The following is a 72089-nucleotide window of genomic DNA, read 5'->3' as shown; positions in this document are numbered from 1 at the left end:
AAACTCCTAACATTTAGTCCCTCTCCTCGTTGGTCTAGGTTACTTCTTACGAGTACCATCTTCACCACAGGTCAGAACAACAATTATTTCCTCATCTATGGGAAAACAAGAAATACTTTTACACCTAAATTTCACAACAAATTATTCATAATTTATACATCCCCATTATATATTTCATACATTCAAACATCACCATTATATATTTCATACATTCAAACATCACTCAAGACATATACATCACAATTAATCATATCAATTCATCTTAATCCATCGAGGGAAAATAACCATAATTCTTTAAATCAAACAGTCATAACATCTTTACAAATAACTATATTTATCAATTATAATAAAAAAATCTTTTCAAATAACTATATTTATCAATTATAATTATTCAAATAAATAGTCATAACGTTTCAGTTTTATCACATCAAGCTCATCACTTTTTCACCAGTTTTATATACTTTGAATCATCACACGTCACTTAACATAGACATACACATATAAATAAATCAATTCATCAACTATATTGTTCTTTTATTAGTCGCTTTAGGTAAAACAATACGAGCAACGTGTAAAATATGAAGAGGCATCATGTAGGACATGATGTTCCAACATGAGGTGCAACATATGGTCTTAATCTGTTAGCTAGATTTCGTGAGAAAATCTGAGTATGATTGTGTTTATTTCCAAGGAAATTTATCATTTATGAGTTGTATCTTTAAGCAATATGTTTTTAAAGAAGATTGGATAAAAAGATTGTCCAAGACCAAATTAAATTAAATGAGAAAAAAATCTCTTGGTAGACATTAATATATAGCAAATCAAATCTACATCAAAATTGAATCTGCATTAAAATCAAATATGTTTGGTTTAACTCATATGCATAAGCCCCACAAATATTTTTCTATATAAGAAGACTCACTCCTAACAAGAAATGGTGCACAAGTATTGAAGATCTAGTGTGTTAGAGTTTATTCTTTGAGTCTATATTCTTGATGTTAATTGTGCCTCTATAGCGCCTAAGTTTTGTATCAAAGGCATATAGGTTGTTTTGTTAGTTGAGTTGTAATTTAACATTATTTAAACTTGTTATATGCATTAATCACGGGGGTTAGTATAGATATAAAGTGAAAGGTTTCTCATATTTAGGAGGATTCCTAAATAGAAATACACAGGTAGTTTTAAGAAGAGAGATATTGAATAAGGTTTGTTCATCTAAGACTATTTATACTAATATTATTGAGAGTGGATTTCCTTTCTTGGGTTGGAAGCCCCCTAGACGTAGATGACGTTGCACCATACTGGGTTAACAATCCTTTGCGTTTTTATTTCTTTATGATTTATTTTACATTATCTATTAATTTGTTATAAGCACGTAGTACACATTGTATCCAACAATTGTCCTGCGAAGAACATAATTTAAATTGGCATCAGAGCAGAAACCATATTCTGTTTAGGTGAGCTCCAAGGAAAGTATATTCTGTTAAAATGGGAAATACTAAGGAAGGAGGATCATTTAATATACCACTTGTCTTGGATGACACCAACTATGATTATTGGAAAGCTAAAATGATTGCTTTCCTTAAATCCATAGACAATAAAACATGAAAGTTATAATAAAAGGTTGGACACACCCTATGACTTCCTCTCAAGATGGAACATCAATCTTAAAGCCATAATCAGATTGGAATAATGTTGAAGATGAAGAAACTTTTGGAAACTCCAAAGCCTTGAATTCTATATTTAATGGTGTGGACAAGAATATGTTTAGATTGATAAGCACGTGTTCAAAGCAAACGAGGCTTGGGAGATCCTCAAAACTCCACATGAAGGCACATCCAAATTTCATATGTCAAGGTTATAGCGCCTCACAACCAAATTTGAGAATCTAAGAATGAAGGTGTAGCACCTCAAATTTGCACCCATCATTGTACATACATTTTCATACTAGGTCATAGCATATCATGGTCCATTGCATAGCATTGCATTGCCTCTTTTGCCTCAAGTGCAAGCCAATCAAGGAATTAGGTCAAACTGATCAGGAGATCAGTCAGCCAAGCAAGCAAGTGTGTTTTTCAAGGAGCCAAGGCCCTAGGGTTTGTCCAACATGTTCACATGTCTTGGAGGTCCATTTGAAGTGTTTAAGTCAAGGGTTGGATGTTCAGAAGTCATCAGTCAATGCACAATCAGTCAGAAACCCTAAAAGTCAACTGTTGGTCAACTGTCCATTTAATCAGTGATTTGATGAATGGATTTGGTTTGAGAGAGCTTATTCATGTCCAAATAGGCCTAAATATATCATTTCAAACACCATCATGGAAGAATTTGAAGCCAGATCAAAAATTTCCAAAAGTGGAAACTGGACCTGTAACTGAAACTTACCAAAAATGGAAAGTCTTGATCCTCAAACTTACATCATGATACAAGCTTCAAATGAATTTTTGCCCAACATGAAAGTTGAAGATCTTGTTCTCCCATTTCCAAAAAGTCCAAGAACTCTCAATTCCCATGTATGGTTGGCAAGTTATGATCGAATCGATTTCAGAAAATCTTGAACTTCAAAAGGCCATATCTCCCAAACCGTTTGGCCAATTTTGGTGGGGTTTTTTCCTACAAGTCACATTTGATCCCCTCTTTCCAAAAATATAAATTTCATGAGCCAAAACTTCACCAATCAAAATGGCATTTTTTGACTTATCTCATTTAAATGCAAGTTTGACCAAGGGTTGACTTTTTGATATGATCATTTTTTTTCCACTTGGCCAATTGAAATAGCTCAGAAATATCATTTAAAATGTGTTTGCCAAGTCAAATTATGCAGTACACATGTATCCATGCTAGCTTGCTTGGAATGTGGCCAAGAGTACACTTTCACCATGTCCATGGACCATACCTTGCTTTGTACTCTTAAGACAGAAAATTAAGAGATCAATTGCTGTCATTAAAACCTCATTTGCAGCCCATAACCAACAGAAGGAAGGCCATGCTCTAGCTGTTTGGAATTGGGAAGAAAGTACATGTTTCAATAGCTACATCCACATTTTTCATGGCTTTTGATGCAGGACCACAAGACAGCAGACTTTCATCATCATTTTCTGTCAAGGACAAAGGCTAAGAGCAGACACAAGCCACATTGGACAGCAAGAACAAACCACCTTAACTCATTCTCAAGAAATCCATTTTGCTTGCATTTTCAAAAACCTGTCAAAACCTCCAAAGGACCAAACCATGCCTTGCTTGATACAACATCAAAACAGAAGTTTAACCTCATTTTTCTGTCATTGCAAACACTAGAAGCATCCATCAAACACAAACCAGCAAAAAACCAGTGTGCTCTCATTCTCAAAAAAATCACATCTTGGCATTTATCAAAAAGCTGTCAAAACTCTAAAGTTAGAAGGGATTGCCTTACCACAAAAGCAACTTCTCAACAGCAGATTTGATGGATATTTTCTATCAAATGTGAACCTTAAGTTGCAGCCTTTAACCACACAAAAAATCCTCACTCTCTCTCATTGGATTTCTTCACCCAAATGGCAAATTCTGTTCACAAACAGAAACAACATCAAAACAGAAAATGATAACTTCATTTTCTGTCAAAAAATGAAACCAGCAGCAGCATCAAACACATCATACAGCAAGAGACCTTGGTTAACTCACTCATGCTAAAAACCTTGCTTTGGCCATTTTTCCAAAGTCTGTCCAAAGCTTCCCAAAGAACAAAACCTTGCATTGCTGTTTCACTATTTTTTTCACCACTTTGAACCTTTTTTTCCACCACCATCCTACAGCAGACCAACCACAGAACTCATGCTCTAAAAAACTGCATCCTTTGGCATTTTCCAAAACCAGTCCAAAAACCTACAAAGGGCCAAACCCTGCCTTGCCTAAAACACAGTCCAAGCATCATTTTGAACTGATTACAATTGCATTTTCATACCTGCAAGCAGCTTTGGAGCAACTGGTTTTCCTCAAAGCAATTTCCATAACAGCACTCGTGTCCCTCCATTTCAAGCATCAATGAGCAAAGTACTTCAAACACTCATCACTTGAAGACCTAAGGAGCATCTGTTTCAGGCTAAAAGGACCAAACAACAACTGTTTCTCATTCTGCTTCAAAAATAGGTAAGATTTCGACCCTCTCTATTTCAAAAATCATGAGATGTTTCTGATAGGTCTCTCCATGCTGAGTCTCGTGGTATGTTTGTTTTTGAAAATGATGGACTATTGCTCGAGTTATGCTAAAAACAAGTTTGATGTTGGTTTATGTTTGTGCTCGATTCATGATACATACAAGGTTTTAATGAAAATGGTTGATGGATTCTTGTTTGCCATGATTAGATGAACATTTGTGTGCATCCAATTTGAATTTCTGGAAATTTTATGAAAAAACACGGTTTTGAGAAGATGATGTTCTTGCTGCTACAGTAAACCCTAATCCATTTTTTCAGAAAAAACTGCATTCTCACGTACATGGCCACTATAGCTTCATACTGGCCAATAAGAATATTTCCTCTGCCGTGCCAAAACGCGGCGTTTTGTTTAGTGGATGGCTTATTTACAAAAATGCCACAGCGTGCCCCCATGACCTATTAAACTCATGTTGTTTTTTTCATTTTATTCCATTTTGATCACCAACTTGCAAAAATCATAACTTGTTCATTTTAAGTCCAAATTAAATGGGATTTTTTGCATTAGCTTCATCATGGTCTCTACTTTTTTATCATTATTTTTCCAGAATTTTGTGATCAATGGATTTTAATTGGTGCAAGGGTTTGTGACATGTGACCAATTTTTGTACACTTTGCCAAATCAATTGTGAAATGATGAGAATGTATCCAATGGCTCCCAAAATTTTTGTGCTTAAACTAGACACACTCATGGTGATTTTGGTATAGAGTTTGTGAATTTATCATTTGTGGTTTGTGAGTTATGTTTTTTTGAATTAGGGTGTGACAATTTGTGTCACACCATTGATGACCAACTTCATGATTTTCATAGCCATGCTTCTTGACCTCAAAATGGATTGAAATTTTGCATGAACCTACTCTTGTATGTCTAGTTTACATGTGAATTTTCTTGGAATTATTTGTGGCATTTCCTAATTGTTTGAGATTTTCTCCCCTGTTGACCAAAATGTTGACCTTGTGTGACACATGTTCCCATTTCATTTGTGAAATTCTCATACTTTATTAGATGGACATGAAATTTTACATGAGATAACTAGACATCCTTATCTTTGCCATGGTCTTAGTCCCATTCATTTATCATACACCATTCTTGACTTATGATTTTTCTAAGTTGATGCATGTTTGGTTGACTTCTTTGAGCATGTTCAAAATGGCTTTGACTTTCTGATTTTCATTGACTGCCTTCCACTTGTCCAAATGAGATGAAATTTGACATGCTTACCATGCTATGTGTTAGGATTGATCATGATTTATTTGATGATTTTTGGAAATGTTTAAGATTGCTTTTGAGTTAAGACTTGCTGTTGACTTCTATGAGCTTCTAAATGCCATGTTTTGACCTAATTTGATCATGAAATGATGATAGTGATTGATATGAATGTGGACCCAATTGGTTTTGTTTCTTGATTGTGTGAACATGATTTTGGATACTTAACCCATGCTGTTTTGACTTTTCTTATTCTCTTTTGACCCTAGGCTTGCCCTAGTGGTCCTGTTACTCACCTTTGAGCTTGTGTTTTCAGGTTGACCATCAAATGGCCATTGAGACCAATTCTTTTTGATTGAGCTTGCTTAAATATCATTGTCTAACCTCTTTGTCTTGTAGGTAGCTTGGCTCACATGCTTTAAGCTTTGTGCCTTGCACATTCACTAGCTTGTGTTGACTGGTTGATGTCTGTTTCATTTTGATTTAACTCTGACTTGTATACTAACTGTGCTTGACTGATTTCAGGTACTTTAGTTGCTTTTAGTTCCTTGTGAACTTTTGCTTTGCTTTGCTTGTATAAGCAATTTGCATTGAGGTATGTCTCTTTGTCTTCATGTAGTCTGGAAGACCTGGCCTGTTACTTGGCCAGGCAACTGTCTGAAGTCCTCCTTAAGAGGCAATGTTTGTGACTGTTTACTTTTGTCCTTGCATAGAGTCAAAGACCTCCTAAGAGAAGAGGCAATTGGTGGAAGGTAGGGATATGCAATCTATCCCCCACTATTCAGTGTGTCATCTGCTTTGCTCACACCACGGTGTTGATGCATTGCAGATACAAACCCAAGATCTTGTACAATTGTACAGTTGAGTCAGTTTTAAATGTGTAGAAGGGTTCCCACTTTCTGAACTCACACATTCTTGTCAAATGCTCTCCCAGGCCAGGGATAGAAGCAATGAGGCACACCCCTCATCTCCTTTCATCTGCTTCACCTTAGCCCCGCAATGGCATGGTTAAGAGCAACATTCACCCAGTTCCAGAGGTTTGTTTGTTGAGGTTGATATGACCCCTCGACTAAAACCTAGCCTTGTTTGAGCCACTTGCTTGTATATAGTGTGTGCTATCTGTGCTTGTAGGATTGTTTGACTTGCTTCCTGTGCAAGTTAGGATTGTTTGACTTGCTTCCTGTGCAAGTTAGGATTAGTTTAGACTTGCTTCCTGTGCAAGTTAAGTGTGTGTGGCTTGCTTCCTGTGTGAGCCATGCTTAGGATAGGTTGGCCCTTGTGCCATTTAGCTAGAAACCTTAACTTAGGGATGATTTGCATGATAACATCTAGGCTCGAGTCGTAGTCTCCCTAGTTGTGTCTCCCTCTGTTATCTGGTTAGGCTAGTCCTTTATCCCTCTGTAGGGGAACTACATCGCCCTGATCTTCATACCAGATGAAGTATGTAGGCAGGAGATTGAGCTGATCTCTCCGGGCGCTCTTTTTCTTTTTTGTGTGTGTTGTTTGACAGTTGCTAGGCTCGAGTGCCTGACTCCTTAGCAATTTGTTGCCTGTTTGTTTGAGTGTGTGCTTGACAGTTATAGGCTCGAGTCCCCGACTCCCTATTAACTTGTTGTGTCGTTGTGTGCTTGGAAGCTGATGTAAGTCCATCGAATGGCAGATAGGTTCCAGTGTGCGTGTGTTTAGGTTCGGATGTCAATGTAAGTCCAGTGATTGGCATTTGGGTTCCATGTTTGCCTTCTTGAGTGCGTTTTGGTTCGGATGCTGATGTAAGTCCAACGATTGGCATTCAGGCTCCACGTTTGCCTTTGCCTGTGTTTTGTTTGTGTGCGTGTCAGCCGAGCTACGAACGCTCTGATTCTTCTCTCGTCCGAGAAGATACGTATGCATAGGATGCGATATCCTAGCGAGCATGTGTCGTTTCCCCAGTCCGAACTACTTCGAATCTGATGTCTATGCCTGATAGACTAAGTAGGCCCAGGATGCGACATCCTGCCGAGTCAGTTTCAGTCAGTTTCTTTTGTCTCCTTCAGCCAGTGTGTGTGAGTATTTGAGCAGTGTTTAGCAACCAATTTTCCCTTCCTTTTGTGCGTGGATCCCGTAGAGTACTACAGATGCGTAGGGGTGCTAATACCTTCCCTTCGCATAACCGACTCCCGAACCCATTCTCTTTGGTCGCGAGACCATGTTCTTTCCAGGTTTACTCTGAGCGTTTCCTTTCCCTCTTTTGGGGATAAATAACGCACGGTGGCGGCTCTGTTGTTCTTGTTTTCCCGCCGGTTTTTTGCGTGATGCGACAGCTGGCGACTCTGCTGGGGACATAAGAGAAGTTGACCTGTGCTGGTCCATCTTCCCTAAGCGAGTCTCTCCTAGCGCTCTCTAGGTTAGGGCTTTGGTTGCTTTATGCTGTTTTATTGCATTCTTTGTATATATTTGCATTTACTGTTTGCATTTATTATTTGCATTAATGTTTGCATTCATTCATATTCATCTGTTCATCTGGCTGTGTTTCTCTGTTTGGGGTGGGAGTTACTTGAGGTAAAAGGCCCAATACCCAGGCTATGAGTGAAATCTAGGAAACCTACGAATAGAGTGATTCATTGGAAGCGGGTGGCGTACGCCACTTAGCGGAACATTGATATCACGAGCAGTTCAGACCCTGGTGGGATATTATCGGTGCATACATCGGGTGTGCACAGGATGATATTCTGCGAAAGGTTATTTATGCTGCGTTTCTCTCGACCTTACCCTGGCCTAGATGACACCCGTGAGTGGGGGGGGATTGATCATTTTAACAGGTACAGTTGGTGACTCTCGGTACAGATGGTGACTGTGAATTATGGACATTTATTTCTGGGACGCCGGAGTTCTGTTCGTGGTTTATCAGCGGGTTCCGTTTACTTCGGATCCCCGGGTTGAGTTTGAAAGTACCTGTTCAGAGGAGCTGGCTGTCATCCGTTCAATGGATGTTCCTGTGATGATAGTGATATAATCTCCAGTTTCGTTTATTTCGGAACTCCCCAAGTCGGATTTATGGTGACTTGGTTCCTCAGATTGGTTTCAGATGCCAGTTGATCAGATTGACTTTGGGTTTCAGATGAGTTTGTGGTTCCGAGTTCAAGCCGAAGCTTTGATCCTGTGTTCTGAGAGACACAGCCAACCAGTCATGTTGCATCATTTGCATCATAGCATGTTTATTTTCCAAAAAATAGTAACGCATGAAAAAGAAAAGTTAACTCGCATACGCATATCCTTTTCAGGATCATTCATGATAAGATAGCATCCGCATCCGCATCATGCATATCATACACATCCTTGCATTGCAGACATGTTTGGAAAGACTCCTCGCTTTGGTTCCCGACTGAGACAGGATTGTTGATCACCGTCCGCACCGCGACCAGACTCAACCATCAGAGAAGTATGGATCAGGTTCAGACTGAGTTGGCTGAGATGAGGGCAAACATGGCCCAGTTCATGACGATGATGCAAGAAGTTGTTCAGGGGCAAGAGGAGCTGCGTGCCTTAGCCCAGAGACTGGAAGCCATGATTCCACCAGTCCACCGTGCTTCACCAGTGAGTGTACCCGTTCATGAGAATGCTGCTGTCACTATTCTCGTCAATGATTATGCCGTGGGTGATGAATTGAGGGGGATCAGAATCAGTGAACAGCCTCTTGCTACAGAAACTGTTAATGTCAGAGCAACCCGTACTCCGGTTCGCCATCGTGGCTCTTCAAGTTCGTTGAATTCTAAGAAGCCATTCTCTGGGGCACCCAAAAGGGGAGAAAGTGAAACAAATGCTGTGCACTGTCGGAGGAGTGCAAACAGAGGACATTATCGTCAGGCTGCTGCTGTGACTATTCCAGCAACCCAACAGCAACAGGGAAGGCCAACTCAGCGGTATCAGCGTCAGCAACAGCGTCCTCAGCAGCAGGTTCACCAGCCTCCCATTGATAATCAAGCTGGTACAAGTAATGAGAGGAAGAAGATCATTTTTGATCCAATCCCCATGTCCTACGCCGAATTGTATCCTACTCTGTTAGAGCGGAACTTGATTACTCCCAGAGACCCGCCGCCCATACCTGTCAACCCTCGGTGGTGGTATAGGCCTGAACAGCATTGTGTGTATCACTCGGGTGCTCCTGGTCATGATGTAGATAGCTGCTTTCAGTTGAAGATGAAGGTTCAAGACCTCGTAAGGTCAGGTATTTTGAACTTTGAAGACTTAGGTCCCCGTGATAATCAAGCTTGAAGATAGCAAGTCCTGGGCTGGCGCCGACTTTTCTTCTAGAGGTTTGTTCAAAAGCAGAGGCTGCTGATGCAAAGGATACTGACAGTTGTCATCCCTGGTGGGATCTATCACAATTGGGTCACTGTGGGCTTTCCTACAGTTGTTCATAAGTCTTTGTAACAATCACTTTGTTTAAAAACCCTTCTCCCATGCCAAAAGGAGAAGTAATGACATTGTTGGCAACATTTTGTGCAATGATATTTTCATTCAAATAATTCATGTTAAACATTTGTTTTTCCAATTGTTTTCCCTTTTCGCTTTTTGCATGAAATTGGTGATCACAAAAAACCTAAAAAAACAAGAATAAAAGCAATCTTTTCATCTGCATAACGATTGTCTTGTTTGATTTTCAAAGAGCTTTTCATATCAAAACCTTTATGCAGGTTGTTTCTCAAACCCATTGAACATAATGATCGGACGTCATCTCCCAATTTTGAATTCCCTGTATTCGAAGCGGAAGAAGATGATGTTGAAGGGATTCCTGATGAGATTTCCCGACTTCTTGAGCAAGAAAAGAAGATCACTCAGCTGCATCTCGAGAATCAGCAGAACAGCCAACTGGGGCATCAAAAAAAAAATCAATCAAAAAAAAAAACAAAGAAAGAAAGGGTGCAAAACCAAATCAAAAGAAATCCAAATCAAAAGAAAAAGAAACAAAGAAAGAAACAAAAAAAAGCATCCTCAAAGTCCCAAGTTGACTGATGCTGAATGGATTCAGAGTCACTACGACCAAGTGAATTCGATCGAAAGGAAGAGATCAACTGCCATGTGTCATGGTCAGTCATATCAGCAGAGAGTGAAAAAGCATTCAACAAGAAGGTCAAGCCTCGTGTGTTCCGAGAAGGTGACCTTGTGCTCAAGAAAGTCTTGTCTTTCGTACCCGATTCCAGGGGCAAGTGAACCCCCAAACTATGAATGTCCATATGTTGTCAAGAGAGCCTTTTCAGGCAGTGCTTTGGCACTTACAACAATGGATGGAGAAGTTCACTCGTCCTGTGAATACCGATGCAGTCAAGAAATACTTCGCCTAAAACAAAAAGCAGAATAGCTCGCTAAGTCGAACACCCCAAAAGGCGACTTAGGCAAAAAGGAGCGTCTCGGTGGATTGAAAACCCGAAAGGGCGATCCAGGCAAAAGTTAGAGACATTGAAAAAAGAATTTGCATCCCGCTAGATTGAGCACCTCACACTGGGGCAATCTAGGCAAAAATTAGGGATTTGGCAAGTAACTGCATCTTGACAAGACTGTGCTCTACATCTGTCATCCGTCAGGAATTCTCGATTTGTCGTCGACTGAAGCTTTGAATACATCGAAAATTCAGAATGGTAGAGGAAAGGTCATTATGTTCAATGTATCCCTCTCCAATATACATCACCGATTTCAAACTTGCACAGATCTATGGAGTCTCGCCCTTTGCAGACTACCATTCCATCACATCAATTTGAGCTTTTATCCAATTATTTGCACTCTTATTTGTTTCAATTCAACAAATGTTTTGCATGTTTTAATTGATAAAGTATCATTGTTTTCAAAATAAACAAATTTTTCAAAAAAATTGTTCTTAAACAAAGTGAACATTCACAATGATGAAAGGATACCTAGGAGACCCACAGTGCTCTCCCGGGGGTGGTATGATTACCAACAGGTAAGACAATTGTTCGTATCCCGAGCATGACTGTATCTTCGTCCCGCAGAACCTCGTATGGTCTCTCCCCAGGGAATTTGCCCGATGCAGTGTCGTTTGAAGTTGTTCATCTTCATGTTCCCGGCAGTACAAATTCTTCCTCCAAATCCCCGTTAGCACTTATTGTGGGGCATCCCCAGTAGAGTGCTGTTTGAGCCCTATCGTGGGGCATCCCCAGCAAGTTTGCTGTTTCGGACATTATTGTGGGGCAGCCCCCCTAGCAGAGTGTTTACCGAAGACTTCAACTTTCGCCTCTCCAGCAGAGCAGTCTTCCTCTCTCCCCCAACATGGGTGTTTTTCTTTGAAGATTCAGTACCTGGTGGATCGACATCCTCGTAATCCGACATTCCCTCAGATAGATCCCCCAGTGGAGTTGTTCGCATAAGGAGCTTTATCAATGCTTTTGTATTTCTCATCAGAAATCTGGTTGCTTCTCGGTATCCCTGATTTCCAGCACAAGTTGTTGTGGCGCATCCGCCTGTATGTTGAACTCTGTTCTCCGGTTGCGACTGACGATCCCTCCGGAAGCCTTTGGTGGCCTTCCTCCCCTGCAGGATGTTGATTGTTCCCTATTGTCCCAGCCTCCAGTGGATTTTCTTGGCTCTCTGGTGACTTTGGTTTTCTCTCCGGATGGTTGATTCCCGGACCTGCGTGTTAAGCATGTCTGTTTGTCAACATTCATCATGCATTTTAGGTATAAAGCATACATGCATAATCATAGCATTCAGGTACTCATGTTGCAGCTGTTGCCGTGTATCTGTTGATGATTGCCTCCTGCTATTTGGTAATACAAATCTCCCCAGTAGATTTTCCTAGCAGAGTCGGGTGTGTCTGATCTCTCCATGTAGAGCCAACCCCTTAAGTAGAAAGTGTCTATCCTTTCCTGCCATTTCCCCACTGAGATACATCCTCGTGGATGACGGTTGTTTCCGTTCCCTCCCAACACACGGGATGGGTTTTCCCTATTGAGTTCTTTCCTCATTAGGATGAGTCTTGTTTCAGTCTGCCATTTTGGATCAATCCTAAATTGGCTTCCTGTTGGCTGTCTCTCGTGTTTCCCTGGGGCATAAATGAATAGTCGCTCACTAACCGACACTCATTCATCTTATCCTCAGCGGAATTTGTGGGCCTCTACCTACAAACCGGTAGTTGTAAGTCCTATATTTGTGGTTTTCTACCCACTAGCTGGTAGTTGTAAAATCCCACTTTCATCCCCTAGCAGAGGTAACCTTTGTGGTTCATTCTGTTTGTTGGCCTCTACCTACGAACTGGTAGTTGTAAGTCCTATCTTTGTGGTTTTCTACCTACTAGTTGGTAGTTGTAAAATCCCACGTTCTCCCCTTGGTGGGGTTAACCCTGTGTGCTCATCCCGATGATGACTGGTTACTTTTTCGTTGGCCTCTACCTACGAACCGGTAGCTGTAAGTCCTCTCTTTACGGTCTTCTACCCACTACCTGGTAGTTGTAAATCCTTTTTTCTCACTCTGTCTCTCAGTAGATTCGTTTGATGGCCTCTACCTACAAACCGGTAGTTGTAAGTCCTATCTTTGTGGTTTTCTACCCACTAGCTGGTAGTTGTAAAATCCCACGTTCTCCCCTTGGTGGAGTTAACCCTGTGTGCTCATCCCGATGATGACTGGTTACTTTTCCGATGGCCTCTACCTACAAACCGGTAGTTGTAAGTCCTATCTTTGTGGTTTTCTACCCACTAGCTGGTAGTTGTAAAATCCCACGTTCTCCCCTTGGTGGGGTTAACCCTGTGTGCTCATCCCGATGATGACTGGTTACTTTTCCGTTGGCCTCTACCTACTACCCGGTAGTTGTAAGTCCTATCTTTGTGGTTTTCTACCTACTAGCTGGTAGTTGTAAAATCCCACTTTCATCCCCCTAGTGGAGTTTATCAGTAGACTGTTTGTGTGTCCCCCAACAATTGGGTTTGTGATGCTGTTATCTCCAGTATGGCCGTGAGTGCCTATCCCAAGCAGGTTTGTGGGAATTCATCTCCAGTATGATATGACGTGTTATCATCCTCAACAGAGTTATTACTCTCACCACTATGGTTGTTCTCTCTACTAGGATCGTTCTCCTCAGCAGAATGGTGTGGTTTTTCCTCAGCAAGCTCCCCGAGTGGAGCGGGTCTCATGAAATACATCTCCAGCAGTGATTCTCCTACATATGGATTGGTTGGGTCGTCCCTAGTGGAGTAGCATTTATTTCTCCAGCAGAGTTCATCCTACCAGTGGATGGGACGAGTTTCTGTAGTGGACTGATATCGGCATCCCCAGCTGAGTTGATTCTACCTATGGATCGCATGGGTTATCCCTAGCGGAGTAACAGACATTCTCCAAAGCAGGGTTTACCCTATCTGAAGATTGGTTGAGTCTTCCTCCCAGCGGAGTCGCTTCGCCACTCCCCAAGCAGAGTTCCCCGCAGAATATTTCCCCAAGAGGAGTCTCCCCACAGAGTCAGAGTATCTGATCATTTCGGCTCCCTAGCCAGGGTTCATTTGCATTTTGCATGTAGTAATCATTGCATCCTCAAAAATCGCGTAGCATTTCCATTCATAAATGGAGCATTACGCCATAGAAAAATTCAAACATATGCATTCATGTGTTAACCTCACCAGACCGTATCCCCGGCAGAGGCGGATCATTTCATTCAACATCAGCACAGCAAGTCTGCTACAGTTGCTCTTGACAGCATTCAGGATTGATGTCCCCACAGAGGTTATTTCCTCATCCGTTGGTGAAAGGAAAGCCTGTTTCTCCCCAGTGAGACCCCCCTGCAAGTGTTCAACCTTGCCCTGTCATCTTGAGAATGTCAGTATACCCTGTCAGCACCCGTGTGTGTTATTTCTTTGGTGTCGGTAAATACCATCTTTCTGTGTTGTTTCTTTGGTGTCGGTAAACACCATCTTTCGGTGATTCCCAGTCATGCGTAAGTGTCTGGTCTTCTTTGATGTCTGTAAACATCATCTTTCGATGTTCGTAACGTCGTCCTTCTCCCAGAAGAGTTTACTCCTCTCCGTTGGTGTCGATAAACGTTGAGTTTTTCCCGATCATCCGTTGATGATTTGGTTGTGTTCATTATCTCCATTACTCCTCTCCGTTGGTGTCGATAAACGTCGAGTTTTTCCTAGTCATCCAGTGATGTCTAGTTGTACCCTCCCCATGTGGACTTACCTCTCCGTTGGTTTCGATAAACGACGAGTTTTTCCCAGTCGTCCGTTGACGTCTGGTTGTGTTTCTCTTATTCCCATTCATCAGTAAATGTCTGGTCGATCTTTTTTGGTGTCTGTAAACATCATCTTTCGATGTCTGTAAACGTCGAGTTTTCCCATTCATCAGTAAATGTCTGGTCGATCTTTTTTGGTGTCTGTAAACATCATCTTTCGATGTCTGTAAACGTCAAGTTTTCCCATTCATCTGTAAATGTCTGGTCAATCTTTTTGGTGTCTGTAAACATCATCTTTCGATGTCTGTAAACGTCGAGTATTCCCATTCATCAGTAAATGTCTGGTCGATCTTTTTGGTGTCTGTAAACATCATCTTTCGATGTCTGTAAACGTCGAGTTTTCTCCCATTCATCCGTTGATGTCTGGTCGAGTCCCCCCAGTCATTCATTAATGTCTGGTTACCTCTCCGTTGGTTTCGATAAACGTCGAGTTTTTCCTGGTCGTCCCCAGTTGGTTACCTCTCCGTTGGTTTCGATAAACGTCGAGTTTTTCCTGGTCGTCCCCAGTTGGTTACCTCTCCGTTGGTTTCGATAAACGTTGAGTTTTTCCCATTTCGTCCGTTGACGTATGGTTGTATCCCTTCCAGTCATTCATTAATGTCTGGTTACCTCTCCGTTGGTCCCGATAAACGTCGAGTTTTTCCTAGTTGTCCGTTGGCATCTAGTTGTGATTTCTTTTCCCATTCATCGTCGTTGCGATGTCTGGATGTGGCCGTACCCTTTAAAAACAAAACCAAAAAATAAATACCCAGTAATAAATATCAAATCCCAGTGGACGTTTCCATTGGTGGATCCCTGTATTGTGCAAATTCTACGGTTCTTTGGTATTCAATCCCTGTTTACCCTGAAAGTCTGACAGCCGTTGCTCTCATCCATTCGGGTTCCCAGCTGATTGAATAGGGGCAGCTGTAGCACCTCAAATTTGCACCCATCATTGTACATACATTTTCATACTAGGTCATAGCATATCATGGTCCATTGCATAGCATTGCATTGCCTCTTTTGCCTCAAGTGCAAGCCAATCAAGGAATTAGGTCAAACTGATCAGGAGATCAGTCAGCCAAGCAAGCAAGTGTGTTTTTCAAGGAGCCAAGGCCCTAGGGTTTGTCCAACATGTTCACATGTCTTGGAGGTCCATTTGAAGTGTTTAAGTCAAGGGTTGGATGTTCAGAAGTCATCAGTCAATGCACAATCAGTCAGAAACCCTAAAAGTCAACTGTTGGTCAACTGTCCATTTAATCAGTGATTTGATGAATGGATTTGGTTTGAGAGAGCTTATTCATGTCTAAATAGGCCTAATATATCATGTCAAACACCATCATGGAAGAATTTGAAGCCAGATCAAAAATTTCCAAAAGTGGAAACTGGACCTGTAACTGAAACTTACCAAAAATGGAAAGTCTTGATCCTCAAACTTACATCATGATACAAGCTTCAAATGAATTTTTGCCCAACATGAAAGTTGAAGATCTTGTTCTCCCATTTCCAAAAAGTCCAAGAACTCTCAATTCCCATGTGTGGTTGGCAAGTTATGATCGAATCGATTTCAGAAAATCTTGAACTTCAAAAGGCCATATCTCCCAAACCGTTTGGCCAATTTTGGTGGGGTTTTTTCCTACAAGTCACATTTGATCCCCTCTTTCCAAAAATATAAATTTCATGAGCCAAAACTTCACCAATCAAAATGGCATTTTTTGACTTATCTCATTTAAATGCAAGTTTGACCAAGGGTTGACTTTTTGATATGATCATTTTTTTTCCACTTGGCCAATTGAAATAGCTCAGAAATATCATTTAAAATGTGTTTGCCAAGTCAAATTATGCAGTACACATGTATCCATGCTAGCTTGCTTGGAATGTGGCCAAGAGTACACTTTCACCATGTCCATGGACCATACCTTGCTTTGTACTCTTAAGACAGAAAATTAAGAGATCAATTGTTGTCATTAAAACCTCATTTGCAGCCCATAACCAACAGAAGGAAGGCCATGCTCTAGCTGTTTGGAATTGGGAAGAAAGTACATGTTTCAATAGCTACATCCACATTTTTCATGGCTTTTGATGCAGGACCACAAGACAGCAGACTTTCATCATCATTTTCTGTCAAGGACAAAGGCTAAGAGCAGACACAAGCCACATTGGACAGCAAGAACAAACCACCTTAACTCATTCTCAAGAAATCCATTTTGCTTGCATTTTCAAAAACCTGTCAAAACCTCCAAAGGACCAAACCATGCCTTGCTTGATACAACATCAAAACAGAAGTTTAACCTCATTTTTCTGTCATTGCAAACACTAGAAGCATCCATCAAACACAAACCAGCAAAAAACCAGTGTGCTCTCATTCTCAAAAAAATCACATCTTGGCATTTATCAAAAAGCTGTCAAAACTCTAAAGTTAGAAGGGATTGCCTTACCACAAAAGCAACTTCTCAACAGCAGATTTGATGGATATTTTCTGTCAAATGTGAACCTTAAGTTGCAGCCTTTAACCACACAAAAAATCCTCACTCTCTCTCATTGGATTTCTTCACCCAAATGGCAAATTCTGTTCACAAACAGAAACAACATCAAAACAGAAAATGATAACTTCATTTTCTGTCAAAAAATGAAACCAGCAGCAGCATCAAACACATCATACAGCAAGAGACCTTGGTTAACTCACTCATGCTAAAAACCTTGCTTTGGCCATTTTTCCAAAGTCTGTCCAAAGCTTCCCAAAGAACAAAACCTTGCATTGCTGTTTCACTATTTTTTTCACCACTTTGAACCTTTTTTTCCACCACCATCCTACAGCAGACCAACCACAGAACTCATGCTCTAAAAAACTGCATCCTTTGGCATTTTCCAAAACCAGTCCAAAAACCTACAAAGGGCCAAACCCTGCCTTGCCTAAAACACAGTCCAAGCATCATTTTGAACTGATTACAATTGCATTTTCATACCTGCAAGCAGCTTTGGAGCAACTGGTTTTCCTCAAAGCAATTTCCATAACAGCACTCGTGTCCCTCCATTTCAAGCATCAATGAGCAAAGTACTTCAAACACTCATCACTTGAAGACCTAAGGAGCATCTGTTTCAGGCTAAAAGGACCAAACAACAACTGTTTCTCATTCTGCTTCAAAAATAGGTAAGATTTCGACCCTCTCTATTTCAAAAATCATGAGATGTTTCTGATAGGTCTCTCCATGCTGAGTCTCGTGGTATGTTTGTTTTTGAAAATGATGGACTATTGCTCGAGTTATGCTAAAAACAAGTTTGATGTTGGTTTATGTTTGTGCTCGATTCATGATACATACAAGGTTTTAATGAAAATGGTTGATGGATTCTTGTTTGCCATGATTAGATGAACATTTGTGTGCATCCAATTTGAATTTCTGGAAATTTTATGAAAAAACACGGTTTTGAGAAGATGATGTTCTTGCTGCTACAGTAAACCCTAATCCATTTTTTCAGAAAAAACTGCATTCTCACGTACATGGCCACTATAGCTTCATACTGGCCAATAAGAATATTTCCTCTGCCGTGCCAAAACGCGGCGTTTTGTTTAGTGGATGGCTTATTTACAAAAATGCCACAGCGTGCCCCCATGACCTATTAAACTCATGTTGTTTTTTTCATTTTATTCCATTTTGATCACCAACTTGCAAAAATCATAACTTGTTCATTTTAAGTCCAAATTAAATGGGATTTTTTGCATTAGCTTCATCATGGTCTCTACTTTTTTATCATTATTTTTCCAGAATTTTGTGATCAATGGATTTTAATTGGTGCAAGGGTTTGTGACATGTGACCAATTTTTGTACACTTTGCCAAATCAATTGTGAAATGATGAGAATGTATCCAATGGCTCCCAAAATTTTTGTGCTTAAACTAGACACACTCATGGTGATTTTGGTATAGAGTTTGTGAATTTATCATTTGTGGTTTGTGAGTTATGTTTTTTTGAATTAGGGTGTGACAATTTGTGTCACACCATTGATGACCAACTTCATGATTTTCATAGCCATGCTTCTTGACCTCAAAATGGATTGAAATTTTGCATGAACCTACTCTTGTATGTCTAGTTTACATGTGAATTTTCTTGGAATTATTTGTGGCATTTCCTAATTGTTTGAGATTTTCTCCCCTGTTGACCAAAATGTTGACCTTGTGTGACACATGTTCCCATTTCATTTGTGAAATTCTCATACTTTATTAGATGGACATGAAATTTTACATGAGATAACTAGACATCCTTATCTTTGCCATGGTCTTAGTCCCATTCATTTATCATACACCATTCTTGACTTATGATTTTTCTAAGTTGATGCATGTTTGGTTGACTTCTTTGAGCATGTTCAAAATGGCTTTGACTTTCTGATTTTCATTGACTGCCTTCCACTTGTCCAAATGAGATGAAATTTGACATTCTTACCATGCTATGTGTTAGGATTGATCATGATTTATTTGATGATTTTTGGAAATGTTTAAGATTGCTTTTGAGTTAAGACTTGCTGTTGACTTCTATGAGCTTCTAAATGCCATGTTTTGACCTAATTTGATCATGAAATGATGATAGTGATTGATATGAATGTGGACCCAATTGGTTTTGTTTCTTGATTGTGTGAACATGATTTTGGATACTTAACCCATGCTGTTTTGACTTTTCTTATTCTCTTTTGACCCTAGGCTTGCCCTAGTGGTCCTGTTACTCACCTTTGAGCTTGTGTTTTCAGGTTGACCATCAAATGGCCATTGAGACCAATTCTTTTTGATTGAGCTTGCTTAAATATCATTGTCTAACCTCTTTGTCTTGTAGGTAGCTTGGCTCACATGCTTTAAGCTTTGTGCCTTGCACATTCACTAGCTTGTGTTGACTGGTTGATGTCTGTTTCATTTTGATTTAACTCTGACTTGTATACTAACTGTGCTTGACTGATTTCAGGTACTTTAGTTGCTTTTAGTTCCTTGTGAACTTTTGCTTTGCTTTGCTTGTATAAGCAATTTGCATTGAGGTATGTCTCTTTGTCTTCATGTAGTCTGGAAGACCTGGCCTGTTACTTGGCCAGGCAACTGTCTGAAGTCCTCCTTAAGAGGCAATGTTTGTGACTGTTTACTTTTGTCCTTGCATAGAGTCAAAGACCTCCTAAGAGAATAGGCAATTGGTGGAAGGTAGGGATATGCAATCTATCCCCCACTATTCAGTGTGTCATCTGCTTTGCTCACACCACGGTGTTGATGCATTGCAGATACAAACCCAAGATCTTGTACAATTGTACAGTTGAGTCAGTTTTAAATGTGTAGAAGGGTTCCCACTTTCTGAACCCACACATTCTTGTCAAATGCTCTCCCAGGCCAGGGATAGAAGCAATGAGGCACACCCCTCATCTCCTTTCATCTGCTTCACCTTAGCCCCGCAATGGCAAGGTTAAGAGCAACATTCACCCAGTTCCAGAGGTTTGTTTGTTGAGGTTGATATGACCCCTCGACTAAAACCTAGCCTTGTTTGAGCCACTTGCTTGTATATAGTGTGTGCTATTTGTGCTTGTAGGATTGTTTGACTTGCTTCCTGTGCAAGTTAGGATTGTTTGACTTGCTTCCTGTGCAAGTTAGGATTAGTTTAGACTTGCTTCCTGTGCAAGTTAAGTGTGTGTGGCTTGCTTCCTGTGTGAGCCATGCTTAGGATAGGTTGGCCCTTGTGCCATTTAGCTAGAAACCTTAACTTAGGGATGATTTGCATGATAACATCTAGGCTCGAGTCGTAGTCTCCCTAGTTGTGTCTCCCTCTGTTATCTGGTTAGGCTAGTCCTTTATCCCTCTGTAGGGGAACTACATCGCCCTGATCTTCATACCAGATGAAGTATGTAGGCAGGAGATTGAGCTGATCTCTCCGGGCGCTCTTTTTCTTTTTTGTGTGTGTTGTTTGACAGTTGCTAGGCTCGAGTGCCTGACTCCTTAGCAATTTGTTGCCTGTTTGTTTGAGTGTGTGCTTGACAGTTATAGGCTTGAGTCCCCGACTCCCTATTAACTTGTTGTGTCGTTGTGTGCTTGGAAGCTGATGTAAGTCCATCGAATGGCAGATAGGTTCCAGTGTGCGTGTGTTTAGGTTCGGATGTCAATGTAAGTCCAGTGATTGGCATTTGGGTTCCACGTTTGCCTTCTTGAGTGCGTTTTGGTTCGGATGCTGATGTAAGTCCAACGATTGGCATTCAGGCTCCACGTTTGCCTTTGCCTGTGTTTTGTTTGTGTGCGTGTCAGCCGAGCTACGAATGCTCTGATTCTTCTCTCGTCCGAGAAGATACGTATGCATAGGATGCGATATCCTAGCGAGCATGTGTCATTTCCCCAGTCCGAACTACTTCGACTCTGATGTCTATGCCTGATAGACTAAGTAGGCCCAGGATGCGACATCCTGCCGAGTCAGTTTCAGTCAGTTTCTTTTGTCTCCTTCAGCCAGTGTGTGTGAGTATTTGAGCAGTGTTTAGCAACCAATTTTCCCTTCCTTTTGTGCGTGGATCCCGTAGAGTACTACGGATGCGTAGGGGTGCTAATACCTTCCCTTCGCATAACCGACTCCCGAACCCATTCTCTTTGGTCGCGAGACCATGTTCTTTCCAGGTTTACTCTGAGCGTTTCCTTTCCCTCTTTTGGGGATAAATAACGCACGGTGGCGGCTCTGTTGTTCTTGTTTTCCCGCCGGTTTTTCGCGTGATGCGACAGAAGGAAGATGAATCTGCCTCAGACATCACCATTCACCTTCATGACATAACCAACACTTATTTTGCCTTAGGAGAAAAGATGTTTGAAGAAAAGCTATTCAGGAAAACCCTTAGATCACTACCTAAGAAGTTTGATGTGAAGGTTATAGATATTTAAGAATCCCAAGACTTAACCAACATCAAAGTTGATGAACTTATTGGTTCTCTACAAACCTTTGAGATAACTATAAATAACAGGTCTGAAAAGAAGAACAAGAGTATAGCATTTTGGTATCCAACACTGAAGAAAATGAAGATCAATGTGAGAAGGATTTTAAAGAAAATATCTTAGATGTCATAGCTCTCCTTGACAAATCCTTGAAGAGACTGGACAAAAGATCGAGGATAAATGTCAAATACAAAGGGTCATACAGCTTAAAGAACATTAGTTTCCAACGCAAGAGCAAAGGTGAAGACAATCTAAATAAAGGAAAAGGAATAAAATGTCATTAATATGAAGGTTTTGGTCACATTAAAGCTGAGTGTCCCAAGTTTTTAAAGAAACGTAAAAAGGGAATGTCAACTACTTGGTCTGATGAAGATTCTAAAAATGAGAGTGAAGAAGAAACAACTAATAATGGGATATCATTAACTGGAAACTGTGAATTTAATAGTGAGTCTAGAGATGAAGACATTTATGATGAAGAGTTAGTTGAAACATACAAACTTTTATACATCGAGTGGGAGGAAGCATGCATGGTAAGAGATAAACATAAGAAAATTATTAGTATTATCCTTTAGGAAAAAGAGAAACTTGCTTCAACCATCACTGGTCTAGAAAAGGAGGTTACCCTGTTAAATTCCAAACTATAAAATATGACAAAATTTGTTCGTATGTTGAACACTGCTTCAAAAATGTTGGATGCAATATTGGAAGTTAGGAAGATGTTGAGGAATGAGAAGGGAATATAATTTAACTACAACTCCATGAGCAAAGAAATAAAATTTCCCACTAAGAAGTTTGTTCCCCCTGAGAATAAAACTCAGTTTTTGATGGTGGACCATATGTCTCAACAACCTGTTCGACATATGTACCCTAAATACCGAGGAAACAAGATATCTTCTTGGAAATGTCATCAATGTGGAAGATATGGTCATTTAAGGCCATATTATTATAGACTGTATGGATATCTCATTCCTATAGCCAACCAAAGTTCAATGGAAAAATAGGCAAGAACATTCAAGCAAGGAAAGTGTGGAAACCCAAAGAAATAACTACAAGTCTCATAGCTCATACATCTCTTAGAGTTTCCTCAAGAAAAGATTGATACTTTGATGGCGGATGCTCCAGGAACATGACTAGAGAAAAGAACTATCTAGAAAAGTTAAAACTCTACTCCAACAGTTATGTTACTTTTGGTGATGGAGCAAGAAGAAAAATCAAGGGTATTGACAAACTGGTATGTCTAAGTTTCCATTGCCTTACTGATGTGTTGCTGGTAGAAGGACTAACTGCTAACTTGACTAGTATTAGTCAATTGTGTGATCAAGGTATGAATGTGAACTTCAAAAAATTAGAATGTACTACTACCAGCAAAAATTAAGAAGTGTTAATGAAAGGTTAAAGGTCCAAAGACAACTTTTATATGTGGATATCTCAAAAAAATAAGCAACCTTTAACTTGCTTGATATCCAAAGTAGATGAGACCAAGCTATGGCACCAAAAACTTGGTTATCTGAATCTCAAGAGAATGAAGAAGATCATATCCGAAGAAGCTACCAAGGGATTACCAAAACTCAAGATTGAATAAGGCAAAATATGTGGAAACTGCCAAATAGGTAAGCAAACCAAGATGTTTCACAAAAACCTCCAACATCTTACCACCTCTAATGTTCTTAAGTCTATTAAATTGTTACCGGGAGTCTCCTGCATGTTTAAATTTAGATTATACCAAATGAATGTTAAAAGTGCATTCTTGAATGTATATCTTAATGAGGAAGTTTGTGTAGAGAAACCAAAGGGATTCATTGATCCTAGCTTTCCAAATCATGTGTATAAGTTGAAGAAAGCTCTTTATGGATTAAAGCAAGCTCCAAGAGCTTGGTATGAAATATTAGTTGAATTCCTAATCAATAATGGATACAATAGAGGTGGAATAGATAAAACTCTATGAAGAATAATATAGGAAAGCTAACCTAGATTTATGTTGATGACATTGTCTTTGGTGGAATGCCAGACAAGATGGTGGAACATTTTGTTCATCAAATGCATTCTGAATTTGAGATGAGTCTTGTAGGAGAGTTCACTTACTTTCTTGGTTTAGAAGTAAAGCAAATGGAGGATAGCATATTTATTTCTCAAAGCAAGTGTGCAAAGAATATAGTGAATAAGTCTGGGCTTAAAAAGGAAAGTTATGAGAGAACTCTTGTTTCAACACATGTGAAATTATCCATAGATGATAATGGTGTTGATGTTGATCAAAGTCTATATAGAAGCATGATTGGTAGTATTTTATATCTCACAACAAGTAGACTTGATATCACATTTGTCGTAAGTGTTTGTGCTAGATACCAAGTTAAACCCAAGGATTATCATCTCACTCAAGTGAAGAGAATCATGAAATACATAAATGGGACTTGTGACTTTGGTATTATCCATTCTCTTGATACTAACTCAATACTCATAGGTATTATGGTGCTGATTGGATTGGGAGTGTTGATGATAGAAAAAACACATCTGGTGGATGCTTCTTTCTTGAAAACAAATTAAAATCTTGGTTCAACAAGAAACATAATTGTGTCTCTCTTTCTACTGCAGAATATGGATATATTATTGTAAGGAGCAGTTGCACCCAATTATTATGGATGAAATAGATGTTGAGGGAGTATGATGACAAATAAAATGTCATGAATTTAAATGCTATAAGAATCATGTTTAACACAGTCGAACCAAACACATTAACATTTGTCAACATTTTATCATATAACTTGTGGAAGATAAAACTATAAACCTTGAGCATGTTGTAACTGAAAATTAACTATGTGACATTTTCAAAAAAGCTTTGAATGCATCTCAATTTAAAAAGCTAAGGGGTGTTTTTGGTATTTGCATGTGTGAAAACATATAGAAACTAATTCAAGAGAAGTATATGAGAAAGAAGGTAAAGGTATAAGTTAAGATTGTTGAGAAGAAATCTCTGAAGAAAATGCATGTTCAAAGAAGTGACTCTGAGACATATGATGAAAAAGATGTCTTAGACATTGTGCACACTCTGAGACATATGATGAAAAAGAAGCTCTTGATTGTAAAGAAATTATGGAGTTGTTGAACGTTTCTAGAGTAATGAAGACATTTACTAATATTGGTCATTGATATGAAAAAATACTCAAGGTTTTTACTGTGAATATCTCTTCTGATTGCAAAGTTGAAAGAATCAAGGAGTATATGAAGGTGTATGTTAGAAGAAGTTGTGTGAAGTTTTTACCAAAAATAATTAATTAGTACTTAGGCAGAAAAAAGTCTGCAACATCTGATGATGTTCCATCTATAGACAAGATTGCAAAAGAGATAATTGGTGGGCAAGTGAAGTAATGGCCAAAGAAAGGACTACTCTTTACTGAAAGCTTGAGTGTGAATTATTCCAGAGTCTCGGTTTTGATACGGAGTTATGGTTGACAATGGTTCTACATATCTTTGCCAAATTATGGAGTAAAAAAGGGGGGAGTGGTGAGTGATTTGATTGAATGAATGCTCTAGTATTGTGATGGTGGGTACATATGTTCTCATCTGATTAGCAACCGCCTTACATGATCTTTGATACTATTTTTTTGTTGGTGTTGTGTATGCTTTTTTGTCCCTCTAAATATTAACTATTTCACTTTTAGTTCCTCAAAATATTTTATTTAAAGAATGGTCCTCGTGATGTTTTCTGTCCATAATCTTGGTCCCTTCCATCAACGTTCATTAACAAAAGTTGGTGTGGCGCGTCATGTGGAAGTTTTTAGCGACTTGGCAAACACATGGTAGTGACAACATGGCAAATATATTGATGTGACGTACCACACCGCTTAAGATCAACAACATAATTGACATAACGGGGGTTACAAACCTCCTTAAAATGTTCAAAAATGATTTAACTGATATTGCAAAAAAAACCAACAACAATGTCACCGTTACCACCATCTTCAAATTCTACCACTTGCATTTACAACATCCAATCAAATCAAATACAATGAACATATTCAAAAGCATCTGCAAGTAAAATCAACAAGACTAGAATATGAAAGCAAAGTAAGTTGCTAGAACAATATGAAGAACTAAAAACATAAAAAATGGAGAAAAAGAATCAGAAGTTGCACACTAAAACTATAATTTACTTGTTTGTTCTATATTTAAAAGTCAACCTTTCATACACATTATAATATATTTCTCTAAAAACTTGTGCTAACTTTTCATGCATATAACATAAGGATGAAACTATACAATACAATAGCTTTTGTCAGTAACACAAATTAGTTCTACACCATTCTACATTAACTTGTTCATTCTAATTTTCACCACCATTATTGATGTTTGGAACTATTTCAGTTTCAAACGATTTAGAATCCAACCTTTCATATCTGAAACTTGGAAGAAGCTTATATTGCCCAAATGTCTGAACCTGACTCAACTTGTCATAGCCCAATCTTTGTTGAATATATACCAAAATTGCAAGAATAATTGCAGTCACGGAGATAACAATGTCACCAAAAAATTTGAGTAAAAATTCAAACTTGGATTGATAAGTTCCGAGTCCTCAGTAAATTAAGGATTTGAAACCGAAGATCGAACATAGTCATATACATGAGGAAGAAGTCTTACTAGAGTGATTTCGATAAAATATAGTCTCTTGAGTGGTTTACAATTGATTTTCTAGATTAAGTTTTCAATGATTTATGGAAACAAGAAAAAATCTTGCACAAGACTGACATATTCTTCCAATTCTGACGCCAAATCTGACATTGAATGAGAATTTTATTTATCAACGATATATGTCTTTTCTCTCAGATGTTTCTGATTGATTTTTGTGTTGTGAATTATCATAACAATCATGTAACCAATAAAATGTAAAGTGAAGGTACAAAGAAGTACTCTTTTATCATTAGGGACAAAAGGAGGCTCATAAGAGGTTCGTGTATGCAATCTGATTCAAGATTTTCACACTTTCTAAAAAAGCATCATGGTTAGTAGTAAAGATACGATCAACAAAAGTTTCACAGTGTAATCGATGATATGGAGCCACTCACTGTTCTCCAAAGTACCAGATGACGACATATCATAAGACTCTTAAACCATTTTTTTGAAAAGAACTTCTGATTTTTCTCCATTTTGTATGCTTTTAGTTTTTCAATATTGTTCTAGCAACTTACTTTGCTTTCATATTTCAATCTTGTTGATTTGACTTGAAAATGCTTTGGAAGATGTTCGGTGTATTTAATTTGATTTTGTTGTTGTAAATGAAAGTGGTATCATTTGAAGATGGTGGTGGTGGTGACAATGTTGGGTTTTCTATAATATCTGTTAAATAAGTTTTGAACATTTTAAAGAGGTTTGTAACCCTACAAACTATGTCAATCATGTTGCTGATCTTAAGTGACATGGCATGCCATGCCATCATATTTGTCATGATGTCATTGTCACATGTACACTAAGTCACCAAAAAACATCCATGTGACGTGGCACATCAGCTTATGTTAACAAATGTTTGTAGAGAGATCAAAAGTGTGGACGAAAAATATTTAAAAAAATATTTTTTAAAGAATTTTTTTTAAAGACTAAAAATTAAATAGTCAATATTTATTATTTAGAAGAATTAAAAACATTAAAAAAATTCCTAAAATTAATTTAAAAAGAAAACCGCATTTACATTAAAACAACTTAAAAGAACATAATTTTTTTCACAAATAATTTTTTAGTACCAAAACAGTACACAACCAAACCTAACAAACAAAACCAATGGCAGAACAGAACCATTAGAAGTTGCTGCATCTCTATCTCAAATCTCAATTTCCAAACCCTAAGAATCATATCCATTTCAAAAACACTCTACCTTTTCACTGCAATTGGATCTCAAGGACTTCAATTATTTTCCTTTGAATTCGATCTCCAATTTGTAGTCTCTTCATCCTGTTAATTTCTGGAAAATTAGGTTTTTTTTTTTTTAAAATTGGGAATTCAATTTTGAAGATATTAGGGTGAAGTAGTACCATTGTTGAATTGGTGCTGGCAATGCCATTGGTGTAGTCACTGGGAAACAAATTTTGGGTTATTGTTGTAATACAGAAAAAGTATAATGTCTTGGGCAGGTCCTGAGGATATCTACCTTTCTACTTCACTTGCTAGTTATCTTGACAGTGAGAACTCTCTCTATCTGTGTATTGATTTTTATTTTGTTTTTTATTTGTGTTTAATTTTTATTTTTTACTGTCAATTGGTTGGGAACTTTACACTAATTGTTGTTGCAGAGAAACTTCTTATATTGCTAAGAGATGGTAGAAAGCTCATGGGGACACTTCGCTCTTTTGATCAATTCGGTAACTACTTCTCAAATTCTGTAAAGGTTTGACATGCTTTTGGTTGATTTTCTAATAGCTTCTATCGATGATATGCAGCTAATGCTGTTCTTGAGGGTGCCTGTGAGAGGGTTATTGTTGGTGATCTATATTGTGATATCCCTCTAGGTCTTTATGTAATCCGTGGAGAGAATGTTGTTCTAATTGGTGAGATGGTATGATTGCTAATTATTTCCCCTTTCAAATTAAAAACTGTATATACTTTTTAATCTTAGTTTTACAACCGTCTTTCATTTTTTCAGGACTTGGAGAGGGAGGAACTTCCCCCACATATGACGCGCGTTCCAACAGAAGAAATTAGGAGGGTAAATACTCCTAAATTTAACTTCTTTATGGTGTTCTTTGTTTATTTTCTGTCATCTTGTTTTTGCCATCACTTAAGGTAATATAATACATTGCAAAAGTGCCTATTATTGTCATACTTTCATTTTTTCCCCCTACTTCTCTTTACAAACATCCATTACATCTGAAAATGTAAATCACTTCTGATCTTCTGAATTAAACAGATCATTAAGGCTTTGAGGGTAGTCAGTTAGAAATTATAATAGTTATTTGGTATAGTCATGTTGGGAAGTTAAAGTGTTAGGGCTAGGGAATTAGGTTAAATAGGAGGAGAATGTAGAATAGGGGCATGTGAGTTGTTATCAGTTGAGAATAAGCACTAGTGGTGGAAAGGGGAAATCCCTTTATGAAAGGCAAACCCGGGACAGAAAATTTGCTCCTTAGATTGCTCCTTAGATCCGTGTCTATAGGTCTCTTTCTGTAATTCTATAAACACTGCAGAAGTGTTATTTCTTTTTTCCCTTCTCTCATTTTTTTTTACTTATCTCTCTAAAAACTCAAAATATGTTTCTGGTTTCTAAATACACTTAGTGTACTTTTGGTTGTGATACCTAACAACCATTATGGTAATTCACCTCGCCTAGGGGAGTAAGGATAAATTATACGATTGTAAGAGTTAAAATTTAGAATGCCTTCAAGGATTCCTACTCTCTTGTGAAATTCCCAATCGGTACATTACTGATGCAACTACCGGCTCTGCAATTGAGAACCCACACTTCTGCGCCTGGACTTGGTAAGATCAATGGCGCTTTTCTTGACTTCATTCAACCATCTCGAGCTCCGTTATGACTCGAATTCTAGGTTGCGCTCACGCTTCACGCCTATGGACATGTATTCATGATCACTTCTAGAAATTGACCCGTGCTCGTGCACGCCAATTACGTGCAAAAATGTGCCACTATGTCAGCTGATTGTAGTGGTTTTTTTTTCAAGAATCAAGTCGATTCTCTAGCTTCTGTTGGTGATCCAATTTCACCTCAACAACAGGATGTAATCCTTGAAGGTCTTCCACAAGATTATGGATTAGTTATCTCTGTTAATTGAGAGCAAATACAGCAACAACAACCAGGTCTTATCCCATTAAGCGGGATTGGCTACATGGATCAACTTTTGCCATAATTTTCTATCCAAGACCATGTTTCTATCCAAATTATTAATCTTGAGATCTTTTTTAATAACTTCTCTTATAATTTTTCTAGGTCTACCTCTACCTCTAATTATTTGACTGCTCTCCATCTGATCTACTCTCCTTACCACATAATCTACAAGTCTTCTCTCTACATGTCCAAACCACCTAAGTCTATTTTCCACCATCTTTTTCTACTATAGATATTATCCAAACACTCTCTTCAATATTATTATTTCTAATCTTATCCTGTCTAGTCTTACCACACATTCAACACAACTTCCTCATTTCTGCTACACTTACTTTATTCTCGTGTTGATTATTAACCGCTCAACATTCTGTCTCGTACAACATCACAATTCTTACCGCTGTCCGATAAAATTTTTTCCTTTAGCTTGAGCAATACCTTTTTGTCACAAGTTGGTAGAATTTGAAGAAGTTGAAGCTCTGTTGATTGCTCTTGCGATGCGTCTTTCAGAGTTTAACAAGAAGATTCAACTGGATGTGGGCTTAATTAATCTCAGAGGTCAATACTCCTCCCTTAGCTAAGGATCCTTCTAATTGTCCCTTTGCTACTGGAATGGTGGCCATGATGGATTTTTGGACAACCATAGACAATTTGTGAAGCATGGCACCACCATGGGCAGCAATGTGGCTTATTTCTATGGCGGGATTTTGATACTTACTTGTAGGGCTGGAAATGAGTCGAGTCGAGTCGAACCCGTCGTCAGCTCGACTCGACTCGATAAGAATTGGTTTAGCTCGAAACTTGACTCGAGTTCGACACGAACTTTTTTTTAAGCTCGAACTCGACTCGTTTTAAGTTCTTGAACAACTCGGTTCAACTCTTTAGGTTCAATTCGTTAGGTTCAGTTTGTTTACTTCACGGACTAAAAAGTCATTTTTTAAAGTATAAATTTTTTTATTATATTTGACATTTTAAATTATTCTTTTTAAAGGGAAAATATTACTTTGTATAAAAAAATGTCACAAGTATTTTTTAAAATATTTAATTTGATAAGTTAAAAGGTTAAAATCTATACATTATTTTTTTAAATGATACTATTGAGATATATGATTTAAAAATATTATATATATATATATATATATATATATATATATATATATATATATATATATATATATATATATATATATATATATATATATATATATATATAACCGAGTCGACTCATGAACCTAACGAGTCGAACTATACATAGTTCAAGTTCAGCTCATTTATTTTACGAACTTAGTTTTGAGCTCAAGTTCGACTCATTTGGTTCATGAACCAAGTCCAACGAATTAATTATCGAATCGAGTCTCGAACTATTTTCGAGTTGGTTTGGTTCATTTTCAGCCCTACTTACTTGGAAGTTACCTTAGCAGTAAGCTAGTATTTTGCAATTGCATATATTGAAATGCTTTCTTAGTTCTGATTTTTTTGTCGAATTCAGAAAACTTGATTCATTCAAGGTTTTAATAATTATGTAGACCAGAAGTATTTTGGTATGTGCAGACAAGAAGACTTCCATATTTATGCAGAAAACTGTTGCCGCCATTTGCACTCTGATGATTCATAGATCCAATATAGCTAAATAGCATTGTAACATATCTACATTACCTTGGGCTGGATACCTAGTTTATAAACAAAACATATCTACATTGAAATTCTTGCTTCGAAAATTATCTTAGACTAAAGTCCCTAAACAACTTGTTTGTTCTACTTATGATTGATTAGCTATAGTGGTTGTATTAAACTTGATGCATTTTTCTTATTATGATTGAAGGTGTTGGAATAACTTATTTTTCTGCGTCCATTGATTTTCTGTAATTATTCAAAATTCGTTGCATCCAATCCTAGAAGTTGATTTTAAGCAAGCTACAATTTGTTAAGTATTCTATTTTATTGAATGAAAATGTGATATTGTAGGCACAGAAAGTAGAAAGGGATGCTTCAGATCTGAAAGGGACTATGAGAAAAAGAATGGAGTTCCTTGACTTGGATTAGTGATTAACTCTCCACACTCATTCGCGCATCCGCAAATATTATAGCGGCTCTTCTCCAAGATATTTTATTTTGTTCCTCTATGATATTGTCGGCTTTCATGGGAGGGATGAAAACATTGGTGAAATTTCTTATGTAATGTTAGTCTGAGAAATCATTTCTATTGCCATTCCTTTGCTTTCTTTTCTTGTCAATAGGAAGAAAATATGTCAATTATTTATAGCATAATTTCAGGTCATAACCAGACATTTTGAACATCTGTTTTAAAAATGAAAAGTTTTCTAGTTATGCTGAATAGTTTTAGTATGTTACATGTATTTGTGGCGGGGTAAAGTCGCCTCATAGGTTGGGTTGGGAAATTCAAAGTTTTCATGTCTAGTGACATTTTTGTGTCCCATATTTCTGCAAATACACCAAGAGAATTATGGGCGCCACACATGCTCGTGATTTTTTAGTTTTCAACAAAAAGTTTATGTAGGTCTAGTCCGTCGCAAAGGTATAAAAGTCACCGCAAATTTATGTGGGACTAAGGTCCATCGAAAATGTTAGCGGTAATACTTGGATTTCTTGTAGTGCAACTACTTGGGAAGAATTACATGATTTCAATAGAAGATAATGACTAGAGTGTATGATGCAAATGGAAATCTAGACTTGAAGACTCCTATTCTAAAAAATAGAACCTTTGAGATTGAGCTTCATGTATTGGAACACAAATTTCAAACGCTAGTGGTAAACAGGAAAGAATGGATATGCTACTATAGGCTCAAACATTTCAAATTTAGAGATCTCAATATCATGAAGAAAAAAACAGGGTTTTAGGTTACCTACAATTTAAGTTCCATCAGAAGTATGTGAAGAGTGTGAACAATCCAAGCAACATAGGAGCAATTTCAATAAAGATGCACAAAGTAAGACTAATTTCACTATTGAGGTGTTGTATTATAATGTTTGTGGACAAATTTAAGTTGATTCAATTGGAAGTAACAAATACTTGTTATATTTATTGATGATTTTAGTAGAAAATTGAGGAGTTATTTGCTAAAGAATAAAAGTGAAGTGTAAGAAGTGTTTGAAAAGTTTAAGTCTATGGTAGAGATACAAAATGGTCACAAGATTAAAACACTAAGTCCTAATGAAGGAGGTGAGTATGCCAAATGTTTTTGTTGTTTTATGTTATAAAGAATGGATAGTGATCATAATGTAATGCCACCATATACACCAAAAAAAATGATAATATTGGGAGAAAAAAATTATGAATGTGGCAATAAGAATGCCAAAGAGAAAACACTTGCCAAAATAATAATGGGAAAAAAGTTGTGTCCATTGCCACCTATGTGTTAAACAAATGTCCAACCAGGAGGTTGAAAAGGTAAAACACATAAAGAATGTTGTTCGAAAAAAGACCCAGGTTAAGAAATCTAAAGGTATTATACTTACAAGGTATCATCCAATTAGTGGTTACAAACTCTATGATCCTATGAGCAAACATGTGGTGATCAATAAACCTGTAATTATTGATGAAATGAAGGAATGAGGTTGATGCAACAATAAAGAAAAGAATTTAGTAAGAGGAATGTTTAAAGACTCAAATTCTAACAATGAAACACAAGTATAAACTGACACAAGAATCTATAGACAAATAAACATGTCTGTTCAAGATTGTGAAATGATTTCAAATGATAAAGTAACAAAAGACGACAAGCTTGTTCACATTAAATTATTTGTAGAATATGAGCCTTTGAATATGAATATTTCATTGAAAGATCCTAAGTGGATATCTGCAATTGAGGAGGAAGTGGAATCAATTGAAAATAACAACATAAGAGACATTTGTCCTACCTCAAGAAAAGAAATCAATTGGTATTAAGCGGGTATATAAGGTGAAATTGAAAGTTAAAAGTGAAGTAGTTAGGTACAAGATCACATTAGTTGCTAGGGGATTTCTTCAAAGGAAAGACATCGATTTTGAAGAAGTTTTTGCACTAGTTGCCAAAATTAAGACGATAAAACTAGTCGTTGTTATAATCAGTATTAACAATTGGTTTATGTATCAGATGAATGTGAAATTTTCTTTTCTAAATAGACCCTTAGATAAAGAGATCTTTTGTTGTACAACCTCTTGGTTTTGATGAGAAGAATCAAGAATCAAAGCCTTGCAAATTGAGAAAAAGCTCAAACAGGAAATTAGAGTATGCTAGAGTATGGAACAAAAAGATAAACATGGTCATATATAAAATTGGTTTAGTTAAGTGTGTGTTGAACAATGATTCTGCATTAGAAAAGACACTAAAAAAGGGGGGGTGATTATTATATGTCTTTATGTGGATAACTTGTTAGTAAAGGGTAACAATGAATCCTAAATAAGTGATTTCAAGAAGGACATGATGAAGGTATTTCATATGGCTGTCTTAGATCACATTTCATATTTCTTCGATGCAAAGTTTCAAAGAATTTATAGAGGGGTGATCATGCATCAAAAGAAACACACTAAGAGATTTGGGATGAAGCATTACAATCATGTTCTAACCTTTTCCAGCGTAGTATACAATGAAGAAATTATGAGTGAATTTATGAAGAGACCAAAATCATCACGTCTAGAAGCAACAAAGAGGAACTTAAGATACATCAAAGACACAATTGATAGTAGCATCATAATTCTAATAGTTTGTTACAAAAGAAGCTACAAATTACATCAATACCCTAATTCAAATTGGTACGGTGACATAGATGACATAAAATCTATTACATAGTGCATCCTTTTAGTTGGAGGAACATTAATCACTTAGTGCTCAAGAATTAGTAGTAACACTATCGATCATCTTGTAAAGTGGAGTATATAGTAGTTTTTTTGAGTCCTTCAAATTGAGTAATTGATGAGTCTTATTTAAATATTTAATGAAATACACCATATTACGGCAATCAAAATAGCAATATCTATGTTATTAAATTTCATCATATATGAAAAAAATTAAACACACAAAGATGCAGTTTTATGATTTGAACTAACAAGTAAACAAACGAAAATTGAAATAAAGCATATGAAGAGAGTTACTATGGAAGTGTTTCGATTTTCCATTTGCAATGTTTGTTAAGATCGATAAATTAAAATCTAATATATATTCAATTAATAATTTTATGGTAGATAGTCTTATAAATTTGGAGGCATGTTTTGATTTTGAAGGTTAATTTTAGGGTCGATAAATTAACTTTAGTGTTGTGCGTGCATTTCTTTGTAGATTATCATTTAGAGTTTTATCAATTTTTAATAAATATAATGTTAAAAAAAGAAAAAAAAATTATAGTATCTATTTGTTTAATTTGAATAAAACAACTTATTATTGATTTCATTAACTCAGACAGAACACGACGTAAGTGACATCCATGGCACCGACAACATTTGTATAAAAAAAATAATCAAATTGAATTTAAAATATTTATTTGTTATTTTATAGAAATCAATGCCGTTCTATCTTAGTCTCCCCCTTCACCTGCAACATTTGACATCTCAATCTGAGTTGTAGAAGAAAAACTAATTATATTGTATTGATTTGATAATAAAATAATTTAGTTAAAATATTTGTATTAAAGTATAAAATAATTGGTGAATTGAAATATAACAAATAAATTTTTTTTAAAAGAAAAATAATTAATATTATATTATTAATTAAAAAATAATAATAATTTGAAAAAGAAAACATTGCATAAGAAACACTTAAAATGAATTTATAAGGAGAGAAATAATAATCACACTCATATACATGTAGTAAAAAATTGAATCATGACTTAATGTAAAAAGAAAATTAATATGCTGAAAAATTTTAATGTAAAATTTTCTTATTTTTAAATTATTAAATATATTTGATTTTGCAGTAATGTGAAATTGAGTTACTCTTCTTCTTCTTCTTCTTCTTCACAGTTCCAAGTTCAGACAAACCAAAACCCCTTCTTCACTCCTCACACAGATCCACAACCATCTTTCTCTCTCCAACACTTCATTCTCTCTCTCACTCTCTCTCTAAAATGTCTCCTATAGCTACTCTCGTTACCACTCTCTTCCTCATCATATTTCTCCAAACACAAGCTTCCGTTCACGATTACAGAAGCGAAACTTTCTCTGTCAAAGGTAACGCCTTTGTCGTCCATGGAGGCAGCGAAGGAATTTACTCATCTACCCTCAATGAAACTTCCGTCTCACCTTCAATTCCCGACTCTTTCATTAGGTACTTCCACTTCACATCCCTTTTTGGGGTTTTTCTCTTTCGCTTAAATGTCTTTCCTTTTTACGTTTTTCTTCATTTCATTACACTCTCTTGGGTAGTTACATCATGCCAGATTTAGAATTCTTTTACATGTTTCTTCAATTTCTATATTCAGCTTTTCAGTGCAGTGTGTGTTTGTAGATTGTTAGTTAAAAGTAGCATTTGTTATAAGCTGATTATTTCACAGTTTGATTTTGATACATTGAAATGTAAAAAGATATTATGCTGATTTTTTTGTTAATTGGGATTTTATTTTGTTATATAAAAACCAGGTTTGATAAAGTCACATTCCGTAGAAACAAGGAATTATCAAACTTTAGCTCATGGCCGATTCAAGCTGTTGTTTTTGAAGTTGAAGATAGAGAGATGATTGGTGGTTCGGCCTATGGGGGTCAACGGGCCGTTTGTTGCACTGGTGATCTGGCTAAACTCGGTGTGTGCAATGAAGGGCGTGTCATTCACCGTCCTTCTACCACCGTGAATTCGGATTGGCCTCAAGTTTTTGGTGTTGCTTTCGAGATGGACGATGAAGTGGCAGAGCTGCCGTTGAAATCTATACAGATCACGAAAACTGGGATGTATAATTTGTATTTCATTCATTGTGATCCGAGGCTTAAGGAATTGGTTGTAGAAGGGAAAACTGTATGGAAGAATCCATCGGGTTATCTTCCCGGTAGAATGGCACCGATGAAAATTTTCTTCCAGTTCATGTCTTTCGCGTATGTGTTGCTTGGTGTGTTTTGGTTCTTTCAATATGTTAGATTTTGGAAGGAAATATTTCCACTGCAAAACTGCATCACACTAGTGATAACACTAGGAATGTTTGAGATGGCTTTTTGGTACTTTGACTATGCTGAATTTAGCGAAACAGGAGTCAGGCCAACCGGGACGACCATATGGGCAGTTACGTTTGGAACTGTTAAGAGAACTATTGCACGGTTGATCATTTTGATCGTTTCAATGGGCTACGGTGTTGTGAGACCTACCCTTGGAGGCCTTACATCGAAGGTTGTTATGCTTGGTGGAACCTTCTTTGTTGCATCTGAAGTTCTTGAATTGGTAGAACATGTTGGTGCAATAAGTGATCTTTCGGGTAAAGCAAAACTTTTTTTGGTTCTTCCCGCTGCGGTATTAGATGTGTTCTTCATTCTTTGGATTTTCACTTCATTGTCTGCAACGTTAAATAAACTTCAGGTACTCTCATCAACAAACAAGTCTATAATATCATGATATATTCTTGTTTCATGAAAAATCATGTGAACCTTTTCTTACGTTTCACATATAGTAGTTATTTCTCGAAGATGTAACATAAAATGCTTATGCAACGTGACAGGCTAGAAGGATGATGATAAAATTAGATATGTATCGGAAGTTCACCAATGCTTTGGCAGTAGCTGTGGTGGTATCTGTGGGATGGATATGTTATGAGGTAATTCCCGAGCAGAAACACATTTCAATTACTTTCTATACTAACTATGCCTAGTTTTGATGATTGAGTCGAGCTCCATTGGTTTATGAAATCAGATGCTATGAATAAATTAAAAGGAATTTTAGTCTAGACTAGATCAAGAAATGTTCGGCAAAATAGAATATCATTAAGTTTTCGATATTTCTTGCGCTTACCTTACCAAGTTTCTTTCAGCTGTATTTCAAATCAAATGATATATACAATGAGCAATGGCAAAATGCTTGGATCATCCCAGCCTTTTGGCAAGTTCTATCCTACTCTCTCCTGTGTGTCATCTGTGTTCTCTGGGCACCATCTCAAAATTCAACGCGGTAAAATTCGCACCTCCGTCTTTACTTCCGTATTGTGATTTATGGCCTACTTTTATCGATTTATTTGAGTTTATCTACTGACATAAGCACTTGTGAAACTGTTTGGGAACAACTTATGACAAGACGAGCTTTCTCTCCCATGCTCTATGTTCATATACCTCATTTGTATCTCACCTTTGTTGCTGTTCTTGACAGATATGCTTACCGTGACGATGGGAGCGAGGAGTTTGACAGAGATGATACTACTTTGACGCTCATAAAACCGTCGTCTATTTCAACAAAGGATGTTAGAAGTGTTCCAGATGTAAGGCCAGTACAAGACAACAATGGAACTTCAAATGATGATTTAGAAGAAGATAAAAGAGAATAAGCTAGAATATAGCCTTGGTTCTATAGTTCCATTGTATCCTTAGCTCTATAACTCTTTTCTTTTATTGAAAATTAGCTCTAAAACTCTTTCCTTTTATTTATTATTTTTCTGATTAGTCTTCTTTGTTCTTAATCTGTTAGCACAGTTACTTGTGAGTCTGAATTCCATGATAGAAGTATAGTTCAGTTCAGTTCAGTTTTCTAGTACAAAGAAACTTTCTTCAATTATGAAGTATTTTTTATGTATATCATTATTATTATTATTATCCATGTGCATGGAAGCATACATGTGGGGGACACTTTCTATAACTTTTTTTTCTTTTTCAAGTTTCCAGCTGGATACATTTTACTAATGACTATTATATGGATTGATGATGAAAGGGGTTCAGGATCCTATTCCTTTTTAGTTCGTTTTCACATTGTTCTAATTTTTTATATATTGAATTGTTTTAAATCCTCTTCCATTTCAATTATGCCATTTAAAATATCAAACTTTCACTCAATAAAAAGTCCTAGTTCTCTTCAAAGTTGAATCTCAGCTAAGAAAATTCATTTGGATTTGTTGAAGAATATTTACAGATGTTCTTGTGAATATTCTTATAGCAAATATTTAGAGAAAAGAGTAATTTATGTGCATATAATCGGTTCGTATACTAGTGTAACCGGTAACATATTGGAACTTTTATGTAAAAACTGAGTCAAAAGCAAAGTGCGATTACACCTGTGTAGTTTTCCCTAGTTTCAGCTACTATAACATAATATAACCGGTTTGCATAATTGCAATAATTAGTTAATTGTACCTCATCATGTTTTTTTTATTTTTTATTTTTTTTTATTTTATGATTGAAAAGATTGTATATTTTCATCCTTAATTATTACTCTTTCTCATTCTTCCTCCCTCTCTACACTCAATTATTCACCATTTTCATTAACCTTGTGATTCTAAGTTTCAATATTTGACATTAAGAGGCAGTTTCGATACATCAAACACCTAGTATGCAAACATGGCTTATATCCTAATTCTCGATGCAAAGAATTACGATAAATGGTGCAAACAAGTGAAGGTGTTATTTGGCTATCAAGATGTTCTTGAAATGATCAAATGAAGTAACTACACTTGTAGAAGATGCACAACGATCTAAGCATAAGAAGGAGAAGACGATAGATTTTAATGCGTTGTTTTTTATCCATCAATGTGTGGATGTGAATAATTTTGAAAAAGTTGGTGATTGCAAATCATCGAAGCAAGCGGGGAAAATTTTGGAGAAGACGAAGGTTGTGAGGTTACAAACTCACAAATGCCAGATTGAGTTGATTCAAATGGAGGAGAAGGAGACCATAAATGATTTCACGACGAGAATTACTCGGTTGGTGAACGAGTGGAGATTCTCTCCGGTGAAAAATTAACTACATGTTGTCCAATGATTATTTATGTCATTAAACTAATTTTTTTTATTAATTTTATAACCTAAAATAAAGTAAAATGAACCATTGAGATTACACTGAACAAAAAAATAACGGGAGAGGGTCATTTCCTGTTTGTGAACCAAGCAAAGGTGTATGGAGAAACAATCACATAGCAATATGTTGTCGCGAAAATTTTGCGTTCTGACGCCAAGATTTGACAATTTGGTGGTTGCGATTGAGGAACCAGAGGATCTTGAAACGACGAGCAAAGAGAAGCTGCGAATCTCTCTTGAAGCACATGAGTAGAGAATGGAGGAAATGAATGTTGATATGGCAAAAATGGAGATCTCTTTGCAAGCCTGTTTTAATAAGAGAGGCAAGAAGGCGAAATGAAATTTATCCATGAGTAAAGGTAGAGGGAACTTTCAGAATTTTGATGGAAGAGAGTCCTAAAATTTCAAGAATTCAACATTCCCAAAGGGTGAAAACAGTGAGAATAGGGCTGCTGGATCAAACAACTCTAGAAGAGGCAATCTAGGAGGAAGAAAGATGGTTGATAAAAGTAGTGTGCAGTGCTATAATTGTCAAAAGCTTGACCATTTTGCATGAGAATGTAATGCTAAAAAGAAAGAACTTCAAGAAGATGAAGTTAGAGTTTCACGCCAAGTGTTCGATGAGGACACGCTTGGTCATGATTACAGAAGGAGAATGCAGCAACAACAAGTTGCAAGACATCAACAACAATTTGAAAAACGCTGCAGAATTAAAGTGTAATCGGTTGCAGTTTTATGCCAACTGGTTACATGCTAAAGAAAATGCAATGGTAACTTTGAAGGAAGAAGTGCAATGCAGACACTAATGGTATTTGGACTTCATATGTTCAACGCATATGACAAGAAATAATGATTGGTTTGTTACAATCAATCGTGCCATGAAGAACAAAGTTAAGTTTGTGGATGATACCACTCTAGCGGCAGAAGGGGTCAGTGATGTATCGATCAAGAGAAGGGATGATGGACATTATTTGATAAATGATGTATTGTATATCACCGTAATCAAGTGTAATCTTCTAAGTATTGATCATTTGCTTGAGAAGGCTTACCAGATTCATATGGAGAACAAGACATTACGCATTATGGATGCAAACGGGGTTTTGATCTTAAAATATCCTATGGCTCCAAATAGAACTTTCAAAGTTGAGTTGAAGTTTATTGAGCATAGTTGTCTTGCTACTGCAACTAGTAGAGAATAGTTGTTATGGCACGATAGGGTTGGGCATCTCAACTTTAGAGATCTCAATGCCTTGAAAAATAACGGAATGAGGACGAAGCTGCCATTGAATAACATACCGGCTGAAATTTGTGAAGAATGTGTGCAAGAGAATCGACATAAAGAAAAATTAAGCAAGGATGCATGTTTTAGAACCAAGTGTCACCTTAAAGTGATGTATTCAGATGTGTGTGGACCGATGCAAGTTGATTCGATTGGTGGAAATATATATTTTGTCGCATTTATTGATCATAGTAGAAAACTATTGACGTACCTAATCAAGAGAAAGAATGAGGTACTTGAAGTGTTTAAAAAGTTCAAGTCCATGGTTGAAAGGCAAAGTGGTCACAAAATCAAAGTTCTCAAACCGGATGTATTTAATGTAATTTTTGGTAAATAAGCGATAGTCTTAAAAATTGTTACTTGCAGGATTGACTAGTGAACCCTAGAACATATTGTGCGTAAATTCTACAAGTGGTTTTTGAATGTTCATAAGTTCGACAAATAAACTATAAATTAAGTAAAGTTGCCGACTGGGTCAGAGAAAAGAACTGGAGTAAAATAAATATAAAGACAATGAAAGCAAAGTAAATGTTCAATAAATGACGCAAATGGTTTCAATTAAATGAGTAAAAGATGGCGTGCAAGATCATATATTGCCTCACAAACTTATTTTTCTCTTTGAAATGGATACTTTAAGTTCTACAAAGTTTTTGTATATGATTTGTCACCCCTCAATCCCTACGCAGATACTATCTATATATACTAGTGAAAATATATTTGTTTTTGACAATTGTGACTCGCATGCTCAACATGTACCCTTCTATGTGGTCTTGGGGCAAATGACAGACTCCCACATGTCTTCAATGCCCATATATCTTTAAATGACGGTTACTTGATCTTATCCTTTTGTAAGTGGTCATAATCGAAGTCTTAGCCATCTTTCAACATTTCCCAATATATGCTAAGTTCCACAAATGTGAAAACAAACATGTCGAAGTTGACCAAACATTGGTTGAACAAAATATCACCAAGTAACTTCAAACCTGACCATATCTCTTCTTGACATTAACTTTTCTTCGTCAAACTAGCGATGTCGAAAATATTGGCTAACAAATGCCACTTTCGGCCGAGTCTTCACCGAAAGAGAAAGGTGGCATTTTTTTAAAAGACTTTCGACATTATTCAAAGTAGTGTGCTGACGTCACTGAAATCATGACAACTTTTCCTAAATGTATCCTCAGTGCCATACCTGTACATGTGTTATCATTACTCCACTTTTTTGTCTAATTAGTACGACCATCACACAAATACTCGGGACTAGGGAGGACAATTACGTCCAACTAATCTTTTTCGTCTACGAAAGAATGAACTAGATTCGATTATTTAATGTATATTAAAACTGACGACGAGTACTCAAACGATATGCTAAGTACGACCATTATTGAAATACTCGGGGACTGGGTAAGATAGTTACGTCCATCCAATCTTTTTTCAACCGATTATTTATTGCAAAAAAAAGGTTTTCAAAACGATTAAATTTGAAAACAAGAACTTGATGAGATCAAGTGTTTGATTCACATTATTTTGAAGAAAAAAGGTTTGATTCTGATAGAAAAAGGTTTTTTAATTTGGTTTTGAAAATCTTGATATTGATTAAGAGTTTTTATTTTAAAATGTTTGATTTTATTTATTAAAGTATTTTTTATTAATTAAACTAATTAATTAAAAAATAAAATAAAACAAATGATGGGAAGGGGTGCAAGTTTTATATGAGAGTGATACAAGAATAAAAGAAATTGGGCTAAAGGTCCACTTAAATAAACAAGAAAAAACAATGTAAATAAAAACGAAGTAGCAAATAAAACAAAAGTGGGGGCGTGAATAGTATAAGACACATGGTTGCAAGGCCCAATCAACATGACCAAGGGATTCAATATCGTTGACTCAACCTCATGCATTAGATCAGCTTGCCAACGAGATCTAAGGGTCCATAAAAGAAGGCATGGTGTGTTATGGTGGGGTCCCTGCATGGGACTCCAGGTTAAATACCAAAGTATATAGATCTTGTGGTTCAAAGGAAAGCCACATGTTATCCATGAAATATGGAAGGAGATTAAAAGAATGAGAAGGTGCACATGATTAACATTCCATTTTCCTTTTTCTCTTATCAAATTATTTCCACTCTCCCTCTTTCAACACGCAAACACGATTCAACGTGAATTTACATGTCTTTTTGATTAAACAAGGCAGTGTGATGAACAACAAATGAACATTTGAAGAACATGTTCATCTTCAATCTAGATTCTAACACAAACTCGTCAAATCCAAAATCTCACAACGCAAACTGCTCTCAATTTTACCTCACGATTACGAATCCAGCTAGGGATGTTCATGGGTACAGACCAACTTGCAAATTCACTCACCCAACCCAATTCAACCAAATTATGTACGTGTCTAACCCGAACTAACCAATTCAAACCCATTGGTATTTGGTTCGGATAACATGTTTGAATTTTTAAATCCACAAACCCGAAATCCAACCCATTGATATTTCACGTTATTTTTATTTTATTTTATTTATAAATTATCTAGCATAATTCTTATAATGCATATATATTTTTAATATAATTATAGTTTTTATTAATTGTAAAAGCCTAAGTCTAAATCAAATTTGAGAGATCAAATTTATTTATTCAAAGAGATATATATCTTACTTTTTAAATTATACTTTACATCATTTATATATTTTTCTAACTTGATCTGAATCGTAAAATAGTTTTTAGGTATTAACTGGTAATATTTTTTAAATATTTTTGTAAAATAAATGTGTTAATTAAATTGATATTTTATTTAAAATTTAAAAATTATATTTAGTGGATGACCTACGAACCCAACCCAACCTAATTCATTGATGAGTGGGTTGGTTTGGTTCGAATTTAGTCTTATAAATATGGGTTGACTACTCAACCCAAACTAAATACTATTGATTGGGTCGGGTATGGAATTTAATGAAATTAGACCTAACCCAACCCACAACACCCATAAACCCAACGTCGATTTATCAAACAATTCAAGATAAACATAAATCTTTCATTTCCCTAAGCGGAACCTTAACCTCGTTTCTCAATGATTTTGCACAAATTACAACATATTACAAAAATTGAAAGCAGTAGAAATGGTAAATACGCAAATAAATACATGAATAGACATGAAAAAGTTGAAGGAAACGGTGAAAGAAAAACCTCGTCGGAACCTGGATTCTCCAGGTCTCCGACAAGAGCTCCGGCAAGACCACAACCTTCAGGTACGTTCTTATTCTCCATCTCCTTCTTTTCTTCCTCGTTTCCCTTTTCTGAATCTCCTTCTTCTTTTCTTCCATGGGATGATGCAGGAGGTAGCTCAAAGCTTGAGATTTTCAATCATAAAACTCTCCAATGTTTTATGAAAATGAGCTCTAAAGTGATGTGGTTTGAAATTTTCGATAAGGATTTTTTTAGGTATTCTTTTAGAATGAATGAATGGTGGTTTTTATAAGATATTTGAGGGAGTGTAGTGATCCTGGGAGGCGAGCTTTGAAGGGAAAGGTGTAAGTGTGTGAAGGAGTTTTGGGGGGAATTGCAATGTGGCGAGTTTAAAGCGTGAGTGTAGGGTAGTAAAATTTGCGTCACTTGGTGAGCAAAGTGTGATTTTGAATATGTATGTATATGCCGCTATGGAATTAATGTATAATGTATGTATGTAGTAAGGATAAATGGATGTAAAGGGAGTTGTATGGCTTTAATTAAATTTATGTAAGTTGGATGTATAGGATTAGAATGTTGGATGTGAATGAATGCTTTTTTTTATTTTTTTATTTTTTTTTCTCCTTTGAATTCAACTAATGAAGAGGTAATAATATGTGATGATGAATGGAGTGAAATTTATTTATTTGTATGATGGATAATGGAAATGAAATGGTAAAGATGACAGTCATAATGTAAAATAGAGAATAGACTTTGGTTTATGTTTGAATAATAATGCTGATGATATTACTAATAGTTTTTGTATTTTATGATGCAAAAAGTGTCATGGGAAATGATATAAAATAATGAATGAAATAAATCAATGGACTTTCTATTTATTTTTTAAACATGATTTTAAAATGATCAAATTATAAAATGCAATGGAATGAAAATGATCAATCTTAAAACCCTAACTTTCATCTTGACCTTGACTTTATTGGAAAAATATAATGAATGCAAAAATATAAATGAATTAAGAAAAATGAATAGAGAGAATGGGGAAGACAAAATTAGAATATGACACATGAGTGTATTTCTTAAAAATATCTAATTTCACTGTCTAAAATGTGATTATTATAGTATATTTTTGTAATTTTTAAGAAGAAACATTGTTAGACTAATTTATGGAGAGTGTGACTCACTTGCGAATAAATGAGGTGTGTAAAGAAATGCATTCACAAGTATACTTCTAAAATTTTATTGGATAATTTTAAGTTTTAATAGAGACTCTTCATCAATAAAGTCGAAAGAACAACCACATAACTTTCAAAGTTGAAGTGATATATATATATATATATATATATATATATATTATATATATATATATATATATATATATATATATATATATATATATATATATATATATATATATAGAGAGAGAGAGAGAGAGAGAGAGAGAGAGAGAGAGAGAGAGAGAGAGAGAGAGAGAGAGAGAGAGAGAGAGAGAGAGAGAGAGAGAGAGAGAGAGAGAGAGAGAGAGAGAGAGAGAAGAGAGAGAGAGAGAGAGAGAGAGAGAGAGAGAGAGAGAGAGAGAGAGAGAGAGAGAGAGAGAGAGAGAGAGAGAGAGAGAGAGAGAGAGAGAGAGAGAGAGAGAGAGAGAGAGAGAGAGAGAGAGAGAGAGAGTTTAATTGAAATGCACTGACAGTGTAAAGATATTTTACACTGTCAGTTAATCACAGCCATTCATTTTTTAGAGAAGTTTGACTTTTTCTATAATCACATGTAAAGTAACCCAAACGGATGATTGTGATGTATTGAGGATGTAAAATTTTTTACACTGACAGTGCATAACAATTAATCTCATATATATATATATATATATATATATATATATATATATATATATATATATATATATATATTATATATATATATATATATATATATATATATATATATATATAATATATATATATATATATATATATATATATATATATATATATATATATATATATATATATATATATTAAGTGGTAATATTTTGTTTTAAAATATATAGTTAATATTATAATTATAAAATAAAAAATAAAAAATAAATATAAATTTGTCAATGATCCCGTGAAAACAAAACAAATTTGAAACATAATAGTAAATGTTGTGGGTTAAATTATCTTGAATTTATTTTTTCTAATAATTGTTGTTGCATCCATTTTTTCTATTATTTTTGCGGGTTGATCCTCCTGATTTCATTTTTTTAAATGACTGGTGTACGTTGGATCCCTCTGATTTCATTTTTTTTTTAAATCACTGTTGCATTCATTTTTTTATTTTGTATCCATTTTTTCTATTTATTATTGTATATATTTTTTTTATTATTATGATAAATGTTAGTGATTTAAACTATTTAAAGATGAATAGAAAATATAAAAATTAAATAAAATTGAAGATTTAATATTCTTTCTTTCATTTTTTAATTATTGTTTATTTTTATTTTGTAATTGTTAATTTTTATTTTTTATTTATAATTTTATTTATTAATTGTTTAAGAATATTTTGGAGACAGATTTAATGATGAATTCACTTCAAAAAATATATTTTGAGAAAGATTCTTTTTAAGTAATTAGAAAAATTAAGTTGTATGAATTATTTTTTTATAATTTAAATAATAATTTGATTTTTATTGTTGTTTGATTTGGTTAATATATAATTGTATTTTTTATATATATATTTTTTAATTTAAGCCTTTTAAAATTAGAATAGGTTTCTGGATTGATTAGGCCGGTCTTGGATAATGACACATGTGATTAGATTTAACTTATTTATTTTTTAAAATTATTATGATCGTTTCCGTGTCTGTATCGTATACAATGTTGGTATCGTGTACGATGTTGAAAGCGCGCATACCGTTAAAACTCTCGTTGATTTTGTAAATATGGAAGGAGGTATTCATGTGAATGTATAAAGAATTTTTGTATTCTTTTTTAAAATATTTGGCAAACGATCGTTCTTTCTTTATTAATTTTATCATTTCATGCACATTTTTAACAATTATTTTTGCACATTTTAAATCAAAATTATAAATAATTAACAATATAATATAATCACCCCATTTTATTATGCAATTCTATTCATGACTTATAGATTATCCTTAATACATTATATATTTAGTAATATATATCACTCATATTTTAAAGAGTTTAATGCTTATGCAGCATCAAATAAAGAAATTTTTCTGGTCATCTAATAAAAAATCGTCAATATGCCAAATAATTCAAGACGTTTTAAATTAACAATATGATGCAATGAAATGCACATCGTTCATGGGATAATGTGTAAAATAATTAAATTGTGCATCTCTTATTTTCTCTATTTTAAAACTAAAACTGAATGACATAATAGATTGGTGGTTTTTATAGAACTATTTACACCTTGAGTAAATATCTATTAATCTTTTATTTAATTATATATTCTGCTAAATCAGTCATCAATATCATAATTTTATGTAGCCAGTGTGTGGGGTTTGTGTGTGTGGGATATGAGCGGGAAATCGAGTTTCACATGAGGTAGGGATGCGTATCCAAATTTCAACTCCGATGTAAAACGGATGCAGGGTAGGGTACAATTTGCCGGAGATGTGGCCTCTGCTGCCATGCCTATTCTCTCTTTTGTCTTTCTTCTTTGGACAAGGATTCTCAGTTGTAGGGTCAATCACATGTGTCAGTTTAAAATCAAACGACTCAAACCACATTCACAATCAGTTCAAAAATAAATTGGACCTTTCATTGAGATCAGATTGTCGAAAGCAATGAATATGTCATACAAAATCATTGAGAGAGAAACCTATCCTCTCCAAGATCATTGACACAGTTGAATTACTAAAATACAAATAGTTGGGTGATGTATATTTGTTGCTCCATTCTATAACTCGAGCTATAAGGATGTGTAATATCAACAACTGAAATAATCACAATAGAAAAAGGATACAAACAAATCGTAGAAAGATGAAACATATCTAAGATTTCAGTTTCAACATGCATCTTATCTATAAGTTCCAAAACTATCACATTTTATAGATTAGAATTCCTTTTTAAGCTACAAAAGAGACAGCTTTCTGAGTGACCTTAAGAGTAATAATTAACAAAACCACACAAACAACAATAAATACCAATATAAACAAAATGAAGAAACAAAATCTAGAATGTGGTATGAAATCAAATAACATGCTTACATGAAGCAGCATTCAGGCTGAGGGCTTCTTCGGCTTTTCATAAGCCATACCAATCTCACAGGATTAAAATATTTTTCATTATTCCTGAGAAGAATCCTTGACGGCGAATCATGGAAGCACTCGAGATAGAGAGCTTGCGATAGAAATCTCGGATTAACCAGCAGCAGCACTAAAACGACCTGAACACTCCGGTGAAAAAAATTAAAAGAATATTTTGTCCTAGCTTCTAATAAGTTGCAAAAAACCTTCACTCCATCATCACTGAGATCTCCTTCTCGTGTGCTGCGAAACAGGAATCCCTTCGAAAAAATCCAAAACAGCATCCTCCAGATCCTCGACAGAATACTTAATGTAATTCTCCGGATGTCTTCCGCTCTCTATATGACTCCTGAACCGACCAAGGAACGATCTATACGCAGGAAGTAGTTTCTCTGATATAGATATCCGAAGCTCCTCCCTAAGTTGTGAATCCGGTATCAACCAAACAGCTTGAGTCCTATGTACCTCCTCAAACATAGCATTGAAAGCCTTAAACCTTTCCCTCAAAGCACTTCTCGACACCCCAGAAGAAAATCCACCACTCCCGTGCAACCCTTCATCCCTCAAACAATACAAAACCCTAACCCACGTTGCTCTCTGATAGCTAGTAGCAGCCTGTCGAAACTTCCCAGTCAACTTCTTCAAATAATCGTCGCCGATCATTTCCCTCAATTCCGGCGACCCTCTAACCTTCTGAACAATATAGTGAACATTGTTCATAATAAACAAATGACTCAAAGAAGCATCTTTATAATGCTTTGACTTCCCATCTAAATTGAATTGCAATATAACAATAATCCAAATCAAATGAATAGCCAAAGGCGGTTTCCCTTCGAGTTCATCGAAATCCATATCAGGATTCAAAGGATCATATCTAGGACCCGTGGAAGGCTTCGAAACTATAAGCTCATACAAAGTCTGCTTATAATCAGAGATCAAGCTTATGTAATTCATCACATACCTAGTCAAAGGATGAATCGTTCCACCTGGAACCGGAACCTTAGAAGGCTCCTTCAAAACAGCATTTTCAAATTCAGATAAAATCCCTCTAGCAGCTTCCGCTAACCGCGACAAAATCTCCGCCGCCTGAACCCGAATCGATTCAGACGACTTCGAATCAAAAACAACATCAATATCAGGTATCAAATCCATCAAAGCATCATGAAGGTCAAGAATCTTAAACAATTTCTCAGGCGACCTACGACTAATACTAATCGCTTCAGCAAAATTGAAAAGCTGAATTGCAGGACCTTTAACAGTTTCCATAAAACAAGCATCATCAATGGAAGTACCAATTCCTTCAAAAATTTGTTCACAGAGTCTCTTTTCACTAGCGAAAAGCGTTCGAACACAAACCTTTGCAGCTCTAATCCATCTCCGAATCTTCGTTTCCAGCTGCTCCCAATCCAATCTCTGAACATCACCTATGCTTAGTTTCTCAACACCGAGTTTCTTGAAATTCAAATCCACAGCCGATTTTCTCACACTTCCGTAAACCTGAATGCATTCACGGAGATAACCGGAGGAAATCATTCTATCGGCGATACATCGGAGATCGGAAACCGCTTCGGAAGGTATCAGATCGATCTCACGGATGCTGCTAGTCGAACGGTAGCTTGAAGAAGTCGCAGTAGTAGCAACAGAGCAAGTACTATCAAAACGCAGAAGCTTATCGTCGTTTTGGTCATCATCTTCGTTTTCTTCATCGTCGTCGTTTTTGAAGTCCTGATGTCGTTTTGTCGTGGAAGAAGAGAACGAAGAGTCTTCATCTAAGGGAGGGTCGATTGAGTTGGTATGAGAGATAAGGATGTTACGAAACTCGTCTTCCAAGCGAGCCATGGCGATCTGGATGGTGGAGGAGGGTTTGGAGTGGTGGTTATCGGAGAGAGAGGCGGAGGATATGGAGCGTTGGATTTCATCGACGGCTTGGAGGTAAAGATCGATTTCGTCGCGGTTTGTTGAGTGATCGAAGATCATTTTTTCACGAGCTTCTTCGGAGGCGGTGGAGTCCCATCGGAGGATGATTTTTTGAGCGGTTTCTAGAGGGAGATTCTCCGGCGAGGACATTATTGGGAGGGGGTGTGGGAAAAGAGAGAGAGAGGTGAAGGAGTAACTGTGTGAGAGATGAGAGAGTTGATATTTTGGATTGTTTTGAATGAAAAGTGGAAAAATGAGAGACTGCGGAAAGGTTGGCGTATTTTGTCTGAATTGGATTTAGAGCATCTATCTACTGTATCTAAATCATTGTATGGGTTGTGTAACTTGTGTTGTGTTGGTTAAATAACAATTTTAGATCAATTTTGAGATATCTTTTCAGAGGTTAATAAATGATTAACCATACTAGTAGATTATACAAAAGTTACTTCTCTTTTTCTTTTTGAGAATATTAAAAAAAAAATCACATTAATTATATTAAAACTTTGAAAATAATTTATATAGAATTATTTTTAGAATCACATTTCTTATTTACATGTCGATGTTTATTGAGATGAATTATATTATATTTTAAATTTAATAGAGAATTACAAATAAACATAAATAAAAAACTTATTTAAACTGTCTTATAAAATATAAGAATAATCTTCTTTTAAATTATTATTTTCATTTATTTACTTTATACTATAAATAAATAATTTATTTTCACTATTTTTTGTTTAAGTGATCCGTTCGATGAATGAACACAACAAATATTTTAAACACACTGTAACGAATCTAAAAAATATTTTAAACTACATTGAATCAGACGATGTATTACAACTAAACAACTAATCATCTTGTTAATTTATATTAATATTTCCAATTTACTAATCTAATAATGTATTTTTCCTTACGGTTTATCTGGAGGTCATATCTAGGTTTCGACCATGAGATTAATCCCGAGGATGCTACATCTTGAACTACAAAAACAACGATCATCAGGTTCACTACTATGGAGATGCACCATAGTGACCGTGTTAAACTGTAGTTCGGCATGCAACAACAAATCTCAAATCCTCTGACGTGTTTGGGACAATGTCATCAACTTATAGTCTATGTCCAATGGGATTTTCACGATTGGAAAGAGTTCGCTAAGGATGTGTGTCGTTAATGGAAGCACCGACATCAACAGACCATAAACGAACCTATCATGCCAGACAATTCTAGACCAACTCAAAATTATTTGAATTGGTATAGATCGGTTACAACAACACAACTTGTGTTTGAATCAGGGTATTTGATCGACCCACGCCTACGAGTTTCTTCATCATATACTCAACAACCAACCACACAACATTACCAAACCCAACAACATTGTCAATCCACCCAAACCCAACAACAAACGCCACAACATTACCATACCACATACACCTAACAGTCAACTGAACATGATTACGAAACCACATACACCCAAACCCAATGACAAACGCCACAACATTACCATACCACATACACCTAACAGCCAACTGAACATGATTACGAAACCACATACATCCAAACCCAACAACAAACGCCACAACATTACCATACCAGATACACCTAACAACCAGCTGAACATGATTACGAAACCACATACACCCAAACCTGCGACCAATTCATGCCACACACTCAAACCGAAAACCAAGAGCATGTCACCACCACACCTTACTAAAGCACCGACGAGGCATATGATATCACCACATCCTACCATAACACCAACCAATACACTCAAACATCACACCACCAAAACACCTTAAGCATCACACCGCCAAAACACCCTACCAACACATGTCTTTCAAACACCATAACAATCATTCCTTTGTTTCCAAAACGAAACAATATCACAATTCAACCAACCAGCCCGCCCACACGTACCACAACCAACATGACTCAACTACGACAACATGGGCACCGAACACGACTACGGTAGCACGTGCTACTCAGAAGATATGATAAATAATTTGTTAGATAACACTAATATCTCATGAACCTCGCACCAAACAGCCCAGGTTCAGGCGAATAATCGAAAATCTCAAACACCTTAGAAAAATTATGGGAGGCCTCGGCGACAAAAGAATGTGTGAGGGTGTGTAACCGGTGGACATTAAGATCGAATGGATCATTGAAATTCTCTTAGATTATTATGTAATTCTATTTTATAGAATAATATTAGAATTTAATTTTTTTAATTTAACATTTAATTGTTATTATTTTGTTGTTAATTTAATTACAAAAACTAATCAAATACATATAAGAGTCATGGTTACTGACGTCTGCTCTTAAGTTTCAAAAACATGCGTCCATAACATTGACATGATACTAGTGCATGCGCCAGAGATCATGGCGCATGCGTTAATTTATAGTGCATGTGTCAGTAGTATTAGCACATCCTCTTTGTGATGATTTTTTTTTGTTTAAAACACGATTAGTTTAATAAATAATTTGAAATATTGGTTATTTGATTATTTTATTTAAAAATGTAGTTTTTTTTAAAAGTCAAATATTTAACCACTTAAAAATATCAAATCAAACACATACAAAGAAATAACATTAAAATAAATAAATTTATTAACATTTTCAAGCCAAATATTTAACTCATTAATTTACAAGATAATTAATGAATAAAGAACAATACTTCATCATCCGTTTATCCTCCTTAACAAGTTTCTTCTCCACCTCATCAATTGTTCTTCTCATCTTACATATCCTAACAACTAACACATAGTTGTTCTCATACAAATTAAAAAGTTTTTAAATCTATTACAGAGTATCACCATCCAATGAAGAAACAAATTACAAAAAAGAGTAATTTTCCTATTACCAATATTCTAATAACATTATTTGCAACCCATATATCAACTCTCACACTCATTCTTCATCCTAGGTCGTTCAATTCTTGGTGTCCAAACTGGATCTCATCAACATACACTCCAATTTGAGAGGGGGTGTTAAAATATAGGATAATTTGTTTATTTTTCCTTTTTTTCTAGCTTGTTGTTTGTATTGTTTTTCTGGTGGTTCAGTCAACTTTACCGTTGAAATATTTCTCTAACTTTGCTATTGGTTAGTTTAGGTTGTATAAGGTCTATATAAACTAGCCTGCATTTTCTCTGTTTTTTTAACTGAATACAATATTAATTTTTCAATTCAATTCTTATTCCTTTATTGTGATCATGGAGATCACAATTTAACATGGTGTCAAGAGCAGATCCAAGGGCTCTTGTTTACTTTTTATTTTTTGATTTTCTGTTTTCCTTTCCTTATCAGCCACGCTGCTTTTCTTGATTGCACAGTCCACGTGCCTCATTCTTATTAGCTTCTTTCTCTTTCATGTTATCTTGTTTCAGCTTTCATTGCTTTTGTCTTCTTTCTCTCTCCAAAGATTCGTTCTTTTTCCCTTTCACCTCCCATAAACCCTAATTCTTTCTCCTTTCTTGTTCTTGTTTCATTGTCACAATCACGGCCTCCGATGACGAATCCATTGGCAACGAAATCCCTACTGCCACTAACAACACCAATTCAAACACTAATAATGGCAATTCCACTACCACTACTCAATGGAGCTATCAAACTGATATACCTGATCCTTTTTTTATGCACCCCTCCGATAACCCTGGCCATGCCATAGTCACCCCCACCCTCACCAATTCAAACTATCATACTTGGTCTCTCTTAATTCGTGTTGTGTTTCACTCGAAAAATAAATTAGGGTTCACCGATGGAACCCTAATTCCCCCATCTTTTAATGATCGTAAATCCATGGCCTAGGATCGTTGCAACACTATGGTCATGGCTTGGATCACAAACTCCATCACTTCTGATATTGCTGAGAGCATTCTATGGATGGGAACGACTCAAGATATCTGGGACGAACTGAAAGAGCGTTATCATCAAGGCGACGTCTTTCACATCTCTGATTTGTAAGAAGAAACTTATGTTCTAAGACAATGTGATCTTTCTATTAATCAATACTTCACTACACTTAAGAAAATGTGACATGAACTTGACAACTTTAGGCATATTCCTTCTTGCACCTGCACTTTTTCCTGTTTCTGTAATCTTCTTTCCACCATTAAGACCTATCGTGACAATGATCAAGTTATTTGATTCCTCAAAGGTCTTAATGAACAATATGCGCTGGTTCGCTCACAGGTTATGCTTATGCCACCTATCCCTCACATTAACAAGGTGTTTGCGATATTGATCCAACAAGAGCGACAACACGTCTCTACAATTGAATCATACAAGCTCAATGATCAACTTCACAAATTTTAGCTTAAACATTGAGCCAATTATCCTAATTTCAAGCCTACAAGCTATGGTAGAGGTAAAAGTTTAAAGGTCTGTTTTTTTGTAATAAGCAAGATCACACTGTAGAAGTTTGCTTCAAGAAGCATGGTCTTCCACCATACATGAAGACATTCAACCTTGCACAAGCCTTTGATGACCATACTACAGGTGATACTTAAGATGACCATGTTGTTGCTCAAACTGTTGCTTCCATTTTCACTTTGGACCAACAAAAGTCTCCTCTAACTCTCATTCAACAGGCACCTCAGTCACCCCAAACTAGCATTCATCAATTGCATACACACGTACCAGAACCCTTGGGTAATTATCACCCTAAATCATATTTTTCTTCTTTTGATAAACATGCATGGATATTGGACAATGGAGCCACTGATCACGTGTGTCACTCTAGTTCCATGTTTATCACCTTATTGAAATCCCTGTCATCCTTATTAACCCTCCCAATGACGCCTTTATAAAAACTTTTTACTCAGGCACCATTCATTTTAACAAGTCCTTTTATTTGGATCGTTTTCTATACATTCCTAATTTTCATACAAATATTATTTCCATTCCTTGCATAATTGTTGCTCTAGATTGTACTATTTACTTCAATTTGCCCAAATGCTTAATACAGGGGAACCATACCCTTAGGACGATTGGTACAGTTGAACTCACCCATGGTCTATACATGCTTACTTCCCCCTTGATTCTTATTCCCCCTCATTAGCCTTTGTCTAATACTGTTTTTAGTGGTAGCAATGATTATTGTCTTAACATTGTAAACAATAGTGACCTATGACACTTTCGTCTAGATTACCCTTCACATGAATCTATCATACACATTAATAAAAAAAACTCCTTTTCATTTATCAGCTAAATCCTCTCCTGTTTGTGATACTTGCTTTATGGCGAAATAAAAACGCTTGCCCTTCACTAACAGCGCTACTAACTTCATTGCTTGCTTTGACATTGTCCACATAGCCATATGGGGTCCCATTTCCACCCCATATATGCTTGGTCACAAGTACTTTCTTACTATTGTAGATGATCACAGTAGGTTTTATTGGATATTTTTAATGATACTTAAGTCTGAAACTTCAAATTTAATTCAATTTTTTGTTCACTTAATCCAAACTTAATTTTACCAAACTATACGGGCAATAAGTGTTGGTGTAAGCCCTAGAGGCCAATACTTATGGTACTTGTATCGAATTATTTATTAATAATAAAAGGTTTTTTCTTTATTATATTTATCTAATAAAGTCCCTAGAATAGATATTTCGTTTAATGTATCAAGTGTGACTTAATCATGAGATCACATTAAACATAAGGACATTATTCTTAAAGTATCCATAGTCGAGCTTTATTGTGAAGTGGGATAACATTAAAGCATTAAGACTATTATGTGTATAGACTGATGATCACATCTCATGGATCATGGATAAGGAGTTATCAAGTCTTAAACATAGGTATGAATATTAAGAGTAATATTTATACTGGATTGACTCGCTATGATAATACTATATAGAATGTTATGCAAAGTGTCATAAGTTATTCTCATGGTGATAATGATGTATGCCACCCTTCGACCTGAAACCACTATGGACCCTAGATGTAGAGTTGAGTGCCTTATTGCTGATCAAACATTATCCGTAACTGGATGACCACAAAGACAGTTGATGGGTACTCCACGAAGCATGCTAAGGGACATGAGTGACCTAGATGGAATTTGCGCATCCTGCGTAACAGGATAAATGTCTATGGGCCCAATATTGAACTGGACAAGGATGACATGGTCTATGCCTTGTGTTCAATATAGACATAAGGGCAAAAGGGTAATTGTACACGTAAGTATTATCACAAAAGGATTTGTCAGATCACATGACATTTTCGTGTCTTGGGTAGCAGTGATGTGTTGCTAGATACCGCTCACTGTTTATTATGTTAAATACGTGATTTAATATAATTGTCAATGCCGCGAAAACCTACAGGGTCACACACAAAAGGACGGATTGATGAGAGATAGAGTAACTAAGGAATATCGTAATGTACGGTGCACTTAAGTGAATTGTAGAACATCATAAGGTATGGTGTACTTAAGTAGAATACGAAATATGGTAAAGTACCACGCGCTTAAGTGATTTTGGCATATTATAAGATATGGGCCACATACACTTGAGTGGGATTTTTAGCTTGCAGCCCACACAAGTGATTCTATAAATAGAACCCTTGTGTAGAAGCATTTGTGCAGTTGCAATTTCGTTTCTCTCTCTCTCTCTCTCTCTCTCTCTCTCTCTCTCTCTCTCTCCCTCTCTCACTCAAAGCCTTCATTGGTAGCAGCTAGCACTGAGATTGAAGGAATCCGTTCGTGTGGACTGAGTAGAGGCGTTGTCATCGTTCAACCTTCGTGATCGCTTCGTAGATCTGCATCAAAGGTTACAATCGCCACAAGAAGTAATGATTCTATCACTGATCATGCCCATTCGTAAGGATCACTAAAGGAGAAATTTTAAATTCCGCTGCGTTTTGAACCGCTCTTCTCCTTCAATAAGATCTCACAATGGTCCTGAATTCACCATGATTTTTTTTACCAAAATCATGGGATCATTCATCAAACTTCTTTCCTGAATACCCCATAACAAAATGGGATTATATAACGTAAGCATCAACATCTTTTGAATGTCACTCGTGCTATACTTCTACAATCTCATTTACCTAACATTTTTTGGGCTTACGCCCTTACTCATGTTGTGTTTCTTATTAAAAAAAATTTATCTTATAAAACACCTTCCCAAATTTTGCATAACACCATTCCTGATTATATTAATCTTAAAGTTTTTGGTTGTTTATTTTTTGCTTGTACTCCCAAACACAATAGAACTAAACTTGCTCCTAGGCCCCGTAGATGTATTTATCTAGGAAATAAAGACAGGGTCAAAGGATCCTTCCTATATGGCCTATAATCTAAAGTTATTTTTTATCTAGAGACACTAACTTCTTTGAAAATGTTTTCCCTTACCATAAACCTACCACTCAACCTAATAATTATCACATTCCACCACCTCCCCCAATCATTGATCCCCTTTTTATATATCTTGACTATCCTCACCCCATCCTTACAAACACCCCTCACCATCCTACACAACCTACTCCTCAGGCCACCCCCATTGACCCACCGCCTTCTATTTCTCCTCAACATTACCATATTTCCCCTTCTCCTACTCCCATCCCTCCACCCAATAGAAAGTCCACCCGTGTCACTAAACAACCCTCCTACCTCCAAGACTTCCATTGCTCGCTTATTCATGGCTCCTCCACGGTTTTATCCTCTACTGTAAGTAGCTCTCAATATCTTGTATCTAATTGTTTATCTTATGCTAATTTATCTCATATACATAAGTCTTTATCCTTACATATATCTTTTGCCCATGAACCTACTTCATATTTTGATGTTATTAAAGACTCCAAATGGAAGCTTTCTATTGACTATGAATTAGAAACCCTTATTAAAAATAACACTTGGGAGCTCACTCCCTTACCTCCCAATAAATGGGATATAGGTTGTAAATGGATATTTAAGTTAAAGTTTCATTCTAATGGCGCCATAGACAGATACAAAGCATGTTTAGTTGCTAAAAGTTTCCACCCAAACCGAAGGGATTGATTATCATGAAACTTTTATCCATGTTGCCAAGATGACAACTATTCACACTTTTCTTTCTATTGCCTCCATCAAAGGCTGGCATTTACACCAACTCGATATCAATATTGCTTTCCTTCATGGTACCTCAGAAGAGGAAGTTTACATGACTACTCCGTTGGCCCTAAATCCTCCTCCAAACATATTGTTTGAAAACTTAACAAGTCCATTTATGGACTTAAACAGGACATTCGTCAATGGAATAATACTCTCACCAAAACCCTTCATGAATGAGGTTTTACTCAATCTAGGGCTTACTATTCCTTGTTTATTAAACAAACTGAATTAGATTATACTATTATTCTCGTATATATGGACAACCTTCTACTTGCAGGTACTTCTTTTTCTGAGTTTAGTCACATTAAGCATGTCCTGGATCAGAAGTTTAGCCTTAAAGATTTGGGTCTTTTGAAATATTTCCTTGGCCTAGAAATTGCTCGTTCTTCTTTGGGCATCACATTGTGCCAAAGAAATTATTCTCTCAACCTTCTGCAGGAGACAAGTTTGTTAGGTGCAAAACCAGATGCGACGCCCATGGATCTTATAATCAAATTGACAATTGACTCAGATAAACTTCTATCCAATCCAACACAGTTCAGACGACTGTTAGATAAGCTCATTTCCTTAACTTATTCTCACCTTGATATTTGTTTTTCTGTGTGCTGGCTGAGTCAATTTCTCGCTAGTACTACGACAACCCATCTAGTTGCAACTTTACACATTGTTCGTTATTTAAGGAATGCTCTGGCCACCGACCTCTTCTTCAGATCCAATGTCAGTCTCACTCTTACTAGTTTTACGGATGTTGATTGGGGTTCCTGCAGCTTGACTCGACGGCCCACAACAGGATTTTGCTTTTACCTCGTCTCTTCCATCATTAGTTGGAAATTAAAGAAGCAACAATTTGTCTCACGGTCCTCATCAGAAGTTGAATACATGGCCATTGCTAACACTACATGTGAGGCTCAATGGCTCTTACATATTCTTCAAGACTTCTCCTTCCATCACTCAAATCTTGTCACCATCTTCTGTGACAACCAAAGCGTCATATATATTATAACGGATATGGTGTTTCACGAGCGAACAAAATACATTGAGATGGATTGCCACCTTGTTCGTGATAAGGTTCAAGACACAATTGTTCACTTGCAGCCCATATAATCATCCAAATAAGTTGCCGACATCTTTACGAAAACTCTTCATCCTGGTCTGTTCAATTCCTTGGTGTCCAAATTGGATCTCATCAACATACACTCTAGTTTGAGAGGGATGTGTGCTAAAATATATGGTAGTTTGTTTATTTTTCCTTTTTTCTAGCTTGTTGTTTATATTGTTTTTTCTGTTGGTTTAGTCAACTTTACCGTTGGAATGTTTCTCAAACTTTTTTATTGGTTAGTTTAGATTTTAAAGAGTGTATATAAACTAACTTGTATTTTCTATGTTTTTTAATTACATACAATATTAATTTTTCAGTTCAATTCTTCTTCCTTTATTGTGATCATGAAGACCACAATTTAACAAATTAAATTATATATGAAGAAAGCTCGAAAAAGGAAAGAAAATAAACCGGCAACAAAGACATGATATGTATTAGAAGTAATTCATATTTAGTTGTACTATTTTTTTAGCCCCTAAGTTTGTTAGAGGGTATTTTAGTATTTTATCCTATTCTAGTAACCCTAGTTTTAGCTTATAAATAGGGTGACAATCATTGTAACTTTTATCATGTTTTGTAGCCGTCATTCTCTTAATAGAATATTTCCGTTCATCATTCATTCTACCTTTGCACCAACAATTGGTATCTAGAGCTCCGGTTCGGATTCATTAGGGAAACACGGGAAACACGAGTGAACGTGAGGTCTTGTGTGTTTGATTTTGATTCTTAGATTCGTGTTGTATCTTGAACAAAATCTGATCAGAATTTTTAATTCTGTGGGTTGAGAAACACTGTGAGAAATCTGAGTGTACTGTGCAAGGTAGAAAGATGAACGGAAACGGCAACATGAACACCAAACTTCCAGTATTTGACGGTAAAAACTAGAATCGTTGGATGATCCAGATGCGTGTACTGTTCGGTGCTCAAGATATTCTAGATTTTGTCACTGATGGTTATGTTCCGGTAGCAGCAGATGCGACGGATGAACAGAAAAACGCGCAGAAGGAAGTAAGGAAGAAGGATCAGAAAGCATTGTTCTTCATTCATCAATGTGTTGATGTAAATGTGTTTGAGAAGATTGCAGATTCAACGACAGCAAAGGCTGCGTGGGACACACTGGTTAGATGTTATGGTGGTGACGCATCAGTGAAGAAGGTGAAGCTTCAGTCCTTGAGAAAGCAATATGAGAATCTCAACATGAAGAATAATGAGAAAGTTTCTGAATACATCTCCAGAGTGATTCTGACCACTAATGAGATGAAAGCGTGTGGAGAAACTCTTTCTGAAGAAACAATCATGGAGAAGGTATTGAGATCCCTTACCTCTCAATTTGATTACATTGTGGTAGCAATAGAACATTCCAAAGATTTGAGCACCATGAGAATTGAAGAGCTGCAGAGCAGTCTAGAAGCGCAAGAGTTGCGCTTGACTGAAAGAACTTCTGAAAGGGAAGTAGAGCAGCAGGCTCTGAAAGCAACTTCTGATAGGAGGTATCAGAAGCAGTCAGAAGCCAGGAGAAGATCTGATGGTGGTCAGAAGTCAGAAAGCTCAACCTCTGATAGACAAAAGAATGCTCAGAAGGGAAAAGAGAAGTATGACAAGAAGAAGATCCAATGTTACTGCTGTAAGAAGTTTGGTCACTTTGCTAGAGACTGTTGGTCAAACAAGGAGAGAAAATCAGAAGAAGCAAATATAGCCAGAAGTTCTGATGACGAATCTGTGCTATTGATGGCCTCTGAATCTGATGATATGGATCTGATAGACTGGTGGTATATGGACACTGGCTGTTCAAATCATCTTACTGGAAACAAGAAATGGCTGGTTGACTTTGACTCTGAAAAGAGGACAAAGATCAGATGTGTTGATGACAAATATCTTAATGCAGAAGGTATGGGAAATGTCAGAGTGATTCTGAACAATGGGAAAACAACAATGATTCAGAACGTGTGGTATGTACCTGGCATCAGAAGCAATCTGATGAGTGTGGGACAATTAATTGAGAAAGGTTTTTCAGTTACCATGAAGGACAATCTTCTGAAGCTGTATGACTGCAATCAGAAGTTGATTATGGAGTCAGAACAGGGAAGGAATAGAACATTCAAGGTGAATGTCAGAACTGCAGACTCAGAATGTCTTAGTGCAACAAGTGCTGAGAAGGAGAGTGAGCTGTGACACAGAAGATTTGGTCATTTGAATTTCAGAAGCTTAAAACATCTGAATTCAAAGAAGTTGGTACATGGAATTCCTGCAATTAAGAAGCCTGAAAAATCATGCAAAGTTTGTATGGAAGGAAAACAATCATGATTGCCATTTGCGTCAGAAACTGCTCCAAGAGCAAAACATGCCTTGGGAGTTGTACATTCTGATGTGTGTGGTCCATTTCCAGTAGCATCGATTGGAGGGAATAAATACTTTGTGTTATTTGTTGATGAATTCACAAGAATGACATGGGTATCCCTTATTAAGTTTAAACACGAGGTGTTTGATGAATTCAAGAAGTTCAGAATGAAGGCTGAGAATCAGAGTGGTCAGAAGTTGAAGATTCTTAGAACTGACGGTGGAGGTGAGTATAACTCCAAAGAGTTCCAGAAGTTCTGTGAGGAGAATGGAATTGAGCATGAGGTTACTGCTCCTTATACCCCTTAACACAATGGTCTTGCTGAAAGAAGAAACCGCACTTTTCTTGATATGGTGAGAAGCATGCTAAAGGAGAAGAAACTTCCTCAGAAGCTCTGGGGAGAAGCTGTTGCCACTGCAACGTATGTACTCAACCGATGTCCTACGAAGAAGTTGAAGAAAATAGTTCCAATACAGAAGTGGACTGGAGATAAGCAAAGTGTTAGTCATCTGAAGGTGTTTGGTTCTGTTTGCTATAAACATGTTCCAGAAGCCAAAAGACAAAAGCTGGATGATAGAAGCAAAGTGATGATTCTGATAGGGTACCACAGTACAGGTGCATACAAGCTCTATTGTCCAGAAACCAATAAAATTGAATTCAGCAGAGATGTGATTGTGAAGGAATCAGAAGTTTGGAATTGGGATAAGTCTCAATCTGATTCTGATGTTAGAACCTCTGAAGAAAGGTCAGAGTTAAGAATTTCTGAAAACGTTGATTCTGATTCTGATAGTGAGTCTGACTCTGGAGAAGACTCAGAAGATGAAGGTGACTCTGATGATCCAGACTCTGATGACCCAGACTCTGATGGTAATCCAGATTCTGGTGGCAATTCAAACTCTGGAAATATGCCAGACCCTGAAGATGATCAAAGCTCTGGAGAAAGTCAACCATTTGAAGCTAGAAACTCTGAAGCTCAAGACTCTGAACAAGTTCAGAGACCACAAAGAATCAGAAACATCCCCAGAAGATATGCAGAATTTGACATGCTGCAAGACACTGAAGTAGACTCCGAAGGAGAAGTTATTCAATGTGCCATGTTAGTAGACTCTGAACCCATAAGTACAGAAGAGGCTCTTAAGCAGAAGCTCTGGCTGAAGGCCATGAAAGAAGAACTTGATGCTATAGAGAGAAACAAGACTTGGAAGCTGACAGAACTTCCAAAAGACAAGAAAGCCATCAGCGTCAGATGGGTTTTCAAGCAGAAGTTAAAGCCAGATGGTTCAATTGGCAAACATAAAGCAAGGTTGGTAGCCAGAGGATTTCTACAGAAACCTGGGCTGGATTACTCTGAAGTGTTTTCACCTGTAGCAAGACATGAAACAATCAGAATGGTGATTGCAATAGCTGCTAACAGGAATTGGCCTCTGATGCATTTAGATGTAAAATCTGAATTTCTGAACGGTCCATTAGAAGAAGAAGTTTACGTGTCACAACCTCCTGGATTTGTGAAAAAGAATCAGGAAGGGATGGTGTACAGATTATACAAAGCTCTATATGGATTGAAACAAGCGCCCAGAGCTTGGAATCTGAAGATTGATTCATTTTTCAAGAAGCAAGGCTTTCAGAAATGTGAGATGGAGTACGGTGTCTATGTTCAGCATACTTCTGAAGGAAATATGACTCTGGTATGTTTATATGTTGATGATATACTGCTGACTGGAAGTTCTGAACAGGAGATAGCCAAGTTCAAGAAAGTTCTGATGAATGAATTCGAAATGACTGATCTAGGCAAAATGACATACTTTCTAGGGATGGAGTTCAGATACTCTGAGAAAGGTATTATTTTGCATCAGCTCAAGTATGAATTAGAACTTCTGAAGAGATTTGAACTGAAGAATTGTAAGATTGCTGTCACACCTTCTGATACAAATCAGAAACTGGACTCTGACTATGATGGAAAGGATGTGGACGCTACAACCTTCAAACAGTTGGTTGGTTCTCTGAGGTATTTGTGCAATACCAGACCTGATATTTGCTATTCAGTTGGGATGGTTAGTAGGTTCATGAGTAAACCTAAGTGGTCCCATTACCAAGCTGCTGTCAGGATTCTGAGGTATATCATGGGAACTCTGAAGTATGGAGTATTATTTCCTTCTGGAAGAAATGATGAGTCAGAACTTCTGAGTTATTCAGATTCTGATTGGTGTGGAGACAGAGTTGACAAAAGAAGTACGTCTGGGTACTTATTCAAATTTCTGGGAGGTCCAATTTCTTGGTGTTCCAAGAAGCAACCTGTTGTGGCGTTGTCAACTTGTGAAGCTGAATACATTGCAGGTGCTGTTACTGCATGCCAAGCTGTGTGGATTCTGAATCTATTGCAGGATCTGAAGATTAAAGTAAACAAACCTCTGAAGCTGATGATTGACAACAAGTCTGCAATCAATCTTGCCAGAAACCCAGTGTTGCATGGGAGAAGCAAGCACATTGAGACCAAGTATCATTTTCTGAGACATCAAGTTCAGAGGGGAGTGTTAGAAGTTGTACACTGCAGCACTCAGAAACAGTTGGCAGATGTTCTGACGAAAGCTATCAAGACTGATCAATTTCTCAGATTAAGGGATGGAATTGGTGTTACAAGTTTTGATGGAATATGAATTAAGGGATGGTATTAGAAGTAATTCATATTTAGTTGTACTATTTTCTTAGCCCCTAAGTTTGTTAGAGGGTATTTTAGTATTTTATCCTATTCTAGTAACCCTAGTTTTAGCTTATAAATAGGGTGACAATCATTGTAACTTTTATCATGTTTTGTAGCCGTCATTCTCTTAATAGAATATTTCCGTTCATCATTCATTCTACCTTTGCACCAACAATATGAACAATATCAATCCTCTATTCAAAGACATATTTCTACTTTTTACCCCAACAATTTACTTATGATATGATCCATCATAGTTTTTCAAAACTATAATTGACGAGAATTAATCCCAAAAGAAAATCCAAGGTGAATAATTCGAACTTGGACAATTCTATAATTCAACACAACAGAAGCATTCACCGACCAAAAATCGACCACATTAACATCAAACAATAAACTCTTATGAAAATTAACTTTTAAGCCGAAGTCAACTCGAAAAGAATCAAAATTGTGTTTAAGGTTCTAATGTTCTCCCAACCTTTCTCCCCTAACAATAATATATCATAAGCAAAGTGCAAAAGTATGATGTTCAAATTTGATTCTAACCTCATCCGATAACTAGGAAATAACTGGACATCAGCGTAAACATTCATCATAACATTCAACATAAACATTCATCATAACATTCAAATTTTCCGCTGCTAATAAGAATAAAAATGATGAAAACGAATCTCTTTGTCTATCCCACACTTTAACTTGAATTCATTAGTGGGACTCCCATTAATAAAAAACATAGGTTAACACAAAACTCACATATTTCGATATCTAATAATATCATTTGAAAAGAAACCGCATTGTTAACGAAACAACATTTAACTAATTATTTTCAATAGAGTTATAAATTTTCTCAAAATCAACTTTAAATATAAATATTTTAATTTTTCTAACAACATGCACCACTTCATTAATTAATTATAAGAATCTTATCTAAAATTTGACATAAATTAGCACAAAACTAAATAAAACTTTTTTCATTTTACTATTAGATTTTTGGATCCTAATTTGAAAAGTACCATGTATCAAATATTTTTTCCTCCCTTTACACGTGTCTCATTGAATAATTATATGTTATTATTTATAAAAAAATATGATTTGTATTTTTTTTCTTCCTTAAAAAAGAAGTGTTGAGTTGCACAGACGGAGTGTTTATAAAATATTATATTAAAAAATCTAAAAACAATAATTTATACATGTGAAATTCATTTTGCGGTTATATTAATAGCATATGATTTATAGAGTTATTTAATTTAAAATAAAATTTATTTTTTATGTAGTTATAGATAATCTCAGATAAATTACAATGACAGAAAAAGAGAAGTGTAGAAATAGAATATGTAACATCTTAAAAGTAGGAGTGGAGCATGAATGTTTATTGTCCTTTGCAATTTGAAATAATAATTAGAAAAAAAATGCTATTTGTGGTTTAATATATAAAAAGAAAGATAAAAGAACATTTTGAAAAGAAAAAAGGTATGTTAAAGGGGATTTTATCCATTTTAAAAGTTTTAATTAACTTTTTTTAATCTATTTTATATATTTTAATATGGCCACTTTTGTTTGTATTGTATTAGAGAATGGTTATACTTGTAAACTTTAACTAAGGCATTACAAAGTATATGTTTGGAAGTGAAATTTGTGCCGTTTAATATAGAATGAGTCCAAAATACACCTTCATAGTCATAGCCATCAAGGAGTTTGAACATGAAAATAAGAATATAAACTAATATGTTATTCTTTTTGCTATATTGGTTGATTCTAATTCGGCAGCTATATTAAGTTGAATGACTTTCTAATTTTGATAGCTAGTATAAGTAAAATAGTTGCAAATAATAAAAGGAAAAATCTTGTTTAACAAAAATAAAGAAACAATGAAAACATGTATTTGCCGGGAGATTTGAATTCAAAACAAGACAATAAAACCCATGTTGGCCAACACTAGGGTTGTAGAATTTATGACAAGTTAGTTTGATTACTACTTGGTAGTTGGTACTCAACTCCACATGGCTAAGGACGATTGAGATGCCACTATTGTCTCTTGGTTATGTACTTTATCATATAGAAATCATTTTCATCGATATAAATTTTAATTGACTACAACAATTTGATATCTTACATCAATATATAGTGTATTCATCTTTTATAAAAAGATGATTTTCTTTTAGAAGAATATACCTTAGCAGGGCCGGCTCTGTGAGGATGCGAAGAGTTCTACCCCACATGGCCTTTGATTTTTTAAGATATCGAATTTGATCACTGGAGTCAATATAAATATAACATTAATTAATATATATTATTAATTTCATTTTTAATATAGTGTTGTAGTGTAGTCGAATAGTGCTTATATTATTTTGGTAGTAATACAATCTGGATTCGATTCCTTGGGCTTACATTTTGTGTATATTTTTACAATTATAAAAAAACGTTTTTTAAATTTAATTTAATGTTGCAATTAACTTAATAAATATTTTCTTTTATTAATATGTTAAAGTATATTCTATCGAGCAACCTACGATCTAAATAAATCATATTTAAATTTATTTAAAATTTAATATTGTGATTAACTTAATCAATTTCTTTCATTAATATATTTTATAGATTTATGATAAGAAATAAGTTTGAATATTTATATTTTTATATCATTGTGAATAACTACATTAATAGATTTGAAATAGTAGTTGTGAGATTTTGAAATTTTATAATTTTATATTGTTGATTGTTTATTAAATAAAACATTTCGTTATTACTATTCTGGAAATTGTTCAAATAATTTTTTTCTTTTATTAAATGGTATGAACTTTTTTTTATAAATCGAAGATGGTAAGAGAAGAAAAACGCGAATAACTAAACTTCGATAAATCAAATGTTTACATAGTATTTTCTATTATCTTTGTCTTTATATATTTAATTTTATTTATAATTAAATAAAAAATGTTTTTTTTAATTTGTTGTGTTTCAATATATTAAATATTTAATTTTAAAATAGAACGGGGTCACCATATTGATTGAGACGGCATGTTTCTTTGAAGTTTTGACTATTATCAAATAAATGACTCTCAACAAATCACAAATATTTATAGTAAAAAAGTCAGTTCAACCATAAAAAAATCATTTGCACGCTTTGGTGATAATAATAAACTCTATTAAAATGTTATAAATTCCTGCAATTTAAATTGTCAATTTGTCAATAAAACACTTCGCTATTATTATCGTGGAAATTGTTCAAAGAATTTTTTTCTTTTATTAAATGATATAAACTTTTTTTATAAATCGAAGATGGTAAGAGAAGAAAAACACGAATAACTAAACTTTGATAAATCAAATTTCTACATAATATTTGTATTATCTTTGTCTTTATATATTTAATTTTATTTACAATTAAATGAAATATATATATTTTTTAATTTATTATATTTTTATCTATTAAATATCTAATTTGAAAATAGAAGAGGACCTCCATTCTGATTGAGACAGCCCTATACCTTTGAAGCTTTGACTATTAACAAATAAATGACTCTCAACAAATCACAAATATTTATAATAAAATAATCTGATATTTATAAGAGTTTCTTCAACCATAAAAAAAAAAATCATTTGCACGCTTTGGTGATAATAATAAACTCTACTAAAATGTTATAAATTCCTGCAATTTAAATTATCAATAAAATAACTATCAAAGTCGATATTTTTGGAGCTATCAAAGTCGGAGTACCCCTCCTAGTGGACTTGTTGCCTTGAAATTAAACTTTCATACAAGTAGTACAAAAAATATCCCTTAAAATCTATGGTGTATTTAGGAGTAACAATCAATATCCACATGCATAAATAGTACTCATCTATTATCTGTTTCATTCAATAGAAATTATGTTTATGTTCTTATCATCTTCATGCAAATATCTTCTACAAGAATATTTAATGGATTTGGAACTATTCACATATATCAAATTTTAAATTTTAAAAAAATTATTTACTTAACTAGAATCTCACCACCCTTTTTCCCTTAAAAAAAAGAAAGAAAAGATATTAACACATAAAAATATTAATGTTCTCACATTGATAACAAATATATTAATCAAATAATAAACATTACTTAAGAAGTTAGAGAAGGGTTGCCTTCGTCTAGGTAACAAATATTTGCTAAGATCAACGTCTTGTGTATTATAAGCAAGAGTAATAATTGAGATACTAAAGTAATAAAAAATGCTCTAAATTTTTTAATCTATTTTAAAAATCTTAAAAAAAGAAAAATCAAATCATAACACATACCTAACTAATTAAGAAATGATTTTGACCAATTAAAAAAGAAAAACTCATTTTATAATCGATTAGAGTTTGCATCTTATCAATTAAAGAGTGAGTTCGCTTCCTAATCGATTAGAAATCCTATTATTCGATTAAGGAACAAATTTATCTTAAGTATTTCCTTTATTTTAGGTCTAATTGATTAGCCCCGCAACCTAATCAATTAGAAATCAACTAGAGCCCATGAATTATTTCCTTTTTGAACATACACAATTTTTTTTAAATAATAACTTCTCATATACCACTCATTCTCTTTCTTTTATAAATTATACTCATTAGAAGTTTTCTTAGTGTCGAGAGAGTGAAAAATTTCATCTGAGAGTTGTGTTTTTGTGTTATTTGCTAAATTTGTATATTCAAGAGCTTAGTTCTCTTGTGATCTTGTAATTTATTTGAAGGTTTTAAGATAAACCTATAAAAACATTGTTGTACGATTGTTGGGATGAACCTGCATAAAATCTCAAGTGGTTGTTGTAAGATGGTTGGGTTGAAACTGTGTAAAAGCGCAAGTTGTTGTTAATGAAAATCTCAAGAGGAAACTCTTAAGGACAAAAGTAAACTATGTGATTTAAGTTCAAACTAGTATAATCCCTTACGTGATCTTTCTTACCCCTTCTCTTTATTTATCTATTATTTATCTTTTTCCACTACTTAATCTATGCTTCTTATTCTTTCTTAAAATCAATCTTTTCAAAATCAATCATTTTTATATAAAAAAATTGTGAAATATGAATATCACATTTCACCTTCATTTGGTGTTTGGAGTCGCTTTTTCAGTAACGGCGTCAGAGTTTAACTCATGTTATAAGACTAATTGCCTCAAGAGGTAGGAATGACCTCAAACAATTCTCTAAATAAACCATCATCCTTCAATGAAGAGGGAGGGGTATGCTTATTAGAAATATAATATAAGAATATTTATAGAGGGGATAAATCATGATATCTAGACTGCTATTAAAATTGTTTTTTTTTGTTCTCACTTATCTAGTTTATGGTGTTATGGAAAATAAATCTAGAGAAATCTAGTCCAAAGAGAATTAGGAAAAATTGCAACATAATTTGAAAGCTTAAACCATTATCACTATCGCTCTTGTCATTGATGAATTTCTTCATGTTTCTCACTGTGAAAATTTGTAACACCCTAAAAATATGACTCACAAATAAAGAATAAAATTCACATTTTAGGATGCTACTCAATCACAACATGCATACTTTCTAAATATTCTCAAAATTCACAACGGAACTCAAATATTATTATAGCTTCAATTATCTCATTAAGTTGAAAATACTTAATCAAAATAATATAATCCAAAATTAACTCAAAATAATTAACACGCCTCGTTCCCGATGTTACAGATCAGAGCATATAAATCAACTAAATAGCGATAAGCGATAAAATAAATGAAGAAAAGCTTCAAGGTCATCTTTCAACTTAAAACAACACTTACTCCTCCTGAATATCAATACAACAATGTACAGAGCACCACAAAATAAACAAGAGAGGATTGAGAATATGCTCAAATATATTAACGATGTAAGAGAATGCAAGGGTAGATAAAATTACGCAATCAACAAGGCACATTCAATTATATAAGAACACAACAATTCAATTCACATAACTCTTATGTATGCAATGTGACTCATGACTCGACTAAATGCATGTGATACTAATTTGGACATCAGAAGTTTATTATTGATCTCGTTCATTCAATAATGGTTCCTCATTTGAACTGGGTCCCCACTTCTGAACCTCGGGTCCCCACTTCTAAACCCCGGACGATCACAGGTCCTCACTTCTAAACCCCAGAAGATCACAGGTCCTCACTTCTGAATCCATGACTCGCCAATTTCAACACATAGAAACAATATGATACATGACATACAATAATGCAACAACAACAATTATGGTTTCACTTCTAACCATAACTAATAATGATACAACATTCAACACTAGTCTCCAATTCTGAACTACACACCTCAAAACAACACATACAATTATATTCACAACATATAATTATATTTACAACACCATAACTCATACACATGATCATGATTCAACACATACAATCATGAAAATTAATTTAATTATTACCTCATCATAATAATAATTCACCTTAACCAATTAATTATACCAAAACCCCAAAAACAACAGTCAAACATTGACTACCCGAGGAAACAACGTAAAAAACTAGACCAACCACTCAAAAACGAGTCCCTGACAGCATGACGACCAAGTTGTCATCCGGACGACGACCGTCACCACCCTCTTTCATTACTCGTCACCTATGTGATGGTCGACAAAAGAATTTCTGCCTAGAGACCATGACAGTCTCCCCGTCACCCTACTGACGATCGTCAGCTAACCCAGATGCATAATGAATAGCCCGTCATTCTGTTGCAGAATACAATTCTCAGCTTTATGGTCATGGGAGCTCATTCGATACTCTGATTTCGACCCTTAGTACCCCGATTTACACACATAAAAAAATGGATACATGTAATACATGGATTAAATAATAACATACTCATCGATTATTATTCAATTTCATCAATTAATCCCAATTTCAAGGTTATACTCATAACACCAAATCACATCAATAGAAACAACCAAATTCATAATTCATACATAATATTCAACATGTAACAGAGCATTAATTCATACACAATTATTGCAATTATCATGGATTACACTTAATCACATTTCAAGGATTCATAAATCACAACAATGATGAATAAAAACCTAGAGGAGGGTGAGGATCCCTCTCTATCCTACACCAAAATAGTTTAACATACACATTTATACATGTGATATTTACACGACATCCAACTCATCTGATCTGTACTTGATATGTTTAAACGACATCCAACTCATATGATGTTTAAGGTGTCATCGCAGCAGAATCATTAATAAAGTAATTAACAACAATATTGCAACTCACAACATCTAATCTCATAATGTTGACTTCATAACATAAGCAAAAGCAGTTCATAACAGTCAACTCAAAACAACTTAGAAAATCTCAACAACATATATAGTCTCAAATTCAACATAACCGACATAAGAATCAATTCAAGTGTTTATCCCTCAACCTGATGTTACATGATCAGAGCAAGACACCAATAGTCAAATCAATAAACTAAAGAAGTAACTCCAAGAACTATCTTTTACTTACTTCAACAATGTTACTCCTGAGTATCTGCGTGATGTCCATGTAAAGGCAACATTCAAACATAATGAGTAAGAAATACATTCAAATAGTTAATGGTGCATAAACATCATAGTAGATTAAATACATTACAGTTCTAATATAATCAACTATACAACATAACACATGTATTTAAGTTTAACCCACTTCTCAACCATACACAATCCAAATGCAATATGACTCTCAACAACTTTATAGACACTCATATGCATGCGGTATCAATCTCAATAATTGTTCAAATTATGAACTGGGTTCCAATCAACTGTGAATCCATGAGCTCCACACCGAGCTTCAAGCCTCAATATGAAGCTTGGGACAATTACCTGTCACCAACATCAAAACCTATAATCGTCTCTTTCGCAACAACGATAACTCATGATGTGCGGATGAATGTATGCATCATCAGAACAACTTAACAACACAAATAGTATCACATCAACCACATAATTTCCTGTACGACATTAACAGGATAGTTTCGCATCGAAACCAA

At 35.6% G+C, this 72089-nt stretch overlaps 3 protein-coding genes across 3 annotated transcripts; 2 read left to right on the top strand and 1 right to left on the bottom strand.

The window, feature by feature from the left end:
• Positions 1-27229: 27229 nt before the first annotated feature.
• On the top strand, positions 27230-31668 carry LOC127076247 (sm-like protein LSM1B). Its single transcript, XM_051017846.1, has 5 exons — positions 27230-27678; positions 27790-27858; positions 27937-28052; positions 28140-28202; positions 31299-31668. Exons 1-5 carry the CDS (start codon positions 27618-27620, stop codon positions 31374-31376), a joined length of 387 nt encoding a protein of 128 aa, XP_050873803.1. The 5' UTR covers positions 27230-27617; the 3' UTR covers positions 31377-31668.
• A 3568-nt stretch (positions 31669-35236) lies between these two features.
• On the top strand, positions 35237-38046 carry LOC127076246 (uncharacterized). Its single transcript, XM_051017845.1, has 5 exons — positions 35237-35593; positions 35905-36826; positions 36966-37061; positions 37275-37411; positions 37607-38046. Exons 1-5 carry the CDS (start codon positions 35394-35396, stop codon positions 37779-37781), a joined length of 1530 nt encoding a protein of 509 aa, XP_050873802.1. The 5' UTR covers positions 35237-35393; the 3' UTR covers positions 37782-38046.
• A 9634-nt stretch (positions 38047-47680) lies between these two features.
• LOC127076245 (exocyst complex component EXO70A1) lies at positions 47681-50205 on the bottom strand. The gene has a single exon (XM_051017844.1). It carries the CDS (start codon positions 50018-50020, stop codon positions 48173-48175), a length of 1848 nt encoding a protein of 615 aa, XP_050873801.1. The 5' UTR covers positions 50021-50205; the 3' UTR covers positions 47681-48172.
• Between the last annotated feature and the right edge of the window lie 21884 nt (positions 50206-72089).

Source organism: Lathyrus oleraceus, chromosome 4 (genome assembly GCF_024323335.1).
Source record: "Lathyrus oleraceus cultivar Zhongwan6 chromosome 4, CAAS_Psat_ZW6_1.0, whole genome shotgun sequence".
Lineage (NCBI taxonomy): Eukaryota > Viridiplantae > Streptophyta > Magnoliopsida > Fabales > Fabaceae > Lathyrus > Lathyrus oleraceus.
The sequence above is the reverse complement of the archived record's forward strand: the minus strand, read 5'-3'. Positions and strand labels throughout refer to the sequence as shown.

Coding starts and splice junctions, on each gene's coding strand:
- LOC127076247 (XM_051017846.1), top strand. CDS start 27,618: ATGTCTTGGGCAGGTCCTGAGGATATCTACCTTTCTACTTCACTTGCT. Junction 27,679..27,789: donor ACTTGCTAGTTATCTTGACA/GTGAGAACTCTC, acceptor TTGTTGTTGCAG/AGAAACTTCTTATATTGCTA. Junction 28,053..28,139: donor TTGTTCTAATTGGTGAGATG/GTATGATTGCTA, acceptor TCATTTTTTCAG/GACTTGGAGAGGGAGGAACT.
- LOC127076246 (XM_051017845.1), top strand. CDS start 35,394: ATGTCTCCTATAGCTACTCTCGTTACCACTCTCTTCCTCATCATATTT. Junction 35,594..35,904: donor ATTCCCGACTCTTTCATTAG/GTACTTCCACTT, acceptor TATAAAAACCAG/GTTTGATAAAGTCACATTCC. Junction 37,412..37,606: donor CCATCTCAAAATTCAACGCG/GTAAAATTCGCA, acceptor TGTTCTTGACAG/ATATGCTTACCGTGACGATG.
- LOC127076245 (XM_051017844.1), bottom strand. CDS start 50,020: ATGTCCTCGCCGGAGAATCTCCCTCTAGAAACCGCTCAAAAAATCATC.